The 72,089-nt window shown below is 39.0% G+C and overlaps 3 protein-coding genes across 6 annotated transcripts; 2 read left to right on the forward strand and 1 right to left on the reverse strand.

Moving 5' to 3' along the window:
• Positions 1-7,065: 7,065 nt before the first annotated feature.
• Positions 7,066-7,521, forward strand: LOC133805690 (uncharacterized mitochondrial protein AtMg00860-like). The gene is made up of 2 exons (XM_062243854.1): positions 7,066-7,362; positions 7,405-7,521. The coding sequence occupies exons 1-2, from the start codon at positions 7,066-7,068 to the stop codon at positions 7,519-7,521; spliced, it is 414 nt and encodes a 137-aa protein (XP_062099838.1).
• A 17,782-nt stretch (positions 7,522-25,303) lies between these two features.
• LOC133805691 (replication factor C subunit 3-like) lies at positions 25,304-29,358 on the forward strand. Its single transcript, XM_062243855.1, has 11 exons — positions 25,304-26,266; positions 26,438-26,548; positions 26,900-26,932; positions 27,081-27,264; positions 27,394-27,572; positions 27,659-27,795; positions 27,918-28,013; positions 28,156-28,225; positions 28,319-28,399; positions 28,593-28,680; positions 28,817-29,358. Exons 1-11 carry the CDS (start codon positions 25,304-25,306, stop codon positions 28,903-28,905), a joined length of 2,031 nt encoding a protein of 676 aa, XP_062099839.1. The 3' UTR covers positions 28,906-29,358.
• LOC133805340 (protein transport protein SEC23 C) lies at positions 27,881-36,723 on the reverse strand. 4 transcript variants are annotated; one of them, XM_062243497.1, is made up of 13 exons: positions 35,712-36,723; positions 35,437-35,610; positions 34,682-34,843; positions 34,352-34,494; positions 34,006-34,081; positions 33,745-33,920; positions 33,564-33,645; positions 33,330-33,407; positions 30,935-31,096; positions 30,559-30,822; positions 30,006-30,110; positions 29,716-29,862; positions 27,881-28,381 (listed from the first exon to the last, which is right to left on the reverse strand). In XM_062243497.1, the coding sequence occupies exons 1-12, from the start codon at positions 36,438-36,440 to the stop codon at positions 29,722-29,724; spliced, it is 2,292 nt and encodes a 763-aa protein (XP_062099481.1). In that variant the 5' UTR covers positions 36,441-36,723; the 3' UTR covers positions 27,881-28,381; positions 29,716-29,721. The 4 variants fall into 4 exon arrangements, with proteins under 4 accessions (XP_062099481.1, XP_062099484.1, XP_062099483.1 ...); XM_062243500.1 differs by lacking the exon at positions 27,881-28,381 and having other exon boundaries at positions 29,407-29,862; positions 33,570-33,645; XM_062243499.1 differs by lacking the exon at positions 27,881-28,381 and having other exon boundaries at positions 29,407-29,862; positions 33,330-33,410; positions 33,570-33,645.
• Positions 36,724-72,089: the final 35,366 nt, after the last annotated feature.

Genomic DNA, 72,089 nt, shown 5'->3' on the forward strand with positions numbered 1-72,089 from the left:
AGTCAGAAACGGCATAAGCACCATGAACGCAGGGCCGATAAAAGATTAGATCTAATCGATATCAGAGTTGAATGACTCTGGGAGCATTGATGTTGGACCAACCCAAAGGTCGATGAAAATTATAAGTGCTTGACTAGTCTAGGACTAGTTACTCAGAGCTAGGGCCAAAGGCCTCGGTGACAGTTTGTCACGTGGCTAGGGAGCAGAATCCCATGGTTGTGACTCTATGGTCATGCGATAGGTTATATTGGTGACTAGTTCATCGAACACCTATCTTGTTTAAGCTAATGAAATGATCACTTATCTACAAAGCCCCGGTGACCCTATCATCACATGGCTAATGGGAACGGAACCCACCTTAGTGACTATTACAACTGTCACTCTTCTATTTGGGGCTAAAAGCCCAGGATGATTATTATGATCATCGGTTGATGTTGTATATTCATCATTATGCCTACTTGAATAAGGCTATATTTGCTAGGCGTGTGCCTTATGATTTGATGACGTGTTATTACTGATCATGAGCATATTAAGTTTTCTTGCTGGACTTTGGCTCACAGGTGCTATGTGGTGCAGGTAAAGGAAAAATAAAGCTGGACCATCCTTGAGTTGGAGAGCTTAGGTGGAGATGTGTACATATGCGGCTGCTCGACCGCCACGGCCGAGGGTTGAAAGAGGAACTAGGGTTAAACCCTGTTTTGCCGCTTAGATCGGCTGGTTGTAAATATTTTCTTGTAATAGACCTCTAAATTATATTTTTGGGATCCCAATGTATACAGTAAACGTTCTAATGAAATGTTATATCTTAACCAAAAATTTTAATCCCTAAACCGCTAATCATACTTAGTTACACAATTTTGGCCAAATGACTCGATTAGCGAGTTTAGCATTGTTTATAAGGCACACCGTAATAGTCCCTGGAGTTGAGGGCATTACAGCGATGCTAAAGTAACTTCTAGGGTTCTTTGATTTTGGGTTTTGGGAAACCAAACCAGAGGGATCAAGGACGATTCTGCTACTCAATTTAGTAGAATATGAAGTCTCGAGGAATATAGCTTGGTCTTGAAGCTCAGGGTTGCCTCGTTAATTTGCTCAGCACTTGAGGTAAGAAAATTGCACCTGCACCGAGATTAGGGCATCGGCCCCAATTATCGAACGTGGTTATAACTATACTTTTGATATATGTTTACATGAGAATGTTTTTGGACTATGTTTAGTTATGTTGTGTGTGATGTGCATATCTATTTGTATTTGTCTGGAAAGCTCAGCTAATAAGTTGTAGTCGAAAATAGCATGTGGAATGCAGGTCATTACAGCTAGGCCATTCTAGGCGTGCGGTATGTTCTCATTTGGTTCAGAAGTCGAACAAGTGAATTGTATTCTTGCTTGAGTTTGACTATAACTACTATGCATGCTATTTACAATTTATACTTTGTTGATTATTTTTTCTACTTAATTGGGTTTTCTTATTAGGCCTTGGCTCACAGGTGCTACATGGTGCAAGTAAGGGCAAAGGGAAGTTGGAGCAGCCATGAGTTGGAGAGCTCTAGGGGCAGTGTGTACATATACACCCTGCTCGACCGCCACGGTCGGGTTATGTTTTGAGAATCTAGGATTTCAATTCATTTTGCTGCTTCGGACATCCATTTTTGTACCCTATTACTTTTATGTTTAGTCATAAACTATTTTTGGGATCCCGTGCATATATACTCAAATCTTTTAATGAAAAGTATTAATTTTATCCAAAAAATTATATATCTAACCCATTAGTTAACTTTAATTACACATTTAAGTCCAAATGACTTGCTTAACGAGTTAAGCACCACTTTTAACACACAGTGGAATGGTCCTAGATTAATAGGACGTTACAACTTGGTATCAGAGCTGCCAAGGTTTAATGGTTCCTGAAGATTGGCTAGGCATGCACACTCACCGCTAAAAGATAAGATCGACTCACGATTCGGTAATTAATGAATTGAATATGTGCTAATTGCTTAATTGGAAAATATATGCCTTATCTGCATGCTAGAATATGAAGCATGAGATATATTGATAAGGCCTAGCTCTTGACTGCTATGTGAATATGAAAAGATATGCTTATTAACATTGCTGCTGCATGTGAAAGCTTTTAAAATACTTGTTAGCATTGTTATTGTGTGTGTATGCTTATTTGTTTGGTTTTGAATTGTGGGGTGGTTTCCTAGTACCGTTATCATTGCCTAATAAGCTAAGTCATTGATTGTAGATATACTTGGAAAGTTATGCTTCCAAGGCAATCAAACAGACTAGCCGGCATTGGAATTGAGGCTAGAGATGATAACCAGGGTCAGAACCCTCTGCCAGCCCCTGAGAACTGGCAGTAGATATTTGTTGAAATGCAAGCAAGGTTGCAAAGACAAGAAGAACAAATTAGATAGCTTAGGCAGCAGGGTCCATCAAGGAACACTGCCCTGCCCACGCCACCAGTAGTAGTACCAATTCTGGGACAACTAGAAATGGAGAACATATGGGAGCCTCTTTATGAACGAATCGGAAAACAACATCCTCCAACCTTTGAGGGAGGCCCAAATCCACTCAGAGCTGAGCAGTGGATGAGCATGACCACCTCCATCCTAGATTTCATGAGGGTGGTAGGTAATGATAGAGTGGCTTACGCCATATATATGTTGCGAGATGACGCCCGTATTTGGTGGGAGGTGGTATCCCAGACTCAGGATGTAACTACAATGAACTGGGAGGAATTTAGAGAGTTTTTCAATGAAAAGTACTATAATGATGCAGTCAGAACTGCAAAGGTGGATGATTTTACAAATTTGGTTCAGGGAAATATGACAATGACAGAGTATGCCTTGAAGTTTGATAGGTTGGCCAAGTTCGATTTTGACTTGGTACCAACTGATGTGACGAGGAAGGAATGGTTTGTTTGAGGGCTGAATGTTATGATATCCTGAGACGTTAAGATCACCTCTGTGCCTGGAGTTACTACATATGCTCAGGTAGTGGAGAAAGCCCATACTATTGAGGGCGTTGAAGATAAGATTTGGTGTGAGAGCACTGCTAAGAAGGATGCCAGGAGGGTGGTACCTCCATTTGTGGGATCTGGTAGGGGCGAAGGCCCTAGTGACCAGAAGAGGAAGACCCTAGACACCTCTACTACTGTTAGTCCCGATAGGAGGGTTTTGGGTGCTCAGAGTGGCCACCAAAGCGGTGATGAGGCTTGGAGGAGTTATATGGAGTGTGCCAAGTGCAGGAGGCGCCATCTGGGAGAATGTTGAATGAAGGCATGCTTTTTGTAGTAGGTGGTTGGACATCTCAAGAAAGATTTCCTGAGGGTGAAGAAGGAAGAACCAAAAAAGGCGAAGAGCTTGACCTCAGCTCGAGTGTTCACCTTGATGCAGTCAGAGGCTAAGGCTAGTTCCTCAGTAGTGACAGGTCAGATTTCTAGTTATGGCTCTACTTATACTGTACTTATCGATTTTGGTGTTACACATTTGTTTGTTTCTAGTAAAGTGATAGATAGATTGTGTAGGCCTTGTGATCCTTGTTTTGTGGGGTTTGGGAACTTATTGCCTATTGGGGAGCTGGTAATTTCTAAGAGATGGATTAGATCTCTACCTGTAGAAGTTGACAGTAAAGAGTTGTTAGTGGATTTGATTGAGCTAGCTATGGAGGATTTTGATATGATCTTGGGTATGGACTGGTTAGTCAAGTATGGGGAAACTATTGACTTTAAGAGGAGGATGGTGACTTTTAAGCCTGAGGGAGAGGACCCGTTTGTGTTTGTGGGTGCAGTGAACGTGTCTTGCATTCCTATGATCTCAACATTGAAGGCTAGAGACCTATTGCAAGGAGATTGCATAGGATTCCTAGCGAGCGTAGTGGATACCACCATGGATATGCAAGTCAGACCGGCAGAGACCAGATTGGTCTGTGAGTTCTTAGATGTGTTCCCAGAGGATCTATCGAGGTTACTGCCCCATCGGGAGATCAATTTTTTGATTGAGTTGGCACCGGGGAAAAAACCAGTATCCAGGGCTCCATACAAAATGGCTCTAACAGAATTGAAGGTACAATTGTAGGAGTTACTTGATTCAGGATTCATTAGACCTAGCTTCTCACCGTGGGGAGTGTTGATTGTTAAGAATAAGGATGGGACATTGAGGATGTGTATTGACTACAGAGAGTTGAACAAGCTGGCTATCAAGAACAATTATCCACTGTCAAGGATTTATGACTTGTTTGATTAGTTGTAGGGTAAGACAGTTGTAACGCCCTGGTTACCCAAGACTGTTACACTGTGCATTTTAAATAGTGCTAAACTCGCTAAACAAGTCATTTGTCCATAAACGTACAACTAAATGTGATTAATGGTCCAGAGTTAAAATTTCGATCAAAAGGAATGGATATTTCATTAAAACGTTAAGTTGTTCATGGGATCCCATAATAAATGTTTACAAAGTTGTTTATAGTTCCAAAAGGGTAATTACAACTCAAAAGTTACAACCTGCCATCCTAAGCGGAAAAAATAGGGTTTAACCCTAGTTCCTTTGAAAAACCTTGGCCGTGGTGGTCAAGCGGCCGCATATGTACATGTTTCCACCTAAGCTCTCCAACTCATGCCTGGTCCAGCTTTCCTTTCCCTTTACTTGCACCACATAGCACCCGTGAACCAAGTCTCAGCAAGAAAAGGTAAACATGCTCATAAGCAATTAATAACACATTTCCAATCATAATAAACATGCCCAGCAGTAATGACCCTACTCATGTATGCATATCATTCATATTAATGACTACAATGTCATATGGGACCATATGCCCTAATTAAACGATTAACGGAATCATATCGGGGCTCGTTGCCCAAGCTACATGATTAATAAACCACACTGAAGCCCAACCCTAAGATATGGGACTAATAAGTCACCCCGGGGCCCATTGCCCTATCCTCTGTATAACCAGCCTTGGATCTGGTCCAACGTACCTAGCGCTTTAGTTTTCCACGACCATTGGGTCAAACAAGCGTATGATGCACTCCTAATTAGATCTAACCATATCAACCAGTGCTCAGCGTGCTGTTGTCGCCCTTGACTTATAAGTCAATATTTTTCGGCGAGCGCTCAGCGCTATTGCCGTCCTTAACTCATAAGTCAATGCTTTTCGACCAGCGCTCAGCGCTATTGCCGTCCTTGACTATTAAATCAATGCTTTTTGACTAGCGCTCAAGACTATATTCAACATTCAGGCCAAGCCCTAATCATGTACATCACATATTGGGTGCAGTTTTCTTACCACAGGTCAGAGTGTATTATATAATAAGAACGACCCTCGAGGACGATCCTGATCCCGAACCCCTAGTGATAACCTATTCACAACAAAGTATAGAATCCCGTCAATAACGAGCAAACATAGGCTTCCGGACCAAGTCCTAACCTCCGAGACATCGAATCTACTAAACCGGGTAGTAGGATTGATCCTGAGCCCTAAGGTTTGAATTCCCGCACTCAAAACCTCCATTGGCCGAAAATTTCCATTTGAGCCGCGACGCACCCTATTAGGGTCGTGGCGCCCCACCATTTAGAGTCGTGGCTCTCACAACCAGAGAACCTAGCCCCAAACACACAGGACTAAGGCCACGGCGCAGCCTATCAGGCACAGCGGCGCCATCCAGCTTCAAGAAACCGCCAGATGTCTGAGTTCATGAGGATCGTGGCGCCCAAGAACAAGGTCGCAGCGCAACCCTGGGAACTCAGTTTTCTCAGCCCAAAATCCTCTCAAAAATTATCCCAAATCCGTACCAAACTCACCATTCAATCACCCAACATCCCTAGAACCTCCCAGGCTACAAAACTCGCAGTTCTGATGGATCAAAACTCACCAAACCATGACATCCAATTCAAAATTAAGAAAACAGAAACTCATAAATTCAAAGCTTAATTTACATCTGATTATGTCGTTTCCCGCTAAATCCTCTGGCTATCAAACTTCTAATCTTCCCTAGAACAATTATGACTCTAACCTTGCTTGAATCCGAGCCCTAAAACTCGAGTTTCCTTCGAGAATGCAAACGCCGTCAAAAAGAGAACGGGAGAGAGAGAAAAAGTGTTTTGAACGTACTTCTCTTTATGACAAGTTACTTAGGGCTCAAGAAACCTTAAGCAAATCCCAAGGCTTGGGGTCCCAAAAGCGCCCCTCGGGGTAAAATAGTCAAAATCCCCAAAATTTCCTCCTGATCTCACTAACTCTCAATATATCATCAAATAATCACTCTCATTACCCAATATCCCAGTAATGTACTAAATACCCAAAATACCCTTCGACTCACCCCGAGTCAAGTATTAATCCCGTTGTGACTTTCCCGCTAACTTGCTCCCTAGGATCGCCTCGTGCCGAGTAACACAAATATATCCACATAATAATGTGATCTCACACATATATCACATATATCCCAAATATACCCATAATGGGCCAAATTATGAAAATTTCCCTTCTGATAAGAAATGGGCCCGCATGCATATTTAATACACATAAACATGCATATCAAGTCATATTATAATATTACTCACATAATAATGCAATGATACACATATATATCACATAAGCACATAATTTCCATCTTGGCCCCCCAATCAATGTCCTAAGCCTTATTAGGTAATTTGGGATGTTACAACAGTATTCTCAAATATTGATCTTCGATCTGGTTATCACCAGCTGAAGATCAAAGATGAGGATATCCCGAAGACAGCCTTTCGCACGAGGTATGGGCATTATTAGTTTCTTATTATGTTGTTTGGATTGACTAATGCCCTAGCCGCATTTATGGATCTGATGAACAGGGTGTTTAAGGAATATCTGGAAAGGATCATGATTGTGTTTATTGATGACATCCTGTTCTACTCTCAGTCAGAGACAGAGCACGAGCAGCATCTCTGATTGGTACTTCAGAGGTTGATGGAGCACAAATTTTATGCCAAGTTCAAGAAGTGTGAATTTTGGTTACCTCAGGTGACATTTCTTGGTCACATTGTTAGTAGAGACGGGATTAAGGTGGATCCATCCAAGAATGAGGCGATGAGGGATTGGCCAAGGCCCAAAAGTGCCACAGAGATTAGGAGTTTCCTAGGTTTAGCGGGATACTATTGGAATTTTGTTGAGGGGTTCTCAAGGATTACAACACCACAAACAGAGTTGACACGTAAGAACTTGAAGTTCATTTGGTTAGACAGATGTGAGAACAACTTCCAAGAGTTGAAACAACGGTTGATCACTGCTCTGGTAACAAGTCTTCCTTCAGATCAGGAGAAGGTTGTGGTTTATTGCGATGCGTCGAGACAGGGATTAGACAATGTCTTTATGCAGGCTGGGAAGGTAATTGCTTATGTTTCATGACAGTTAAAGGAATATGAACAGCGGTACCCTACTCATGATCTAGATTCAGAAGCAGTGGTATTCGCACTGAAGGTGTGTCGGCATTATCTGTATAGGGAGAATTGTGATATTTACAATGATCATAAAAGTTTGAAGTAATTTTTCACACAAAAGGATCTGAACATAAGGCAGATATGTTGGTTGGAGTCGGTAAAGGATTATGAGTGTGAGATCCTTTATCAATCTCCCCTTGATTGAGATTTCCTACAACAACAGTTATCAGTCAAAGAATGGGGTGGCTCCATACGAGAAGTTGTATGGTAGGAAGTGTAGATCACCCATTCATTGGGATGAAATGGGTGAGAGGAAATACTTGGGTCTTGCATCCTCACAGAGTAGACAGAAAAGCTACGATGATCCTAAGCGTAGGAACATGTAGTTCCAAGTTGGGGACCATGTTTTTCTTCGAGTTTCACCACTGCGAGAAGTGAAACGGTTTAGGAAGAAGGGCAAGTTAAGCCCGAGGTTTGTAGGCCTTTTGAGATCTTGGAAATTATTGGGTAGGTAGCCTAAAGACTGGCTATGCCTCCAGCTTTGTCAGGAGTACATAACGTGTTTCACATCTCTATGCTTCGAAAGTATGTATCAGATACGACTAATGTGTTGAGTTACTGAGATCTATAACTACAGACATATTTAACCTACGAAGAGTAGCCAGTTCAGATTTTGGATAGGAAGGATAAGGTCTTGAGGAACAAGACTATTCCTCTGGTTAAAGTATTGTGGAGGAATAGTAAGTCGAGGAAGCGACCTCAGAGTTAGAGTCAGATGTGCGGGATCAGTATCCCAAGTTGTTCAGGTAAATTTCAAGGAAGAAATTTCTATTAGGAGGGGATAGTTATAATGCCCCAAAATGCATGGATAAGCGTGTCGGGAGGGTACGTGGAGTAATTATGTGTAAATTAATTGAATAAATATGTGACTATGTGAATTATATGAGTTATATTAAGATATGATTATTTATGCATGTTTGTGTGTATTAAATATGCTTATAGGCCCGTCTGCTCGCAGCCCAATTCACTTGGCAGGAAAATTGGAGTGTTTACCACAGTCAAACCCAGTTGATTCAAAAATTCAATGGGCAAATCGAAACCCGAAGATAAAGGCAAGTGGTATTGTGTCAGGTCGGAGGATGCCTCCACAGAAGAACCCTTTCCTTGAGCATCTGCTCTAGGGCGAGTATTAACTTTTCCTGCCCTCAGAGAACCCTCAGCGTTGGCCAATAAGTTGTCTAAAAAGTGACTTTTCTTCAAAGAAGCATAACCCCTTTTTACCATGCTAGAAGCATCAGAGGAGGCTAGTAGAGGTGTCAGAGTCCCTCCCAAAATGACAGGAGGGGTAATCTTTGCAGAAGCCACCAACGGCGTAAGAGGTAAGGCGACAGTCAAAACGATAACTGAAGCCACGGGTACCGTCGCAACAGGACAGGTAGCCACCAGGGAAGCTCCAACATTTGAGACTTAGGAACAGGAACGTGCACCAGAGTCAATTTGAGCAACACACCCGCGAAAGTCTGAGTGTCAGAAGCCACAAGGGCAGCACTTGTGGGCCCATAAACTTGGGAAGTAGTTTGAGTTGGGCATCCGATTTTCCCCTCTTTGCTACTGGATGTCGTAACAAATCCAAATATTATACGAGGCACAAAACCTAAGTCAGTGCCAAGAGATTTCTTAGCCGAAATTCCAATGGGTACTCTCCTTGAGATCTTGAATGGGGATGTTATTGCTCTCCCATCATTAGAATCCTCATCGGAGGTGACTGGTGGTGTTTTCCTTTTCTTTTTGGGCTCCACTAAGCCCACGACCTGTGAAGGCGAATTTTTTAAGGACATCCTTGGTGTAACTCGAGAACTTACTAGTCGAATGTTTTCACGATTTATATTGAGGGATGGTTTGGGCAGGTTCACAAAAAATGATTTTCTGCCCTGAACATCAAGAGTGGCACATTACTTGTTGTGTGCCTGTTGAGTCTCAAAAATAGCCCTCTCAATCTCTTTGAGGCAAAGCGAAAGGGCATAGTATGGCAAGGTGCATGAAGTAAACCTCTTCATCTGGTCCTCACATGCCTTAAGGACTTCGGCTTTGGAGCAATCATCCCACATAGAATGTACCATTGTAGCATTGGGGTCCATATTGATTGTAAAGCATAAATGGGGCATAACTTGCATACAATACGAATCGCAAATCGTCCATATGCTGATAGTCGAATCCTTAGATTCGCAAAAGAAGCCCTTTTGCACCAAAAGGTCTTCCTTGTCTTTACCAATTTTTATATTTGACCAGAAGCAGTCTGGAACAAAAAGAAATACAACCAGTCTCAAAGATTGAAAAATACAAATAAACATGCATTTAAGAAAATACAGCATGCGACTTACCAGAAGCTGTAAGTTAAAATCCCAAAATTAAAATGACAGCATCAAAAAATGAAAAGTTAATGATTAAGGGGGCGCATGAATCAGTACATGCTGGTCATGAAAGTTCTGGCGAGAGGAAACACGTCGCAAGGCAAGAATTTGGGATACCAATCCCCACCAACTGTGTAAAGGTATTCGTCCCAATTTTTGTTGGAACTGTCATAGGCGGTGAAGATGCACCTATTCCTCTTGGGAGATAAATAAAATGTCTTCCACGACCTATTCTCTGAGGTCTTGTTGTTTGATTTATTACAAGCAGCGTAAATGTCACCTGTCCCAATCGAGAGGCCCTGCATCACGCCCAACATGTGAGCCCTAACTATCACCTGAACGGCGTTGGGACGAACTAGCAGATGTGAGACTTAGAGCATGAAACAATCTGGACCAGGATAGCGGAAAGGGGAAAGCAAAGATACTCGATGTGCTTCGAACTTAGCACTATTTCATCTTTCTTAACTACATCCTTGTAACGCCAATTGCGCAATTCGTGATTGATGAGCTTGCTGATAGTTACATTCTCAGGAATATCACAGTCTGTGAGCAAATGGTCAAGCGTGGATTGGTAAATTCCCTTGGGATTTTGCATTGTGTATGATTTAGGGGTCATCGCTTACGATTTTTGAGAATGAAAATGGGGCAGATTTCACAGAGTTCTTAGGAGAAAAGGTTGAGCAGAGTTTGGGTACGAAGAGAAAAATGACAAAGAAAAGAAAGATGCATCCTTTTATTCATTTCTTTCAAATTACGAGGGAAGCTTAAGCAGCAACAGTCGTGGGAGCTCCTCATTGGTCCTCGATTTTTGCGAACGTGGGATGTGACTATTGAAACGAAACAGTCCATGATTATTAACAATTAATGAATCCGGTGTGATTAGACCAGGGGCATTTTTGTACTAATTACAATGAGACTCGACCCACATCAGCATCTGCAAAACAACTGAATATGGACCGAGGGGAAATTGTTAGACCCAAAGAATGCCTTGCCTGGCCCAAGACCCAACGAATTGTAAATATTGGGCCCAAAAGCTTCTGCTCCGGCCCAAATGGCCTTTTTCACAAATATTCGATACGGAGCATTTGAATTAGTAAGTTCACACTGACTCACAAGCCTAGCTTCTGCGCGGAAGATAATGTAACATCCTCTCGCAGAAGCAACAAAGGGCATTATATCTATTAATATTTTGACTACTGTGAGAAGAGGATGATTGAGAGGCAGGAAAGTTGGTTATATTTAAACCAATCATACGTTCCCACTCGTTTCAAGACTCTTCTCTTAATCTCTATAAATAGTCGATGTTGGGGACAACAAAGGCATCTGATTTTTCTAGTATCGTTACTCTGCTTGAAAAAATACTAATCTGACTTATGCATCAGAGAGTTTTCTTGTAGGTAGCCTCAGGCACTTTGTTTAGTTTGGAGATTCAAGATTCTATTCGAGAAGGGAGCCAAGGTGACCGGAGAAGAAAGATCAATTACCACGATTACCCCGACGTAATTTTTTACATCAACACTAGGTTCGTGGTTCTTAGATGATTTTGTGTGTATGTGTGAGAGAGAAAGTTTATTTTTGCAATATGAAGTAAGTTTTCAAATGTTTGCAATTAAAGGTATATTTTTGCAATAGGCATAAACTCCAATTTCCCTATTATAATATATATACATATGATATAATTAAATTTTCATGTACAATGCTAACAAGGTAAACAAGTTTTGACAGCCTGTAGTGTTCACATAAATATATAATTATTCATAAAGTCAAACTGAGAATTTCTTGTTTATATCTCAATCACGCAATGTGATTTCGTACATGCAGTTAACACTACAATTTAATTAAAATTATACAGTATATATAGCTACATTGTTTCTTCATTTGTTTTATATACATATCTCATTTATGTATATGTTAGGCCCAAAAATACCCGGTCTGGCCCAAAATTCAATTAAACATAACTATTGGGCTGGCTTGACCCAAATGACTTCTTGATGGACATTTAATACGCTGCATTTAAGTAAGTTAGTTCGTGTAAGTTCAGAAACCAAACTTCGGGACAGAAGGTAACAGATACCCCGCAAGCCTAAATTGTGAAGGGTGTTATTTATAATTAGATATGTCTAACTTCGATTAGGAGAGGAAGGAGTAGATACAGGAACGTTGGTTACATTTTAACCAATCACACACTCTCACACTCTTCTAACCACATCTCTAAATTCTATAAATAGCTGATGTTGTAAACAACAAAGGTATCTAATTTTTCTTGCAACATTACTTTGTTTGAATATACACTCATCTGATTAAAGCATCAAAGAGTTTTCTTGTAGGTAACCACCATAAACTTTATTCACTTTGGAAAATCAAATTGGAAAAGAAAGCAAAAATGACCGGAGAAGAAAGACCAATTTACTAGACTACCCCGACTAAACTTCTGACTTCAACAGTATAAGAATCAAGGAAGGGTTCTTTATTCTAGAATGATCAATAATCACACTATCTCGAGTTAAATATACGAGGCATATACAATCAAACGAACTAAATACCAGGAAAAAGGATAAAATAACATCAAGTGAACTCAAAACAAATTTGTTATTATAATAATAGTGTTGTTTGGATTATGTTGGTATCAAATTGACCGGCAACAATCATATATTAGAAGAGATCCAAAGTGAAAAGGGTAAAACTTGCTGTTGAATCCACACACAAAAATACCCAGAAGACATGTACGGATATTTAAAATAAAATAAACAATAAAAACAGCAGTATAAATCATGCAAGCATAAGACCAAGTCAAAGAAAAACAAAAGAATATGTGCTTAATTTGGCCATTCAATGTTGCAATAGTTGAACAATAAATATGCAAGTGAGACAGAACAGGAAAGAAAAAATGGAAATCTTCTAGACTAACCAGGTTTTGTCAACACTACTTTCATCTACATTTATATATAGTAATATTTATCACTGTTATTACTAAAAAAAGATATTTAGTACTCTCCTCATTAAAGGTGTATTATGTCATTAAAGTGGGAGTAGTTATTTCTGGTGTCTTAAAAAAAGGGTATATGACGTCTCCCTAAGAGACTGGAAAGACAAATAAATGTATTTGTCTATTATGTATGTTCTGATTTTAGGTTGACAAAATGGTTTCGTTAGACTGCCCAAATTTTTTTAAAGTAAAATAGAACATGCTATTGTAATTGTTTTGTCTGCTTTGGTTGAATGAATGAGAACCTTGTTAAACATGATTGTACATATTACTTATACGCGCCTAGTTTCAGTGGCATCATATGGGGTAGATCAGGTGGCGAGTTGTTGCACCTGTAGGTGTAAGACCTAGAACCTATTCAGAGTTTTTATTTTTTATACACACACTAGGGTGTGGTTAGACCGACATACCGGACCAGTCAGTCGGAGTCTATAATGATGGATTAGCTAGAGGAATAGCGGGATGAATTATATGTACTTGGAAGTCGTTAGTTGCATACATGATCATTTTTTGGTTCACTATTTTGTTTTATACGATGATTATATATTTTTGTTTTAAAGATTAACCATACAAAGTTTTTAATGGTAAAAATATAGGAACTTGAGTTTAGTCTTTACCGTACTGGGCTTTGTAAGCTCACCCCCGACTTCACCCTACCTAGAAATACTTAGTTAAGACTGGTGGATACCAGGATGGATGATGTAAAACGTAAGGACATTTCATGTTGAAAAGTAAAAAAAAAATTATAAAAAATATAAAACTATAATTTTTTTATATAAGTGGTGGGATCCACTTTCTTTAATATTCAGATTTTTTTTTTCCTCATTTTCCTTCTACCTCCACGACCATTCTTCTTTCTTCTTTTTCTTTTCTTTTCTTTCCTTCCTTTTCCCTCTGCCATGAAAGCCACAGCAAGCTTAAGCCCAGCCACCACTGGAGCTTCCATTGTTACCATGCGCTGGGGCTAGAACATTAGTGGTCGATGATGACCTCATCCCCAAAATCTAAAGGTCATCGGAGTTAAGACGCACAAAAACCGAGGTGTCAAAGTTTCGTCGTCAAAACTTTGACTGTGTTTTCCAGCCAACTCCTACCACCTCTCTACAAGTGGTTGGTACCATTAGAACCAACGTGGAGAGAGGAACAAAGCCCACTAAACCATTCCTGTCAACTCGCCATTTTTCTTCGGCGCGATTTTGGGTATCTCCGCCCCTTTGGAAGCATTTTCCAATGACACTAGCGGTTGTTTGGGCTAGTGAGTTGCATATTTTTTATCTACTCATTGAGGGGATCATTTTGATATATGTCATGCATATATTCGTCGACGTTTCCAGTACACCGTTCATTGCCGCCACCAACCGCTACTGTGCGATGCTTGGGTGAGGTTCCAGAACTTGAAATGTTAAATATGGTCATATTATATGTCGTTGGACACGATTTTGAATAAGGAATGCAATGATGATAATCATTTGCTCAATTGATGCACGTAGGAAAAACATGATATTTTAATTGGATTAATCACACTAGGATCATCGTTAGGCTCGGGAGCGTCTCGGAGAATTATCAAATGATCGTATCTAGAGGTAGGGACTCATCTTGGTTCTCAGACTTATTTTATTTGTTTTGGATTGCATTAAACATATTCCAATTTTGATATTTATAAAATATTTGAAAAATATGGAAAACTTAATTTGCATGTGTTTTCTAGACTGATCTGAGGGCACTATGTGCCAACTATAATTTTTATATACATATTGATGTAGGCTATGATTTTTTAGTTTTATTCAAATGCAGTCGTTATACTACCCAATTTTCTAAAATAAAATGGAATGTCTCTTATTATTCATGTTTACCTACTTTTGGTTATATGTGATCATGATTTGTGCATGTTGTTGTTTCATGACCCAGTCTCTGTGTCATCATAGGTAGATCAAGTGTCCACTCACCTGTAGGTGTAAAGACCTAGTATCTGTATACAGGAAGTGTTATGAGTCTCCCCCTTGTGGTGGTTATCAGATCCGACTACCCCGTTTAGGATGTCGGTTTTCTATGGTGGGTAACGGGGACTAGAGATCTAGTGGACGGTGTAATGTGCATGTGTAGCTATGCCTTTGTGATTATATGTGATCTCTCTGTCCTTGTTTACACATGATGATGATGATGATATGTTTTGTTTTAAAAGCTAACCATACAAGGATTTTTTTTATTAAAATTGTGGGTCCTTTGTGAATAGTTGTATTCCTACTGGGTTTCATAAGCTCACCCCTATTTATCCCTTCCAGGAGAACGCTCAATTTGAGATTATGGATACCAAGATGGATAGGGATCCAAAGTCCAAATTTCTCCTACTTAGTCCAATCTAGTTTTCTCTAAGGTTTCATGTTCAAGGCGAAGTGTATGACTTGTGAATAACTATTCCTGATTATATTATGTTGGAGTTTAGCTATGCTATTTAGTTTGAGGAATTATGGATGCTAAGTATATTTTTATGATTTGTAACTTATTAAATTTAACTATTTGGCGATTACATAACTATGGGAATATTATTGTTTTATGTATAATGATAGTTGGTCTTGCTTTTCTCACTAATATTTTTCTATATAGTTATAGGAGTTATTCTGTAATGCCCTGAAATCCGTAAGGCGGTTTAATGGCTAGATTAGTAGGCCAGGAGGGCCATAATTATTTAATTATGCCATTAAATGATTATATGCATGTTTATGTGAATTATATTATAATATGGTGTTAAATGCATGCATGTGGGTCCACATTTGATTGTTAGAGTGTTTTGGTAATTTGGCCCGTTGAGGGCATATTTGTGTATTTTGGTGCATATTGTGATTTATGGATGAGATCCCATTATTATGGGGATATATTCGAGCTATTCGGCATGAGATGGTCTTATATTGTAAATTAGCGGTTTTGTCATAACGGGATTATTTATTGGGATATTGAGTAATGGGAATGTTTATTTGATGATAAATTGGGAGTTATTGAGATCAGGAGGAAATTCTGGAAGTTTTAACTATTATGTCCCCGGGGGTGTTTTCGGGACCCCGAGCATTAGGTTTTATTTGAGGTTACTTAAGCCTAAAGTAGTTCGTCAGAACCGTACGTTAAAACACCCTTCTTTCTCTTCCCGTTAGTTTTTCTAACGTTCGTGGAAAATTTCGAAGAAATCTTAAGTTCTAGGAGTCGGAATCAAGCGAGGATCGAGGCATAGCGATCCTAGGAAATATTAGAAGCTTCTTGACCGAAGGATTTAACGGAAAACAACCCAATCAAAGGTAATCTAAGTTTTGAGATTTTAGAGTTTCTAAGCTTTGAATTGGATTTTGTGAATCAATGAGTTTTTTTATTCGTTTGAGCCTAGGGATTTGATGATTTTGGATCATTGGGATGTTTGAGAACTTTTATTTTTGGGTTTGGAAGTGTTTTGGTATGTTTTTGGAAGGTTTTAAATGAAGAAAAACGGAGTTATGGCTGGTTCCCGGGTGGGCGCAGCGGCCCTGTTCTTGGGCGCCACGGCCCAAGCTCGAAGAAGCAGGAAGAGGAGTTTTGGGTGTGCTGGGTGCCGTGGCACTGAGTAGTGGGCACCACGGCCCTTGCTCCTGGTGTGGCTGGGGGCCGCGGCTCAAGGTTCTAGGGTCGTGGCTCAGGTAGGGTTTTGAGGCCAATCGGGTGTTTTGATCATGGGAACTCAGTTTTAGGCCTCAGGATCGCTCCTACTACCTAGATTGATGGGATTCAATGTCCCGGAGGCTAGATCTTGGTTCAGGAACCTTTGTTATTCATTTTATTGATGGTTTCCCATATTTGGTTATGACTAGGTGACCCCTAAGGAACTTAAAGGTTGATCGTTCTCAAGGGTCGTTTTTATATTAACTCTCGCTCGAATCAGAGGTAAGAAAACTGCACCCAGTGTATATGACATGCGTGGTTGTTGTTGAGGCATGTTGGTTACTAAATGTGGACATTGATTGCATATCAAATGCTTAGCAGATCTTGCTTACTTGTGTATGGCACTGACTAGTCAGGAACGGCATTGGTCGCGTATTACTAACCTAAGAGTCAGAAACGGCATAAGCGTCCTAAACGCAGGGCCGAGAAAAGATTAGATCTAATCGAAATCATCGTTGAATGACTCTAGAAGCATTAATGCTGGACCGACCCTAAGGTCGATGAAAATTATAAGCACTTGACTAGTCTAGGACTAGTTACTCAGAGCCAGGGCCTAAGGCCTAGGTGACTTCTTGTCATGTGGCTAGGGAGCGGAATCCCATGGTTGTGACTCTATGGTCATGCGGTAGGTTATATTGGTGACTAGTTCATCGAGCACCTATCTTGATAAGCTAGTGAAAGGATCACTTATTTGTAAAGCCCAGATGACCTTATCGTCACATGGCTAATGGTAACGGAACCCACCTTATTGACTTTTCAACTGTCACTCCTCTATTTTGGACTGAAAGTTCTGAATGATTATTACGATCATTGTTGATATTATAATCATGCGTTATTGTGTTTTCTTGCTAGGCTTGGCTCATGGGTGCTATGTGGTGCAGGTAAAGGGAAAGAAAAGCTCACCCAACCTTGAGTGGAGAGCTTAGGTGGTGCTGTGTACATATGCGGCCGCTTGACCACCACGGCCAAGGAGTTCTCAGAGAAACTAGGGGGTTTACCCTATTTTTGCCGCTTAGGTCGGCGGGTTGTAAATTTAAACAGTAATGACCATTTTGAGTTGTCGATAACTTGTAAACGTTTTGATGGGACCATGAACAGATTTATGTTTTAAATAAAATATATCCTTCCCTTTTGATTAGTTTTCCACCTTAACCTATTAATAACACCTAGAAGAACGTTTTTAACCAAAGAACTCGGGTAGCGAGTTAAATTCACGGTTCATCGCTTACCGTAACTGTTCTGGGGTAACCAGGGCGTTACATATTTCATTATTTTTTACTTATAATTATGATACTATTTAGTATAAAATAGAGGATCATTTATAAGAATTATTTTCCAATAAGGGTCAAAGCTTGACCATTGACCACTGACCACCCAAGTTATGGATATTACACACCTGTCACTGTTTAGGTCTCAGGTCATGACAGATATGAGGATCCGAAGTTTGGATTTTTTCTAGTTTAGTCCAATCTATATTTTTTTGTTTCAAGGTAAAGTGTGTGACTTACGAATTATTTTTTAGTCTATTAAGGTATATGAATTGGAATTTAGTTATGTTATTTAGTTTTGAGGAATTACAGATGCTAAGTGTATTTTTATGAGTGATCCTAATTTTATTACTTTTATTTTCTATATAATTACAGGAGTCATTCAATTATTTTTGGACTTATGATTATTGTAGTTTATGGTATAAAAACTAAAGGATCACTTATAAACATTATTTTTCAACAATGGTGAAATTATGGATATTACACATCTATCACTGCCTAGGGTTTGAGTCGTGACAGACACAATGAAGGTATAACACATTAGGGTTGTTCAAAATTTTTGCAAACTGCCCAACTTGAATAACTCAACGAAAATTCAAACCACTCAATCTAATAATAGGCAGGTTAAAAAATATTTCAATCCATCCAATGTAACGTGAATATACCTGTTGACTGCGTTTATGCCAACGAAATGTAGACGTCAAAACGACAATAAACCTTCAAGAGAAAAATACGACACAGACAATTTTTATAGTGGTTCAGCCCCAATGTGTTGGTAATAGCCTAATCCACTTGGAGTTGTGATATATTTAGCCTACACTTAAGATCAGATGAACTTGAGCCAACTGAGTTTCTTAAGTGCAAGTAGAAAAATATAGAGTTTCTCTCTCTAGAGAATACAAGCTTTATCTCTCTAACCTCTCATAAAATGCCCCAAGTAACAGTCCCCAAAATCTCAAAACAAAAGAGTTTTCTCAGTCTAAAAAGATCAAATCCCTCAAATGATACCATGAGCCATTTATTTATAGGCTCATGGATCGTACATCAGATATTCCCTTTGACCAAGTCCTTTCTGTTATTCTCACAATATTTAATTAATAATAATATTTAAAATACAACAATATGCGATTCTTTGGGATAATATGAGAGATTCACGCGCAGGTATGACCGATTCTAGCTGAAGTCGTTATTGGGATCTCTTGCGTAGCAATGGTCTGTTTAGTCGGTCCACATCATACCCAGAAGGAAAACTGGAGAGCCAAAACACTTCACCGGTCGGCCAAACCCTCACTGGTCGAACAAACACCTGACTGGTCGGACAAACACCTGACTGGTCGGTCATGACACTTCTCTGGTCTAACATGACACATCTCTGGTCTAGCATGATACTTGACTGGTCAGTCAAAAATCTTCACCGGTCAGACAGAAATTCTATCAGATCGGTCAGATCACTTTATCACAACTCCGAAAAGCCAACACATTTATTGACTATTAATGTGCCTTTTACTGACCATGCGTTGCCACTTGTCACTTCTGATTGCCACGTCATCGAACTAAAATTTTGGGGATAACATTTTCCCCCCAAGTTTATTATATGATTTACTCGTATGATAAACTTTTCTTCTAGCAAAATGTTTTTGAGGTCATCCAAAAGCTTCCATCCGGTTGATAACTTTCATGTAAATCCACTATTAAACTTGTCTTTTGATTTCTTCAAATTCTATTTTTTGATCTTGTTGTTGTGTATTTTGGGTGAGGAAATGTGTTTGTGTCCATGCTATTTGGGATCTAGGTTTTATCGAAAAGGGTTTAGGGAAAACACCCATGGTCGATCGGTCATGGCTGTTTGTTTGCTTGAATATTTGGGCATTCCTATGGCTGCTCGGACACAAAGGGATCGGGCATGAATCTTGTGCCCACCGATCGGTCACCACAGACCAACACCCCAGCTGATCGGTCAATATGCGCTAGCCCCTCGGACGCACATCTCAGCTCGGATGCGTGCCATCAACAACCGCTCGGCCACAGGGCCTAGCTCCTAGGATGCACGTATACTCCGCACACAATCGGCCACTAGGCCTAGCTCCTCGGACACACGCACACACCGCACCCGATCGACCACTGGGCCTAGCTCCTCGGACGCGTGCGCTAGCTGGTCGGACACGCGTGCCTTCGCTCGGACCAACCCATGACTGCCCCTCGGAACCCCAGCGCAGCCCCTCAGATGCCTGTTTGATGCGGCTCCTCGGGTGCCTTGGCGTAACCAAGGGTGCACCGATCGCACACCACGTGCGTGCCTGCTGCGCTCCTTGGGTGCGCCACGCCTACCCAGATGCTCGGTCACCTTCAACCGCCCGGATGCACACACACCGATCGGACACGGACACCATATGCGCGCGCTGGCCGGTTGGACACGGATGCCACGCACGCACAACTGCTCGGGACTTTAAGCACCTTGTTTGAATCTCCCAAAAGCATTTTGAGAGATCGATTTCTCTCAATCAATCTTGGGAAAAATTGACTTCTCTTCTAAAGACATTTTTTCACTATGTAGTATTTACTTTGCATTCATTTGTTCATGTTTGTTTGATTCACTCCAAGGACTCATCGTTGTTAGTCATGCTCAACAACAGAGTTTCCTACTTGACTAGTGATATATGCTCAGCTGACAAAGGAAGTTGTATCTATTCTCCCGACTAGGAAAACTTTGCACCTGATCAGCTAAACTTTGTACATGGTCAGTAGTTTACTCTTTTTTCTTGTGAAGACAATTGTTGCTTAGCAACTTTGATATTTTTCTCGTACAGTCGAGCTATTGGCATTTATACTTTACTTTTCTTTGCTAACTTGAAACATTCTAAGTCATTTTAGACTTTAAAAGTTATAAGTTTTTTGTGAATAGTAAAATCACTCTGATGTATGCCTTATATTTTCGCATGAGTACTTAGTTTTCTAACTTAGAAATTCTAGGCATTTCATAAGTCTATACTAAGTATACTTTCTCACACTCTTATTGCTCTAACATTTTATGAGCATAACGTTTATTGTCACACGAATATTTGCTTCTAACTTGAAATTTTAAAAAATTCCAAATTACTTAAACTTTGTCAAACAAGTTAGCTTAATGACCTTTTTTTACTTCAAAATTTTACAAGTCAGCCTAAAAACAAATATGTTTACTCGTGCTCTTATTGCCTGTGTTAAATTATATATCAGTATACCCCATGTGCCGCCCAACTGATCGAGGGTTGAAAGATCCTGGGTCACTTGCTACTTGACCGAATCTGTTCAAGCAGTTTATTGCTCATGAAACACATAGAATATATTGAAAATATTCGAGCAGTTGAACACTGCTTGAACGTATCGACCAGTTGAACACTGTCCGATTTTACCGACTAGTTGAACACTGTTCGGATAATTAACACATATGCACATTTGTAGCAAGAATCGACCACGCTGCGCGTAATCTCTTTTATTACTCGTAAATTAAAAAAGGACAATACATGTCTAATAACGAGTCTTAACAACAAAAATTGTTCAACAATAGCTGACTGGTTAGCAAATAACCAGCTCATAAACCAAATTTAAATAACAAGTTAAACAACTTGAAATTAAACTATCACTCTGAAAGCGGTATTTAGTGATAATATATTCACAAACGCTCACCGTTCCAGTGGCTCCTGATCCTAGCACTCCCGCTCATGTTGAAGTGTCTCGGCATACCTCTCCCTTGCCTTGTTGCTATCCTCAGCCAAGTGTGGACCTCCACATATAGTGTCTAAGGTGAAGTCCACAGGTCCGGGCTGCAAGGGTGGAGATCTTTGTCGTTTGAACCCAGGATTGTTGCTGCCTCCTTCTCCTTGGGGTGTCTCTGCCCGGTATTTCCTCAACTTGCCCGACCGGAGAAGAAACTCTATCTCATCCTTGAGATGATTGCATTCATTCGTGTCATGACCATAATCTCCATGGAAACGAAAAAACTTATTCATAACTCTCTTCCTCATCTCTTTCCTGATGGGTGGAGGTTTCTTGTAGGGAACCTCTTCATGACTAGCAAGATATATTTATGCTCAGCTGGTCGAGAGAGTGGTGTAATTAGTGAACTGAGGCTCATACTTGGTTGGCTTTTCGTTTGAACTCAACTTTGCTTTATTTTCCTCATGGTCGTCAGACCCGTTATTTCCACGTTTCTTTCCACCATTATTAGGAGAGTCAGTTGATCCACCCGGATTATTTATGCCATTCTCCTCTTTCTCGATTGCATCATCCAATTTCATATACTTGTCTGCTCGGTCAAGAAATTGTTGAAGTGCTGAAATTGGATTTCTATGTATACTATCCCACATAGGGCTCTGATAAGTTATCCCAGCAGATATGGCAACCATCTTCCCCTCATCTCCTACAGCAGTTGCTCTATTGGCTTCTCTCATGAATCTCTATATATAATTCTTTAAAGACTCATCTTTTCCTTGTTTGATATCTGCCAAGTGGTTGGCATAAACTGGTGGAGTCCGGGCAGTGCTGAATTGTCTACAAAACTCCTTCTTGAATGCTTCCCAAGAGGTAATGGAGTTCGGCTTAAACTTCCAATACCATTCCTGGGCGGTATCTAACAATGTAGTCGGGAAAACTCTACATCGATAATCATCACTTACTCCGAGCAATTCCATCTGGTCCTCAAATTTCCCAACATGTCTGATGGGATCTACATTTTCTGTATATACTGGCAGAACCGATGCTTTATATTTTGCCGGCGGCTGGGCTGCTCTAATCCGGGCACAAAATGGGCTGCCACTTCGATGATCTATCGCATCTATCTCGGAAGGTCGTTTTGACAAACCTTGCACTGCAGCTGTTAGCACGTCAAGCTGGGCTTGGATGGCTGGTGTAACTGATGAAGTTCCAAGGTCTTGACCGCCTGGTCGGGCATTACCATCTGGTGCACTGTCGTCAAGTATTTCTACTTGACTGGCAAGGCAGTTCAGATTTTGCCCTTCGACCGGGACAGTCCTCCTCTTGTTGGTGATAACGTCCCTCAGATCCTTCCGGGAAGCATGCTCTCCTGCCTAATCGAACACCGTACTTTTTGATTTTTCAGAGGGCTTACTACGCGGGACTTGTGCTCTCCCACTACGCTGCTGGCTGGGGTGTAGTGGAGGCCTTTCGGTACGCCCCGGGCAATCTTTTCCTCCTTGTTGGTCGTTGCCCTCCTTTTCCTTTGACTTGTCAGTGTGATGACTATCAGCCTCATCACGACCATGCCTATCTTTGAATTATGAAGTCCTCTTATCTCGAGGAGTCTTGGTCTGTTCCTGCCTGGGTGGAGTCTTTTTACTACCCGATCGGTGACTCCCTGATCTAGAAGTCTCTGATCAGTGGCTCCTGGAGGGGGTTCTAGAGTGCTCCCTTTGCGTCGAGGCATTTTTGGATCGGACCCCATCATCTTCCCGATCAGGGGGGTTACTCCTGCTTCTGTCCGGTCCACGAGAATTGGCTCTGTCAGTGGTCCTCCGATCAGCATTATTATTTCTTGCTCCCTGGGTGGCTGCCTGTGCCGCGGCTTGAGCATTGGCTTGGGCCAATTGGGTAGCCACTTCCAGAGCAAGTGCTGCTTCACGATGTCTCCGGTCGACTTCCTCCTGTCGCTGTCTGAGCTCTTCGCTTCTGGCCTCCATATCGCGCCTTTGCTGCTCTAACACAGCTCTCTGCTTGGCCATCTCTTTAGCGAAAGACTCCTGCCGAGCATTGAATTGCATCATCTCCTCTTGGAAAGCACCTATTGCTTCCTGGAGTTGTTCAACTTCTAGAGTGGTCTCCTCGAGAATCACCCTGGGCTTAGTCTCTGGGTTCTACGGTCCAGGATCTTCTGATCTAGCAGGCTCTTTTGACGTGCCTGACTTTTTGGATGCCACATTGGTATTCTTGGGCGCCATTTCGATATGATAGTCGTGTGTTTCTTCTCTTCAGGCTCTCAATGAAAGCACCAAAATGTTGACCGCGTTTTTGGCCAACGACGTGTAGACGTCAAAACGACAATAAACCTTCAAGAGAAAAATACGACACAGACAATTTTTATAGTGGTTCAGCCCCAATGTGTTGGTAATAGCCTAATCCACTTGGAGTTGTGATATATTTAGCCTACACTTAAGATCAGATGAACTTGAGCCAACTGAGTTTCTTAAGTGCAAGTAGAAAAATATAGAGTTTCTCTCTCTAGAGAATACAAGCTTTATCTCTCTAACCTCTCATAAAATGCCCCAAGAATGCCCCAAGTAACAGTCCCCAAAATCTCAAAACGAGAGAGTTTTCTCAGTCTAAAAAGATTAGATCCCTCAAATGATACCATGAGCCATTTATTTATAGGCTCATGGATCGTACATCATATATTCCCTTTGACCGGGTCCTTTCTGTTATTCTCACAATATTTAATTAATAATAATATTTAAAATACAACAATATACGATTCTTTGGGATAATATGAGAGATTCCCGCGCAGGTATGACCGATTCTAGTTGAAGCCGTTACTGGGATCTCTTGCGTAGCAATGGTCTGTTTAGTCGGTCCACATCACACCCAGAAGGAAAACTGGAGAGCCAAAACACTTCACCAGTCGGCCAAACCCTCACTGGTCAGCCAAGACAAGTGACTGGTCGGCCAAACACTTGACTGGTCGGACAAGCACCTGACTGGTCGGACAAGCACCTGACTGGTCGGTCATGACACTTCTTTAGTCTAACATGACACATCTCTGGTCTAGCATGACACTTGACTGGTCAGTCAAAAATCTTCACCGGTCAGACAGAAATTCTATCAGATCGGTCAGATCACTTTATCACAACTCTGAAAAGTCAACACATTTATTGACTATTAATGTGCATTTTACTGACCATGCGTTGCCACTTGTCACTTCTGATTGCCACGTCATCGAACTGAAATTTTGGGGATAACAATACCGAATAAAATTTTAATATGTATATTGTATAAATTATATTTTAAAAAAATTAAACCATATAATTTTAACAATGAATTTAGAATAATATTTTTAAACTAGAAAGTTGTATATTATACTTTTATAGTTTATTAAATTTGATTATTTAAAAAAACATTGAAGATCACTTTGGGCAGGTTAACCCAACCAAATTGTCCAAACTGTTGAACGGGTTAAATTTTTTTTTCTTATTTCGGTGGATTATATTTGGATGTTTGCAATATAATATTTACATTAGGTTAATTAAAATATTTTATAAACAACCAATGTAGAGCTTTATAACACATAAATAGTATACAAGTATAATAAATATATACATATATATTAATTTCATGTGTATGTGTAGGTATATATGTCAATATCAATCATGCATGCGTACATACCGTATATACGTACAAAAGAAGAGAATAAACTCCTCGGACGGCTTAATTTAGAATAAGATTAGACCATTCTTCCTAGCTTTTTTCGCCATGTCTTTCCGAATCATGAGAAGTATCATTGGGATAATACACTCCTTATGAAACACCACACTATCCTCCTCATCCCCACATCCGATGCCGAGATCAGCCCCGATTCCGCCCTCGTTGTCATCATCATCTTGCTCTCCCAAAGTGTCCAATCTTGGTAGCAGGCGATCGCGCCAGCGCCACCGCCAGCGCGATCGCCTGCACCGATCGTCACCATCGTCCAAGAAAGCACTCGCAACACCTCCTCCTCACAAATCTTTCGGAAGATTTTTACCTTTCGGAAAGCGCAGATCGTCATCAAGTAACAACATTCCTCAGAAAGCGGAACTCACTAAAGCAAACCTCGAAGCTCATCTCGCTAGGACTAGAGCAGAAGAGGAGGACGACAACCAAAAGAATAGCCCCAAAGGATACAGTCCTTACTACCGAGGACTTTTAGCAAACACTACGCCTACTCAGAGCTATTTAGGCCCCGGCGGAGGAAAACAAGCTGTGCCCGAGAGCCATGTCGCTCCTCCTCCTCCACCTCCTCCTACTTCTGCTGCCTTCACTAGATCATCATTCGCTTCCACCATCATCATCAGGCTTCAAGAAGCGCTTGGGAGTTCTTGCTTTCCGTTCAAATCAACCAAGAATAAGGAAAAAGACAAAAACGACGACGATGATGATGGTTATCAGCCTCCGGTGGCGCCGGCAATGGCGTCCCCCGGACTGAGACTAAACAGTACGGCTACGAATTCAACTATTGCTGTCGTTGACCGCCCTCCGTTGTTGTCAATGGGGAGGGGTGACGACAGTGATGGTGAAAAGAAGCCATTGAGGGAGAGTTTTCAAGGACCAGCTCATGATCATGATCATGATCTTCATGACCACCAAGCTGAGCCTCCTTTGTCCACTGAACATCATGAGCCGACGGTAGTCCGGCGGCCGTCCGACGAATCAGAGGTATTACCAGGACAGAGGATATTTGTATGGGCTGACAAGTATCGGCCTAAAGCTTTGGAAGATTTCATATGCAATCGGAACAAAGCAATTGAACTCCAGCTTCTGGTAAAACTACGTACGATAGACATCATATGTATAATTCTTTTAAAGTTGATATAATTAATCGATTCAATATGATGATATATATATATATTGGTATAGTAGTTGCATGCATATATGTGGTTAGTTTGATTTTTGGTTAATATGGTGAGTTTTGGTGTATTTGCATGCATGAAGGCAAGGACGGGAGAATGTGGACATTTCATATTTCAAGGGCCAGCAGGTGTGGGCAAGAGGACCATGATCTGGGCTATGCTTCGAGAGGCTTTTGGTCCCGATTCTATACAAGTATAAATAATTAATTTACATCAATATTTTATAATAATACTTATCATGTATAGCAGCTTGTTTGGTACGTATGATGGTATTGGATTAATTTTTTTTTTTTTTTAAATGAGTGAATCATATATAAGAAATGAAGGTAATACAAAAGGAAAATTGAAGATGAAAATTGTATAGGATTAAACTAGATTTATAAGTTTCTCAACAGCACTAAATTATATTATATCTTTCCATTTGAATAATTTTGTGATTAATTTTTTAAAAATATATTTTCAATTTTATTACAAAAAAAATTTATTATAAGGTATACATATGTGATGGTTATAACATTTTAATTTACATCAACTTTTTTTACAGGCCAGTGAAGAATTCAAAGTTTTCAATTTACAGGTATAAATATATATATATGTGTGTGTGTGTTTGACAAATGAATGCTATACATTTCCCAAATATATTAATTACTATATTAGTTTAGGATTTATAATTAATGTTCATCAAATTGTTTTATATGCATGTATAATTTCATGAATAATAATAGGGTGAAGAAGTAGGAAGTATTGAAGTACTAGTGAAGAATTCTCCACGGCTATTAGAAGTAAATATTTCAGACATTAAAGGGTATGAGAAGCATGTCATCTATGAACTCATCAAGGAAAATATATCTCAGAGCATTTCCTATAATAACACCTCTCTGCCATGCAAACCACCAGACAACTGCCGAGGTATCATATCATATCGTATCATATAAATATATATATATATGAATTAAGTTCTTTTTAAAAAATAATATAAATAAATTGAACACACACAGACACATACATTATTAAATAATATATATACATATGTTACAGCAATAATCTTTTATGGAGTGGAAAAGCTGTCATCGGACGCCATTCTATACATTAAGTGGCTGTTGGAAAGGTATAATGCGTGTAATAAGATCTTCTTCTGCTGCTCCGATCTATCAAAGCTTCAGGCCATCAAAAACCTTTGCACTGTGGTTCAGCTTTTACCCCCTTCAAGGACCGAGGTGGGAATTATATATATATTTATATATTAAAACGTATAAGATATATAATCAAGTATAACTCTTCTCTTTTCGTGCAAACATTTCAGATAATTAAAGTTTTGAAGCTCATTGCTGAGAAAGAAGGGATAGATGTGCCTCAAAAATTAGCTGAAAAGATTACAGATGCGTCTAAAAAAAATCTTCGCCAAGCCATTCGTTCATTCGAGGCAACCTGGCTAAAACAGTACGCAAAAACTATATATACACAAAAATTTCGATCATATCTTTTGCATACATACATAAATATACATATATATGTTGTCTTAAACTATGTACTACATATTTTTTTTATTATTACTATTGCAGTTATCCCTTTACAGAAGATCAGGAAGTTCTGAATGGTTGGGAAGATGATATTGCCAACATTGCTAAGAACATGATTGAAGAGCAAGGCCCAAAACTGTAAGCTAATACAATGTCATTATTTTCTATTACGTTTTGAGCTCAATCTTTAGAGAGCTAGCTAGAAGAGAATAATCAGGTAGTATCAACTTCCAAATGAGAATATAATATTTATATATATACAAAAATATTTTCTTCACAGGCTATATATCATCCGGGGAAAGCTTCAAAATCTCGTAGAGCATGATGTGTCTCCTGATCTTATTTTCCAGGTACACAATATCTGTATCTAAATATATATAATGTGTGTTCTACTTACAATAATTAAGTTAATGATTTACATATACTGGGAACGCATAATGCAGTCACTGGTGGAAGAAGTGAAGAAGCATTTAGATAATGAGACATTGAAGCGCCGGGTTCATAATCTGTACGTGGAATACAGTGTAAGATTCACAACCAAGCTTCGGATATGTGTGTGTGTGTGAATATCTATAAATATATATATATATATATATATATATTTATCTGTATGAATGCAGAAGACTTTTCTTGATATACTTCTTACATAAACGTAGGTATGCATGTATATTCCAGCATTATTCGAATATCTTAATTTGTGAAAATTGTTGTACGCAGAAAACAGATGAGAGTATTTTTGAGAGTGACAAAGCGCTTGCACATCCAAGAAAGAGTACTAATGCCCAGCAGTTCATGAGGATTGAAGGTAAATCTAATATATGTTATCTCGACATTGATCAAAATTGTCTTTTATCACATCACGGGCACACTAATAAATAAATATATTACCCTGTTTTATGATATTATATACACTAATTAATTGTACACTGCTTTTTTGGCAGAGTTTATAGCCAAATTCATGAGCTGCTACAAGACTGAAGCTACCAAAATCATGCAGCAGGAAAATGAAGATCACAATAGTAAAATATAAAGGGATTTCTGTTGTTGGCATCCCTTGTACTAATATCTAGACAAAACTACAGAATAAGGTTTCTAAAAGGAATATGTAATCCTTTATACTATATTGCTGGAAACTAATGGTTTCCTGACAACTTTGAACAGCATACTGTAAAATTACAAGGAATAAGATACACATCATGTGAAGAAACTGTTTGTTGAAGCATAATAACTCCCAACAAAAAGAATTTTCTTTTTTATGTTACCCCAAATTCGTTTATTTTACTTTTAATGTAACATACACCCGGGTAATGATATGATTTCAGTAACATCAACACTTTTGTGTACATATTCATATGTCATGGCAAGCTAAGTTTGCACCTACTTCACTATAGTCAATAAATTTATTAACATTTCGAATAGTCATAACTACACATGAAAAATTATCAAAAAAATTAGTGTCCGAAACTGATTACACATAGCTGTAGAGAAGATGCAACACTAGATAAATGATCTTGCCTTTCTCAATAAGTGGTTTATGAAGCAGAGTTGCATTGAAAAGAGAGAAAAAATAATCCCCACAAAAGAGGTTGAATAGTATGACAGTTTCATTTTGATGTAAGAGGAAAGTTTTTATCATTCAATCTATAATTTAACCACTATTTATCCTAAATGACTCCACTCGTAATAAATTAGAAAAGAAAAATATGAAGTAGCTGGCAAAACTATAGAGCCCAAACAAAAACAATGCTAGTAAATAATAGGAAGCAGTCAGATGCATAACTGTACAGCCAAAAAAAGAAAAAACGAAAAGAATTTTACAAAACTGCAAAGACATCCTCACGTGTTTTTATTGAATTGCTAATCTCTGGAGATGATCCAAGAAGACTTCAAAACTAACATCGTCGGTAAAGATGACATCGCCTCCAGGTAGAGGAGCATCATTGTTGTATGTAGCTGACGGATTCAGTTTTGCCAAAAGAAACCGAGCCTACACATGTACACAAAAATGCATCAAGCTATATATAACTTAGCAGCCAATATAGCAACACAACCGACCAATGTACTGGAAGAAAATTATATTTGTACACCATTGAACACAAGAAAGCATAAAAGTGTGAAACATCAGAATACCTGAGAACCATACTGATCACAAACCACTAAACGAGGAACTGGAAATCTTTCCTTCACTATTGCATCTGCATCAACATGAGGAGCTTGCAGCAACTGGGCAAATGCCTGCATATACAAAATACATGAGTTCATAGTGTATGATTCAACATGACAACTTTATTGAATGATTTTTTAACCTTTTTTTCTATTTTTTTGTGTATTTCCTTTTAACTCAAGATCCAGGCAAATTAGATAACTCAGTTAGATAAGAATAGAGACTTTACCATCATTACTAGATGGTATATGATGGCAAAAGAAAAATGTTATTTGTAAGCTATTTGCAAAAAAGAAGTTTGGTACCAAGCCAAGTGTGCCTGTTTAACCACCTAAATTAGAGCAGGAAGAAGTGGACGAGAAAAAAGATAGGCTGATAGTTGTAATGCAAAAGCATAGCAGGACATATAAGAACATTTTAGTTGGTAGAAGTGTAAATTCAATAAATGACACTAATCATTACACGAGTACAAAATACTGATATGAGATATCTTTCAAATTCTCTACCAAAAGAGAATACCTGATGTTCAGGCATATTATGATATCCAGCTTTTCGCCACTGAGCAATAGTTGAACCATGAAAAATCACAACAGTAAAATAAGAATCCAAAAGTAAAATCCTGTCAGCTGCAATGGCAGCAACATCAAGAAGTGCTGGTTCTGGGCCTGAATGAAATGAGTATGAGATCAACGAAGGCTGAATCATGACAACTGAATTGGCAACATTTTCCCGATATAGGATCATTCTGAAGTATGCAGTCTCATCTGGGCTGTTGTTAAAAACCTGTAATAAATCATATTTGATTTTATTAAAACTTTTAATTGACAGCATGATAATAACCAGATTGAAAGCTTTTGAAAGAAAAAACATTGCAGGAATGTAAACACTAATATACCTGAACAAATTGAGAACGTCTTAAATGAAAAATAAATTGAGGGAATATAGACAATCGAGGAGATAAGCTGAAAGAAGACGGGCTGTCTTTTTGGTAATCTCCAAACCGTGAGCAAATATGTATCAATGCTTTATCTAACCATCTAATAGGATCGAACTCTGCCTGAAATGGAAATACTTAGCTTCATGAAAAATACACAAGGCATGATCACAAAAATAAAAATATTTCGGGCAGCAACTTAAATACATTATTATTACAATTTTGTGTATGAATCCCTTGCAGCAAAATAATCAGTAATGTTACAAATTTAGTCTGTTAAACACAACTGACTACATTGTTAGAGTGGCCATTCCTCAGTAATGAAATTGAAGTTTAAATGTCACTGTAAAATCTTAAAAGCTTTAATAAACTCCTCAACTAAATGTTTCAATTTGGTTATTAATTTTATTTTTTTTATAAGAACAATTTGGTTATAATCATAATTATGGATAATTTTTCTACTTTGGTCTGCAGGTTACGATTAACATGCATAAAATATTGGGAGTTAATGTTCATGAAGATTTTATGATATCTGGCTTTAGCAGACTCAGTGGGACGCAAAGTTGGCAGGTAGCCAATGTGGGGCTTAGGCTTGCCAAATAAATTTGAATTCTGGATTAGTAAAGGGACTAGGAGATTTGATGGAAGCAAACAAAGAAGACTAACACTTAATGTCAAATTACTGTGTCATTATACAAAGCTCTAGTTCATGTAATTCTGTAGGTTATAAAATCATGAGAGATTTTCTTTGGGAAGCTTTTGACGGAAAGGAAGTGATCATTTGTTGCTTGGAGGTCGTTTCTCAATCTTTTTTTTTTATAAGAAACAAAAAACTTTATAGATTGAGAAGGAAATAACAGGAAAGAGGACAAGGTATGGTATCCTCATAAAGAGAAATACATTATTAGATCACCTAAACAGCAAAAACAAAACCTCTGGCTAGAAAAGGTAATTTTTCCACCCAAAAGTAATCAAGGAATGCAGATATCCCTGAAGTCCTTTGCCACATAAGCCCGAAGAGAAGCTAAATATTTATCTTTTTCACATAGACAAACCACATCAAAATGTTTTCCTTCAATGATCTGACTTCCTTTCCAGTCAAATAACCCACATAGTAGCTAGCACCATGCAATTCTACTTTGCGCTTACCATTTTTTTATTAGTCAATAGTTTCTTCAATCATTTAAGTCTCACAACACCAGGAGAAACCTAAACCTAATCTGCTTCTGCTTCATTTAATCTAGAGAATAAATCTCGTCATCAAATCGACAAGAAGATTTCCAACTGAGTCAAATACGTTAGGTCACAAAGTGATTAGACATAAATTTGGAGTTCATGAGAACAGATGGGAAGCAGGTGTGGCGCCCATGGAAACTTATCATAGTTCATAGAATTTTATCTCTCCTTCCTCAAACGAGACCATAATTTTGTGAGATTCAAGATGGATAAGGAAGTAGATTAAAGTTCTGGAAAGATTATTTGCGTGGAAAAAGCTTTGGCTAATCTATTTCCAGATGTTATAGAGTTTCAGGTTAACATAATGAGCTGGCTTAGACCATTGGATGGCTCAAAATGGTGTTATTATTCTATAGGTTTGTCTTGCCGGGATTTTCACTTTCTAAGAAACCTAGTGGTAGAGAAATGCATCTGTTATTTGGCTTGCACTGGAGTTGAAGACAAAAGGAAGTTAATTTGGTTAGTATTTCTACAAGCTGCTGAATGATAATCCAAGTATCCATTTCTTTTATATACCCAGAAAATCTCCCAACTTGATATAGGGCTCCCAAGTTCATAATTGGGGCTCCTCGCCTAACCCTACAATATTTGAAGAGCAGGAAACAATAACATTTACAGATTTACTATGTAAAAGTAGTCAAGTGGGACTCAAACAACCACAGGCCCTGTAGACAAAAATTAGCAGAAGCTGAAATACAATTCCACTTGGATAACTTGTTGTATCCAGCATGCCTATGATTCAAAGTGTAAAGCAAATGTGTACTTTGATCCAACAAAATTACTTCCGACATATAAGTAGAAAATTTCTTCCTAGATTAATTAATTAATTTGTTCGTTTGTTTAGTTAGGGGGGACAGCAAAAGAAAGACCATTGTTTCCAATATGTTTTTGAGTAATTATATGTGCACCCAAACATTACACACACTGACATGCCATTGCCTTTTTAAAACAGTAGGCCCCAATTTTGATAAATGTGATTGGCTAACCTAAACTGCCCGTCACTGTGGGTAATGTTTGGGTGCATATTTTGGGTACACATTATCAATATGAAAATGAAACAAGAGAATAAATATGCTTTCCAAGCTTTAAAGCAGCAAAAAGTCATTGAAACTAATGGTACCTCTGTTTCCATTTTAAAAGAAACCAGACGTGCCATGACTACTGCAGCTGCTTCTTGGTCAAATCCAGCAATCAATTCCTGCTACAAAAGAAAGCAGAGAGATGGAATTGTAAATTAAAAGAAATAACTGTTTACGTTGGGAAACAATCTCAGTAAAGGTATCCAACAGTTAAATTTTAATTTTTAAAATGTAAACTGAATACGCATTAAGGAACATTAAAAGGAAAGTCTTGCTTGTACACTTCCTTGTCCGGCTACCCATCTTCTTGAGAGAGTTGTAACACGTAGTCTCATTTGACCACTTTGATGCTGATAACTGGAACAGAAAAATCTCTAATAAGAACAATAAGCATTTTCATTTATGCTAGCTTAACAGAAAGAAATTACTCAAGAATGTTTAAGTGGGAATTCATACTAAGTTATAAATTGGAAATAAAACGTATTGTTATTGGATGGAACCATCCCATCTAGATTTTCTTTCTTAACAATCTCAAACATTAGACACAAGGATGTAGCTTTGTCAAGGCCACACATCTTCCATGCACTTGTTCCTCCCTGACCAACAACTGTGTCAGAACATAAAGGACCTTTCTGCACAAAGTAAACAGGGTAAGAATACAAAATTGCAACAGATTAAAATGAGTTCACCAAAACATTCTGGCTAATAGCCTGTTACCTTTTCCATAGATGCACAAGGACCAATTATGCCCTGAACTCTTATATCCTTTGAGCAGTTTATCTCAAATATACCACTGCAAGAAGTTCAAAAGTCAGAATCACACAAATTAGTATTTACAAAAGATGTAACAACATCAGAAATTACGTTAACCACCAAAAAAAAAGTCATAAATAGTTTGTTGAAGACCACAAATTAAAGATAACAGTTGGAGGGCAAAGCAACGAAAAAAATTATTTAAAAAATAATAATTATGGAATTGATCCCTAACCAAAATTTATTAAGACAAAAAATTATTACGCAATTTAACCAATAGTTGTTAATTGATGAACCTCTTCCATCTTACTTTGTTGCTAAACCAAGATCATGATCACCCGACTGGAAAACACGTTTAAGTGAGTCCTTAAATACTGAATGGCCAAAACTCTCTGCAAGTACAACAAGCCCTCCAGTTTTCTCAACAGCACCCTTAAGTTCAGCAATTCCCACCTGAAAGAGAGACCACATGAAGTTTTGAGGGAAATCAATGAACGAGGCAAGAAAATATAGAACATTCTACATAGAAGTATCAAAAAAGGTCCAAGAAATACTGGATTAACATTTACCCTTTTACCTAATCAAATGTTAAAGATAAGGTGTGCACTTTAGGAACAATAAAGAACAATTTAAAAATTACCTGGTCAAGGGCACAAGCAAAAAGATCAAGTACATGTCCTTGATTAACAAGCTGCTTTGAAAGTCCCTCGTAGAACTTAACAGCCTTATGAAACTGGGGAGCAGAATCTTTATCCAGGTCCTTGTGTGAACGAATAGGTTCAGATAGATTTTTCAAAACAATCTAAAAAAAACCACATGGACACTTTAGCTGAAATTTCAATAATCAGAAGAAATTTAATTAAGCTACTAGAATCAATTAAAATAATGATACAGAAATAAGAAATATGGTGATTCACTGCCTAGTATTTTGTCATTGCTACTTTATAAACAACAGATAATTATAACTAAATAAGAGCTACATTCCTTCTTTCAATCTTTTTTCACTTCTTCATTTTTTATAAGATACATTCGCAGGGACTTGAACCTGCAGTCCCGACCACTCACACACACTCTCACCCACCCAACCTCAAGTGTCAATCTTTTTACGAAGTTACAGCTACTGTCAACAAAAATAGAGGGGAAACCCGAAGGAAACCCATTTTGCATATCAATGCATAATGAATATCAATACAAAATATAGCAGTTTTATTACTGGTAATGATGATCACTGATCGTGCTGGCAGAAGAGACCCAGTTTAAGTGCTCTATATTTCATATCTCCGTGTTAATCGTTTAATGTAGATTCAGGCAGTATAAGTTCATAGCTGAATTTCAATTAAACAAACAATGAAAGCATCAAAGAATGAAATAATAGCAAAATCAGCAATTACTTACAGCACCCTGTCCTTCGGTGGATGGACCACCCACAAATGCCATAATTCTAGCTCCAGTCCCAGGAAAGCACGCTCCTAACAAGCTGGCTGCAATACCAAGCGCTGTGCTGGTGCACCTTGGTGCGCGCTGATCAGCTGGAACCGGCCAAGGATCTTTCTGCAGCTCCTCCAACACCTACTCAGACCAACGAAACCAACTAAATTCACATTCACGAAATTCGAACATCAGAATGATGAAAACGATGAAGAAAAGAAAAAGGTGGCATAATCCAATACCGAATTGAGTACAAACTCGCACTCGGAAGCAGGCAAGAGGAACCGGGCTATGGCGTCGTTGGAGAGGCCGTCCCTAGCGCCGGCAATGACACCAACGGGCGGCTTCGGCTTCTTGAGGAAGAAGCTCAAGTGCTCGAGAAGCTGGTCCTTGGAAATGTCCTTGGATCCCTTGAAGACGTAAGTCTTGGGGATCTCGCCAAACCCGAGCTCATGAACATGAACAAACGTCCCGAAAGTGATGAGGCCAACGAGGGAGTGATCGGGAAGAAGATCGACAGCCTGGGATAGCGCAGACTTAAGGTAAGCCATCTCTTCCTCAATGATACAAGTATCGACGACGAACATAAAAACAGGGGGGGAGGAAGGTCCGGTGGCGAGCTTGTCTTCATACTCAATAGTGGTGTACTGAGGGAAGAGCTCAGCGGGGAGATTTTCGTCGGTAATGGAGGCATAGTGAGGAGGGAAATGATTACGCTGGAAGCAGAAGGGGCAGGTCCAGATCTTGGCAACGAAATCGACAATGGAGAATGGATTGAGGATTGAACGACAGGTACGACAGCGAAGAGGAGTGTAAGGAAGAACGGGCATATTGGGGAAGGATTTGATGGGAGTGTAGATGGCAGCGACGGGAACGACGCAAGAAGCGGTGGCCTCTTGCTTGGTCCCCGGCAAGACGTTCCAGGGCATTCGAACACCGTCCTGCGCCTCCAGGTCCATGAATTCCGCCATTGTTGATCAATCGAATCTTCTTCTTCTTGGATTGAATTGCGGTATTTGATAATGGATTCTTTGAATCGGAACAGAACAAGATTGGAATTCGGCTGAGACGAACCTTGAATCTTCCTTCACAATCACAAGAAGTTCCTTTCTTTCTTGGCTAATATCAGTCAGCCATTACAACCATCGATCTACGCCTAAGCACTTTGCACTATGCAACTATGTCTCTGCAGATCGGAGACTCGACTGGGCCCTTATTTCCGGTCTCTCCCGAGCTCGGCCTTTTCCGTTCGGCCCATGTTATTAATTTCAAAATTACACTTTTTATCTTTTGAAGAACACAAATGCGAATGAGAAATTTACATAAATGAGAAAAATAAACATAGTGGGAAAATAAATAATTATATAAAATAGGGTAAGTTTTGAAAAAAATATATATATATATAGTAATTTCATATAATATAAAAAATAGATTATCATAATCATAAATACACAAAACTCTTTCTCACTCTCTCATTTTCTCCCTCACGACATTTCTATCTCTTTTCTCATTTCTTCCTCTCTCCTCTTTCATTTGGTTCTCTCAACTCAGCCATTTGTCGGCGATGCTACCTCCGCCCCCGCCCCCGCCCCACCCCCGACGACGACGCACCTCCACCCCCACCTCTGATTGTGACGTACCTCCGCCCCTCTAGTTTTTTTTCTTCTTCTTCTTCTTCAAATCTAGTTTTATTTTTGTTCTCTTTGTTCTTATTCTTCTTTTTCACATCTGATCTTGTCATTTCAAATATGATTTCGCACTTCATATTTAATTTTTTTTTTACTTCTAAACCTAAGTGTAACCAGTTACAGTCACGATTTGTTATGATTTCTGAGTTTTTTTTCTAGATCTGTTTAAGTAACCGGGTACAATGTCGTCTGATTCTTTTTATTCATATCTGAATTTTTTTTAGATCTAGCTGTAACCAGTTAAAATAACGATTATTTTATATTTGTTTGTTTACATCTGATTTTGTTTTCACACCTGACTAAGTAATCAGGTATCATGGCGATTGGTTCTTTTTTTTAGATCTGAATCTGTAACCAGTTACGATTATGATAAGTTTAGTTTTTTTGTTTGTGATCCTATTTGTTTCCAGGTCTGGCTAAGTAACTGATTACCATCACAACTAATTCCTTTTTTTTCATCTCTATTTTGTTTTTTAGGCCTAGTTGTAACCAGTTACATTCATGATCAATTTAGTTTATTTTGTACATATCAGTTTTTTTTTTCCAAATCTCACTAAGTAACCAGTTACAATAAAGTTGATATTTTGATAATGGTACATTACTAAAAAAATCAAAATTATTTTTATAGTTGTAACCAGTTACTACAACACCACTTTAAAATAAAACTGATTTTTATTGTTATAACCAACTACCACACATTACTAAAAAAACTGGCAATGGCACAAGATTACGATCACAAAAAAAAAAATCAAAATTGTTTTGATAGTGGTAACCAGTTACTGCAGATAAAATGTTGATTGAGGAAGATAAAAAATGAAAGAAAAGAAGAAGAAATAGAAGTAAAATATATGGTGATGAATGTCTCAGATTTTTTTCTTCAAAGAATTATGTAAAAAAATATATTTTATAAAATATGAATAATAAAAAATGATACAAATAGATTAAAATTATAAAAATAATCTCAAAACATATAAAAACTAACTACTAAAAATGTATTGTACGCCCTGATTTTCCCACGGGCTGATTAGCGAGCTGAGCCGCGGCCTAATCATGATTATCTCGTGGACATCCCCAAAACCGGAGCTTCCGTCATAAGGTTGTACCTCCTTAGATCGAGGTAACCCAAGGGTTCGCCAAGCTTGCCTAAGAACTGAGTCCGGACTCTGAAGGCCGAAGGTCGAGTTAGGTATCCAGATTGTGGTACGAGCTGGACCTGGAGACTATGACCCTTTGTAAAGTCAACACACGCAAGGTAAACGTGCATATATCAGACATCACGTGTCTGATATGCCCCTGACTTCTCGGACACGCAGCAGGAACGTGCGTATTCAGACACCCACGACTGGGTTGGGCCGTGCGGCCCATTATCTCCTTACCTATTGATTTGACCACACTTATGTGTCAGGTTTAGGAATTAATCATGAATGTCATAGAGTTGATACGATAGGTAAGAAAGTCACGGGATGACCTTCTTACCAACTCCCAGGTGCCTTCTCCTATAAATATGGAGACCCTAGGAGTTAATAAGGGTTGGATTCTCTCTTGTAAGAAATACCATGTAATCAAATATCCAGTATATAGCAATAATACTGATTAGTGGAGTAGAAGGATTTTTAACCTTTGAACCACTTAAAAAAACGTGTCTTGAGTCACCCTTTCATTTCTAAGATCATATATCTGTTTCGGTTCAACATTAGCATTAATCCCTTTCTCTTCTTTCCTTAATTACATGTTGGTGAAAAACCGCGTCAACATGTATAAAATATAAAATATGGTATACAAATAAAATTTTATAAATATATGGGAAAAAACTCTCATAAAAATGTAAACAAATAAAAATATGCCATAAAAAACTTAAGGAAAAAAACTGCCATATTTTTCAAAGTTTAAGAATAAATCTCATATATGGTGTAATTTCCTCAATGCCAATTATAACTTTCATGACAAATTTAGGAAAGTGAGAGTTAATCTTAGTATAATTTTACATAATTTAAATTTTTTGTGATTATTTTCTTTTATTTTTTCTTCATTATTTTCTATCACAAAAGTTTTTCTTTATTAGAAAAATTGTTGTTCTTAACTAAATTTTATTTCCTTAAACTTTTTTTATGAAAATATACATATATAAATTTTTTTAAAATATGGGAATTGATTGTGTAATTACTTACTAGCTAAGTTTCTTTGAAACTAGTACTATATTTGTGAGAACTAGTTACTAAATTTGTACAAAATATGATACTTTTACGAAATCATCTATTAGATTTTAAATGAAACCAGTTGTTAGGTTTTTGAAAAAACATATTACTAGTTTCTAGATAATCAATTACCAATTTTTTACAAATTCAGTTATCACATTACGAAATGCATATGTTACTTTAACATATCCTATGTATTCTTTTATGCTTTTAGGGCACGTTTAGCATGTCGTATAAGGAGGTTGTATTGTATTAAATAAGTTGAACATTATGTTTGGAATGAATTTTGTATTGTATTAATTATTACAATCACAAATTTTAATACAGTAACAATTGTATTAGTCAATACATAAAAAATAGTATGTGTTAGCTCGTATTATAATATTGTTGAAACTAAGTTGTATTGTGGTGAGGTCTAGGTCAAGGTCGGAGTAAGCGATTAAGGGTCGGGGTCAGTGCCGGAGTCGGAGTCGGGGGCGGGGCCGGGGTCGGGTAGTATCACCTATGATATCGTTTAAATATATTTATTTTATTTAGTTTAAATTAATACAATATAATTCAATTGTGTACCAAACATAATATAATTTAATACAACATTTTAATACAAGTGAATACTAACACATGGTGTTGTATAAAAATAATACTATACAATACAATCTCAAACAATATTATACAATACAATAAAATACGGCGTAACAAATGTGCCCTTAAAGTTTTATTGTCTAAATTTTTGAAGCATCCCTATCTCATGTAGGTTGCAATATTTTTGTTGCAATACATAAACAGGTCAAGTGTGCCCTTAAACTAGACACATGATTACCACCCAACAAAAAAAAATCAATATAAGAACTAAAATAAATTTTTTAAATCAACAAATATAATAATAACCTCAATACTGCTGAAATTAGTATTATATATATATATCGATTAAATACTATAAACGGAAAATATCAGTTTGACTCGTGTATTTGTCTTGAATACACGATTGACATATGTATTTTGTTAAATGACAATCCGGATCTTGTGTGTTTACAAAATGGATCAAATTAATACCATATACCCGATTTTGGTCAAAATATTTTTAAATATAATATTTATTTTTCAGCTCCTTGACCACTTTCTCTACTTCTTTGAACTCATCACATCACCAATGACCCAAGAATTGATCTTATAATTGAAAATACTTTGACCAAAATTAGGTCTAGGGTATTATTTTGATCCATTTTGTAAAATACACATGGTCTAAATTGTCATTTAACAAAACACAAGAGTCAATCACATATTCGAGAAAAACATAAAAACCAAAATGATATTTTCCCTAGTATAAATATAATAATGTTACCCTTGTAATGATTCAAGTAAGTCGAATTCTTCCCACAAAATCCATTTCATCGGAAAACAAAATCAAACAAGAAGAACTACTGTGAAAGTTGTCTATTGGAACTAAATCCAACAATTAATTGTCTAAAAAAAACCAATAATTTATAATTTGTTAAACCAAAAATCAAATTAACTTTGAATTAGAGATTGAACAATAATAAAGTTGTGTTTTATTTCTCATTTTGATGTTATTGGTTAATTATTTCACAAGGAATGAAAAGAAGTAATATGAGTGGTGAGATATATTTAGAGATTTTTTCTTAAATACACATTTTTTTTGTTTTTACTTTTTTACGGTTCCTATTTTCTTTTTCAAAAATACGCACTCAAGTTTTCAAAAATACGATTTTCAAAGTTTCGTAATTATGAAAATACGATTTTTAGGAAAAACAACTAAAAAGCAACTTGAAAACAACTCACTGGACCAACTAAACATCAACAAAAAAAAAACCTAAAAACAATACAAAAAAAAAAAAAAAAAAAAAGACAAAATCGTAAAAATGTAAAAATTTCCTTAAAACCATAAAATTGAAAAAAAAAATGTTTGACCGTGAAAATGTAATTTTTTAGCGAAAATTAGTATTTTATGTAAAAAAATATCATATATATATAAATGACCAAATAAGTTTTTTCTTTTAGATTTTTTTTTAAAAAAAAAAAGTTTCTTTCTTTCATAAGTGTGAGAGATGTTATTCTTTGGGTTTGGGTTACATATCTATAGGAACACAAATATTTGGGCTCCAATCCTTTCGAATTGTGATGTCGATATCTTATTAGGGTTAAAAATGATCATAACCGAAACAAGATGGTAAATAACAAAAGGACTAAGGAAATATATGGAATAATCAAGGGATAACTTGATAACTACCCACTTTTCATGTTAATTAACTAAAAATAGCCACAAAATATATTTAATTAATTTATAACCATATTTATAATGACATTTCCTAATATACCCTTACTTTATCTACCTTGCTCTTGTAGATCTGCCTTCACTTTTCTTCAAATTCACAAAATAGACATGAGTTCTTCTAGTCGCTCAATTTGATAATATATTATTTTTGTCTTTTTCGCCTTTTGCAAAAGAAGTATTACTTCATATATGACATTTGCATGTATAAATATATATTTATCATCAACATCTTCACATTCAAGACAATTTAAGTTTCTTCAAAATATATACATGCATAAATATATATTTATATATTAATCACACATATTGTAGTTATCTTAGGGAAATTTCATTATTTATGCATAATAGTGTGTGTTTAATTACTAAATAATACCAACACTATTAACTTTTTCAAATTGGTGCTAAACTTTCACCAAGTACCAAAAATACCCTTCTCATTTTTTCCCACCCAAAATTTTTCCTCCACAAACTCTCTCACTCTCTCTCTATCTCTATATTGCTCTCAAACCCCGAAAACCCAAACTGAAAGCCAAACCCCCAAAACCAAAACCCACCCAGAATCGATCTCACCCTCAATCTTTCTCTTCTCTGACGTCGGCCACTGTCGCAACCCACAAAGCTCGAAAACCCATGGCGACCATAAAGCTCAAAACCCACAAACCCGTTGAATGCGTCAAACCAGTCGAACCTGTCAAAGCCATCAATCGAACCCATCAATTTTAAGGTAAATTCTTGAACCCTCGTGATGATTATTGTTGTTTTGATCCCTTTGAATCTGGTGGTGTGGAATGGGTATGGCAGTTCTTAGGGCTGGGTTTTTCTCTGGTTTTTTTGATGGGGCTCGATGGGTTCAATGCAACCTCGATATGAGCTCGATGGGATGAAACACTAGCTTAACATTTGGTTAGATTAGAGCTTGATAGAGATCGATATGGATCAATAGAAGTTTGAGATAAGCTCGATAGGTGCCAAAGAAGAATTCTCGATGAGGTATGGTTAGGCTCGATAAGCTCGATAGTTTCTCGATATTAAGCTCGATGGGAAGGTGGTTAGGCTCGATAGGAGGCTTGATGGGGTCTACGGTTAAGAGCTCGATATAAGCTCAACAGGAAACTAATTGGCTAGGCTCGATAAGCTTGATTGTTCTTATTAAGTCATATTATAATTTGTTATATAAGTTAGCTCGATAGTGACTCGATACTAGTACTTGTTATCTCAAAAAAAAATTCAATGACGTGGCAATCAGATAGACAAGTGGCAATGCATGGTCAGTAAATGACGCAATAATAGTAAATAAATATGTTATTTAAAGAAGTAAAAAGGTTGAGAGTTGACCTAGGGAGTTGTGATATTACTGGCAGGAAATAAATTTAGCTGGTCATGAGTGATTTGCCCGACCAGTGATACGCCATGCCCGACTAGTGATGTGCCATGCCCGACCAGTGGTGTGCTTTGGGCGACCAGTGAGGTGTCTTGGCTGACCAGTCACTTCGGGGAATGGATTTGGTCGATAGACGGATCAGAATCTCAAGAGTTAACCGTCCAGTGACTCTTCAGTAAAGCCTCAGTAACAGCTTCAACCCGAATCATTCGTAACTACCGCATAAATCTCTCAAATATCCCGAAGTAATAACTACATTGTTGTAATTAAAAATTGTTTATTATTTATTAATTAAAGTTGGTTGAAACAACCAAAGACCCCGTCAAAATGAGATATTTTTCATATACGATCCATGAGCCTATAAATAAAGAGCTCATGGCATCATTGTGGGGAGGAGATCTTTTTGAGACTTGGAGACTTTCTAATTTTGAGACTTTGGGACTGTTACGTGGGGACTTTTCTGAGAGAGCTTAGAGAGAGAAATCTTGTATTCTTGAGAGAAAAACTTTGTATTTTTCTACTTACACTTAAGAAACTCAATTGGCTCAGGTTCATCTGATCTTAAGTGTAGGCTACATATATCACAACTCCAAGTGAATTAGACTATTACCAACACATTGGGGCTGAACCACTATAAAATTACTTGTGTTATTTATTTTCTATTAAAGGTTTATTGTCGTTTTTGCATTTACTCACAGTTGGCCAAAATCATGGTCAACATTTTTGGTGCTTTCATTGAGAGCCTGAATAGAAGAAACACACCACTATCCTACCTATATGGTGCCCAGGAAGCCTAGTACATCAATTGCAAAAGAAACTATTAGACCAGAAGGTTTTGCACCTGAGAACCCTGACACTGAGCCCAAGGTCTTTCTCGAGGAGACAACTCCAGAGGTCGTACAATTCCAGGAGGCCATGGGGGCTTACCATGAAGAGATGATGCAATTCAATGCTCGACAGGAGTCTTTTGCTAAGGAAATGGCTAGGCAGAAAGATGCATTCGAGCATCAGAAAAGAGAAATGGATGCTAGATGCGAAGAGATCAGACGATGGCAAGAAGAGGCCGACTGGCGACATCGCGAGGTAGCACTTGCTCTAGAAGCAGCTACCCAATTGGCCCAGGCCAATGCCCAAATCGTGGCATGAGCAGCCGCCCATTGAGCAAGGAATAATAATGTTGGTCAGAGAACTGCTGGCAGAGCCGATTCTCGAGGTCCAGACAAAAGTAGGAGTAATCCCACTGGCCGGGAGGATAATGAGGATCGCTCCAGGATTTCCTCGACGCAAAGGGAGAATTCTAGAACTCCTTCTAAGAGCCACCAGTCAGAAACTTCTAGTTCAGGGAGTCACCGGTCAGGCGGTTTGAAGACTCCGCCTAGGCGTAATCAGACTAGAGCTCCTCGAGATAAGAAAACCTCACAGTTTAAAGACGGATATGGTCAGAATGAGGCTGATAGTCATCATATCGATCGGTCAAAGGAGAAAGAGGGAAACGACCAACAAGGAGGAAGAGACTGACCGGGCCATGCAAAGAAGTCGTCACTACATCCTGGCCAGCAACGTAGTGGGAGAGAGTAGGTCCCATGTAATAAGCCCTCTTAAAAGTCAAATTGAGCAGTGTTCAACTGGTCGGTAAACTGGGTAGTATTCAACTGGTCAGTGAATTTGAAAAGTTGTCAACTGGTCAGTAAAAACCGGGCAGTGTTCAACTGGTCGGTATCCACCTGGTCAGATAAACTGACAGTAATTGGGCAGTGTACAACTGCTCAAAAATTCTCCATGTACTCCATGTGTTTCATGAGTAATTAACCATCGATCACTTGGGGGCACATAAGTATACTGGTATATAATTTATCTTGCTACAATTCCAGGGTGAAAGATCGAAAGTTCTAGGTCGGAGATTTGGTCCTGAGAAAGGTGTTCATCAAAGACCTAGTAGTTGGAGTGCAAGGACCAATTTGGGAAAGACTTTATCAGATCAAGAAAGTTTTGCCTCCTGGCACTTACAACAAACTTTTTTGGTTGAATGGAACTTGATCATGAATCACTAGAAAGGCAAGCACTAAATACCACTTTCAGAGTGGTAGCTTAATTTTAAGTTGTTTAACTTGTTATTTAAGTTTGGTTTATGAGCTGGTTATTTGCTAACCGGTCATTTATTTTTGAACAATTTTTGTTGCTTAAGACTCGTTATTAGACACCTTTTGTCCTTTTTTTAATTTACGAGTAATAAAAGAGACTACGCGTAGCGTGGCCGATTCTTGCTACAAATATGCATGTGTGTTAATTATTTGAACAGTGTTCAACTGGTCGGTACGTTCAAGCAGTGTTCAACTGCTCAAATATTGTCCATATACTCTATGTGTTTCACGAGTAATTAGCTGCTCGAATAGATTCAGTCAAATAGCAAGTGACCAAGGATCTTTCAACCCTCGATCACTTGGGGGGGCTCATGGGGTATACTGGTATATAATTTAACACATGCAATAAGAGCATGAGTTAAGATATTTGTTTTTAGGCTGACTTGTAAATTTTCGAAGTAAAAAAAGGCCATTAAGCTAACTTGTTTGACAAAGCTTAAGTAACTTGGAATTTTTCAAAATTTCAAGTTAGAAGCAAATATTCATGTGATAATAAGCATTATGCTCATAAAATGTTAGAGCAATAAGAGTGTGAGAAAGTATACTTAGTAAGGACTTATGAAATGTCTAGAATTTCTAAGTAAGAAAACTAAGTACTCATGCGAAAATATAAGGCATACATCAGAGTGACTTTACTATTCACAAAAAACTTATAATGTTTTAAGTCTAAAAAGACTTAGAATGTTTCAAGTTAGCAAAGAAAAGTAAAGTATAAATGCCAACAGCTCGGCCGTACGAGAAAAATATCAAAGCTGCTAAGCAGTAATTGTCTTCACAAGAGTATAAGGAAAAAAAAGTAAACTATTGGCTGGGAACAAAGATTTCACTATTCAAGTTGAGCATGGCCTCTGGTCGGCCAAAAATGCTCACTGGTCAAGTAGACTGGTTCCTGGTTGGTCAACACTGTCCTCAGCATCAAGGACCTCCTCTGGTTGGAAGGATAAAGCAAGAGAGGCAGGCACAATGCCAGCTGGGAGAGCTGCCTCCTTGGCAGCCTTGGCTTCACATTTAGCGAGCTCCTCGACCTTTGCTTCTTCAGAGAGAAATTCGAGGTTGAGAGGCTTGTTTAACTTCCAAATCTGATAGAAGCAGTTGAAGCAGATTTCTTCATAATGACCCAGATTAGCTTCCTTTTCCTGTTTCAGCTCTTCATTCTCTTGAGTCTTCTTCTCCAGCTGGTCAGTCAGTGACTTGTTGGCCCAGATCTTCTTGTTATTTTCTTCAGCCAACTCCCTCAGAGATTTGTCCTGGTTGGCAATTATTTTCTCTGCCTCCTCAGTCTTTTCTTGGAGATCTTTCTCATATTTAGTCAGAGTTTCAATCTTTGCTTGGGCTTCCACCAATTGATCATTCAAGACCTTGACCAGCTCCTTATAGTCAACTGCTCGGCGTTGAGCATGACTAATAGTGATGAGTCCCTGGAGTAAATAATCGAAAAAGTATTCATAATAAGAACAATCAATAAGAAAGTGAATGTTTCTGATAAGATGCTTACACTCATAATTTGAGCAAGGCCTTTGTGAAGGACAACTTCAACGCTTTGTTGGGGTAGAGTCTCAAAGGTCTCAGTAGTCGTTGAGTGGTGAAGAGTATGGACTAGTAACTCTTTGTCTTACTCACCAGCAATGCGAATGGGCTCACTTAATGTAACGCCCTGGTTACCCTAGAACAATTACGGGGAATGGTGAACCGGAAATTTAACTCGCTACCCGAGTTCTTTGGTTAAAAACGTGCTTCTAGGTATTATTAACAGGCTAAGGTGGAAAACCAACCAAAAGGAAATGATATATTTTATTTAAAACATAAAACTATTCATGGGCCCATCAAAACATTTACAAGTTATATACAACTCAAAATGGTCATTACTGTTTCAAATTTACAAACCTGCTGACCTAAGCGGCAAAAATAGGGTAAACCCCCTAATTCCTCTGAGAACTCCTTGGCCGTGGTGGTCAAGCGGCCGCATATGTACACATCACCACCTAAGCTCTCCACTCAAGGCTGGGTGAGCTTTTCTTTCCCTTTACCTGCACCACATAGCACCCATGAGCCAAAGCCCAGCAAGAAAACACAGTAATGCATATAAATATCAACAAATTATTATTATTATAATCACACAGAGCTTATAGCTCTGAACAGATGTGTGAATATCACTTGAGGTTCTGGTAAACCATAATGAGTGACTGACAAGCAAGTCACTAGCTTAAACATATGAGTGACTGCTGGGTAAGCCACTAGCTTAAACATATGAGTGACTGCTAGGTAAGTCACTAGCTTAAACAGATGCGTGACTGCTGGGTAAGTCACACGGGGCTCAGCACCCATAGCCATATGACTAAATAGTCACTGTGGCTCTAAGTAACTAGCCTTTGGCTAGACAAGCGCTTTATAGTATTCATCGAACTTGAGGTCGGTTCGGCATTAATGCTCTTCTGAGTCATTTAATGCAGATGTCAATTAGATCTAATCTTTGTTGGCTTGCGTTGAACACGCCAAGGCCATTCCTGACTTATGAGTTAGCAATGTGTGACCAGTGCACAGTACCACTGCCAAACTTGACTAATGAGTCACAGCTTCACAGTTGATACTGACACCTTTGCCAATTCTGACTAATGAGTCAGTGCCATACACAAGTGAGCAAGATTTGCTAAACATTCAATAAACAATCCATGTCCTCATTTAGTCATTCAACATGCCTCATGACTAACCATGCATGTCACATATGGGGTACAATTTTCTTACCTCTGATTCGAGCGAGAATGAATAAAAGAACGACCCTTGAGAACGATCTGACTCTTAGTCCTTTAGCGGTCACCTAGTCATAACCAAATATGGAACACCATCAATAAAATGAATAACAAAGGTTCCCGAACCAAGATCTAGCCTCCGGGACATCAATCCCTACTAATCCGGGTAGTAGGAACAATCTCGAGGCCTAAAACCAAGTTCCCGAGGTCAAAACACCCAAACAGCCTCAAAACCCTGCTTGAGCCGTGACCCTAGCACCTTGAGCCGCAGCCCCCAGCCACACCAAGAGCAAGGGCCACGGCGCCCACTACCCAGTGCCACGGTGCCCAGCACAGGCCAAACCCCACCAGCTGCTTCTTTAAGCTTGGGCTGCGGCGCCCAAGAACAGGGCCGCGACCCCCCACCCAGAACCAGCCAAGAACTCGATTTCTTCCATCCTAAACCTTCCAAAAACATACCTAAACACTTCCAAATCCAACAATCAAAGTTCCCAAACTTCCCAATGATCCAAAACCATCAAATCCTGAGGCTCAAACGAACCAAAAACTCAACGATTCACAAAATCCAATTCGAAGCTTAGAAACTCTAAAAACTCAAAACTTAAAACTTAGATTACCTTTGATTGGGTTTTTTCTCGTCAAATCCTTCGGTCAAGAAGCTTCTAATCTTTCCTAGGATCGCTATGCCTCGATCCTCACTTGATTCCGACTCCTAGAACTCAAGATTTCTTCGAAATTGCCTCGAATGGTAAAATGAACTAACGGGAAAAGAGAAAGTGTTTTCTAACATACGGTTCTAGCTGACAAGCTACTTCACGCTTAAGTAACCTCAAATAAAACCTAGTGCTCGGGGTCCCGAAAACACCCCGGGGACATTATAGTCAAAACTTCCAGAATTTCCTCCTGATCTCAATAACTCCCAATTTATCATCAAATAACATTCTCATTACTCAATATCCCAATAAATGACCCTGTTATGACAAAACCGCTAATTTACATTATAAGACCGTCTCATGCCGAATAGCTTGAATATATCTCCATAATAATGGGACCTCGGTGCTCCATGGAGACACACGATCTCTCTCACATAGAGATCTGCATACTGATCAACTGTATAAGTAGTCCTCACTGGCAAGAAGTGAGCTGACTTGGTGTAGCGATCCACTATCACCAAAATAGAATCATGCTAACCAACAGTCCTGGGTAAGCCAACCACGAAATCCATCGCGATGTCTTCCCACTTCCACTTTGGGATATCTAGAGGCTGCAATAACCCTGCCGGCCTTTGATGCTTAGCCTTGACCTGTTGGCTTGTCAAGCACTTGGCCACATATTCCACTACATCTCTCTTCATCCCTGACCACCAATACAATGATCTCACATCCTGATACATCTTCGTGGTGCCTAGATGCAAAGAGTAAGGTGTAGTATGACATTCATCCAGAATCTCTTGCCTCAAAGAAGTGTCTAACGGAACACATATCCACCCCTTGTATCTCAACAAGCCTAACTCAGACAATGTATAATCTCTAGATGCTCCAGCTAAAACATCCTCTCTGATCTTGATTAGCTGTGGATCACTCAACTGACCCTCCTTGATTCTCTCCCACAGTGTAGACTGTGGCGTAATATTAGCCAACTGGCCCACCAGCAACTCTATACCAGCTCTGGTCATATCATCTGCTAACTCTCTGGCTATCAGCCTCACACCATAAATATGTCCTGGACCCTTCCGGCTTAAAGCATCAGCTACCACGTTGGCCTTTACTGGATGAAACAAAATCTCACAATCATAATCTCTTACTAACTCCAGTCAATGCCTTTGTCTCATATTCAAATCTTTCTGAGTGAAGAATTATTTTAGGCTCTTGTGGTATGTATAGATCTCACACTTCTCCCCATAGAGATAATGCCTCCATATCTTTAAAGAAAAGACCACAGCCGCCAACTCTAAATCATGAGTGGGATATCTCTTTTCATACTCTTTCAACTGACGAGAAGCATAAGCAATTACCTTCTTTAACTGCATCAGAACACAACCCAAATCCTGATGAGAAGCATCACAATAAATCATAAACTTCTCCTGATCTGTCGGAAGACTCAGAATCAGAGCTGTAATCAATCTCTGTTTCAGTTCCTGGAAGATGTTTTCACATTTATCTAACCACACAAATTTCTGACTCTTGCGTGTCAGGTCAGTCAATGCAGTAGCAATCTTTGAGAACCCTTCCACAAAACGCCTATAATAACCTGCCAATCCAAGGAAACTTCTAACCTCAGAAGCATTCTTTGGCCTTGACCAATCTTTGATCACTTCAATCTTCGCTGGATCTACTTTAATCCCCTCCTTACTGATAATGTGCCCAAGAAAGGATACCTGAGACAACCAGAACTCACATTTCTTTAACTTTGCAAACAATCTGTGTTCCCTCAGTCTCTGTAGAACCAACCTCAGATGCTGCTCATGCTCTGACTCAGACTGAGAATATACCAGAATATCATTGATGAAGACGATCACAAACTGATCCAGATAATCCTTGAACACTCTGTTCATCAGATCCATAAAAGCAGCAGGGGCATTAGTCAATCCAAAAGACATGACTAAGAACTCATAATGCCCATACCTGGTACGAAAAGCAGTCTTCGGTATATCTCCCTCCTTGACCCTCAATTGATGATAACCAGAACGAAGGTCAATCTTTGAGAATACCATCTTACCTTGCAACTGATCAAACAGATCATCTATCCTTGGAAAATGATGCTTGTTCTTGATTGTTAGCTTATTCAGTTCTCTGTAATCAATACACATCCTCAAAGAACCATCCTTCTTTTTCACAAACAGAGCTGGCGCACCCCAAGGTGAGAAACTAGGTCTGATAAAACCCAAATCCAACAGCTCTTGCAACTGTACTTTCAATTCCTTTAGCTCAGCTGGGGCCATTCTGTAAGGTGCTCTAGACACTGGCTCTGTCCCTGGTGCCAGTTCTATCACAAATTCAATTTCTCTGTGCAGTGGCAACCCTGGCAAATCTTTTGGAAACACATCCAGGAATTCACAAACAAGTCTGGTCTCTTCTGGTCTCACTGGCACGACCTGAGTGGTATCAACCACACTAGCCAAGAATCCAATGCTACCTCCTTGCAATAGATCCATAGCCCTCAATACAGAAATCATAGGTATACGAGGTCCATGCACAGTACCAACAACACACAAAAGGATCCTCACCTTCGGGCTCAAAGGTGACCATCTTCCTTCTGCAATTAATGGTTGCCCCATACTTCGCTAACCAATCCATACCCAATATCATGTTGAAGTCAGTCATAACCAACTCTATCAAATCCACTGATAACTCGCTGCCCTCCACTGTCACTGGCAAAGATCTGACCCATCTCCTAGATACCACTAATTCCCCAGTGGGTAACAAAGTTCCAAACCCCACAGCATAAAAATCACAGGGCCTACACAGTCTATCAATAACACTACTAGTAACAAAAGAATGTGTAGCACCAGAATCAATAAAAATATTATAAGGGGTTCTAGCACTAAGAAGCTGGCCTGTAACTACTGAGGGAGAAGCCTCAGCTTCTGCTTGTGTCAATGCGAACACTCGACCTGGGGCCGAGCTGTCCGCTTTCCTGGGTTCTTCTTTTCTTGCCTTAGGGAAATCCTTCTTAAAATGACCTATTGCTCCACACAAGTAGCAGGCCTTTGCCCTACACTCTCCCAAATGACGCCTCTTGCATCTAGGGCATTCAGGACGAGTCTTCCAGGCTTCACTACCACCTCGATGACCCATTGAAATACCACGGGGCCGCCTATCAGGACCTGGAACTGGGAAGGTATTAGGAACCTTCCTCTTCTGATCACTGGGGCCTACACCCCTACCAGAACCCACAAATGGAGGACCTGTCCTCCTAAACTCCTTTCTGGCTGCATTGTCTCGCTAGATCTTGTTCTCTGCACTCTCAGATGTGAGTGCCTTCTCGACCACCTGTGCATAGGTAGTAACCCCAGCCACAGTGGTAATACATACATCATGAGCTAACCTGGGATGTAGCCCCTGAAGAAATCTCTCTTTTTTGGTCCCATCAGTGGGCACTAGCTCCATGGCAAACTTTGCCAAATGATCAAATTTCAAGGCATAGTCAGTGACTGACAAACCTCCCTGAAGTAGCCTAATGAATTCTTCAGCTTTTGCTGCCCTGATGGCATCATTGTAGTATTTTTCATTAAACAGAGTCTGGAACTCTTCCCAACTCAGGGCATTAACATTTCTGGTCTGGGTAATAACCTCCCACCAAATTCGGGCATCCTGCCGAAACATATAAGTGGCACATGCCACCCTCTCATTACCAGTCACCCTCATGAAATCCAGGATGGTGGTAATAATACTTATCCACTGCTTTGCCTTGGCAGGATCTGCACTACCCTAAAAAACTGGAGGTTGCTGCTTCCTGAACCTTTCATAAAGAGGCTCCCATTTATTTCCAACCTCAGACAGCTACTCAACTGCTGGCACCGACACAGGAGGTACCTCTAATACACCGGCCACTGTAGGTGTTTGCTGTTGTCTCAGGAGACGAAGTTCTTCCCCTTGTCTCAACACTATAGCCTGCAGATCACTAATCATTTGTTGCTAATTTACAGGGGCTGGCTGTGGAATCTGTCCTTGGTCATTTTCTTGACCCTGATTGTTATTATTCTGGCCTTGATCACTCTGGCCAGCTAACATATCTGTCTGCCCTAGATTCATTCTTATCACTGATACCTTGCTGAAACAATGATCAATACGGCCAGTCAGGTAGTAATAACTAAACCTCTTGCCGCCTTACGGTCCAAGAACAAGCATACAATTATCATATTCCACAGTCATACAAATATACAATTGGATACATGATTATATCATTTAGCACTTAACATGTATCACATAATGATTCACAAACAACAATACTAATAAGTATGTTCCAGCAATTTCAGTACTATTTAGCACACGGTTGCTGAGAATGTATTATTCAGGGCACAGGTTTAACATGGTGTCTCACGCATACAGGTAAAGCATATATACTATATTTAAGTAGTTATACATATAACTACATAAATAGTTACCAAACCATGAGTCGAGCTTGACTTCAGTGATGAGTGTACATGCCTAGCCAATCTACAGGAACCCTAACCTTGGCACGCTCTGATACCAAGTTGTAACGCCCTGGTTACCCCAGAACAGTTACGGTGAACAGTGAACTGGAAATTTAACTCGCTACCCGAGTTATTTGGTTAAAAACGTGCTTCTAGGTATTATTAACAGGCTAAGGTGGAAAACCAATAAAAAAGATAGGATATATTTTATTTAATACATAAAAATGTTCATGGGCCCATCAAAAACATTTACAAGTTATTTACAACTGTTTAAATTTACAACCCCACCGACCTAAGTGGAAAAAATAGGGTAAACCCCCTAGTTCCTCTGAGAACTTCTTGGCCGTGGTGGTCAAGTGGCCGCATATGTACACATCACCACCTAAGCTCTCCACTCAAGGCTGGGTGAGCTTTTCTTTCCCTTTACCTGCACCACATAACACCCATGAGCCAAAGCCCAGCAAGAAAACATAGTAATGCGTATAAATATTACCAAATGACTATTATTATAATCACACAGAGCTTATAGCTCTGAACAGATGAGTGAATATCACTTGAGGTTCTGGTAAACCATAATGAGTGACTGACAAGTAAGTCACTAGCTTAAACAGATGAGTGACTGTTGGGTAAGCCACTAGCTTAAACAGATGAGTGACTGCTGGGTAAGTCACTAGCTTAAACAGATGAGTGACTGTTGGGTAAGTCACACGGGGCTCATCACCCACAGCCATATGACTAAATAATCACTGTGGCTCTAAGTAACTAGCCTTTGGCTAGATAAGTGCTTTATAGTATTCATCGAACTTGAGGTCGGTCCGGCATTAATGCTCTTCTGAGTCGTTTAATGCAGATGTCGATTAGATCTAATCTTTGTTGGCTTGCGTTGAACACGCCAAGGCCATTCCTGACTTATGAGTTAGCACTGTGTGACCAGTGCACAGTACCACTGCCGAACTTGACTAATGAGTCACAGCTTCACAGTTGATACTGACACCTTTGCCAATTCTGACTAATGAGTCAGTGCTATACACAAGTGAGCAAGATTTGCTAAACATTCAATAAACAATCCATGTCCACATTTAGTCATTCAACATGCCTCATGACTAACCATGCATGTCACATATGGGGTGCATTTTTCTTACCTCTGATTTGAGCGAGAATGAATAAAAGAGCGACCCTTGAGAACAATCTGACTCTTAGTCCTTTAGCGGTCACCTAGCCATAACCAAATATGGAACACAATCTATAAAATAAATAACAAGGGTTCCCGAACCAAGATCTAGCCTCTGGGACATCAATCCCTACTAATCCGGGTAGTAGGAACAATCCCGAGGTCTAATACCAAGTTCCCGAGGTCAAAACACCCAAACGGCCTCAAAACCCTGCCTAAGCCCTAACTTTAGCACCTTGAGCCGCGACCCCCAGCCACACCAGGAGCAAGGGTCGTGGCGCCCACTACCCAGTGCCGCGGCGCCCAACACAGGCCAAACCCCACCAGCTGCTTCTTCAAGCTTGGGCCGCGGTGCCCAAGAACAGGGCCGCGACCCCCCACCCAGAACCAGCCAAGAACTCAATTTCTCCCATCCTAAACCTTCCAAAAACATACCTAAACACTTCCAAATCCAAAAATCAAAGTTCCCAAAATTCCCAATGATCCAAAACCATCAAATCCCGAGGCTCAAACGAACCAAAAACTCAACGATTCACAAAATCCAATTCGAAGCTTAGAAACTCTAAAAACTCAAAACTTAAAACTTAGATTACCTTTGATTGGGTTATTTCTCATCAAATCCTTCGGTCAAGAAGCTTCTAATCTTTCCTAGGATCGCTATGCTTCGATCCTCGCTTGATTCTAACTCCTAGAACTCAAGATTTCTTCGAAATTGCCTCGAACGTTAAAATGAACTAACGGGAAAAGAGAAAGTGTTTTCTAACGTACGGTTCTATCTGACAAGCTACTTCAAGCTTAAGTAACCTCAAATAAAACCTAGTGCTCGGGGTCCCAAAAACACCCCCGGGGACATTATAGTCAAAACTTCCAGAATTTCCTCTTGATCTCAATAACTCGCAATTTATCATCAAATAACATTCTCATTACTCAATATCCCTATAAATGGCCCTGTTATGAAAAAACTGCTAATTTACAATATAAGACCATCTCATGCCGAATAGCTCGAATATATCTCCATAATAATGGGATCTCATCCATAACTCACAATATGCACCCAAAATACACAAATATGCCATCAACGGGCCAAATTACCAAAACATCCTAATAATCAAATGTGGACCCACATGCATGTATATAACATCATATTATAATATAATTCACATAAACATGCATATTATCAGTTAATGGCATAATTAAACAGTTATGGCCCTCCCGACCTACTAATCCAGCCATTAAACTGCATTAGGGATTTTGGGACATTACACTTAAGTCAGTCGGTCGGGTAGTTGTTAAGCTAGCAGAAGGAGGAATAGATGGAGGAGTCAATTGTGGGATAGCGATAGGCTGGTCAGATGATCTCCTCTCGCTGGTCGGTACAGTCTTCGCAACCTTGCTCGGAGGGTTTGAGCTACTACCTTCACCAAGTTTCCTTCTTTGGGCAGAGGAAGTGTTGAATTGCTTAAACATGTCTGGATCTGCAAAAAAGTGAAGTGCAAAATTGATCAGTGGAAATGAGAGATAAATATAAGTAAATGAAGATTTTACTATGACCACATGACTTTACAGATTTCACACAATCAGTCTCAAAAAAATTATCTACAACAAGAAAAACTATGGTAGAAAAACCTGAGTTCAGAATTTCATCAAGAATGGCGTCTTCATCTTCAGACGATGAGTTGTCTTCTCTAAGGAGTTCAATGTTTTTTCCTTTCCCGGGTCTGGTAGGAAAGACATGTCTACGAGGATCTAGAGGAGCCCGTTCCGTAATAATAAGATCACCTGGTCGGCGTGACTGGGGAGATGGTTCAGGAGAGAACTGGTCAGTCACTACTTTGGTATCAGCATTTGACTGGTCGGTTGTGTTTGCTTCTTCAGTAGTACTGCCTTCTATAATGTTTTGATTGTTTGGTAACAACCCTACCAATTGAAGGTTTTCCAAGTTGACCTACTCCTTGACATCTTTCTCTTCTGTGGGCATGTTAGCAAGTTCTTCTGCTCGGGAATACATTTCCCTGGTCGGTAAAGGTTGAGAAAAGGGTCGGCATGTGTAAAAGCCAAGTTGTTGGCCCTAATGTCTGAAGTAAGAAAGTATTCCATGTAATATTTTCCAGGATTTGATTTATGAGCGATACCATGAAGGTACTTAACCCCTTTTTGCCTATGAAAGAGGTGGAAAAAACATGTGTTCTTGTGGCTGCGATTAGTCCTAAAATCGAACCAATAATGTACCTCATGAGGAGTAGGTGGGTTCCAGCCCTGGAAGTGGTAGAGAATGTATAGAGCAGACAATGATTGAATTCCATTTGGAGCTATCTGGAAGGGAGAGACATTGAAGTAATTTACTACTGACCGAAAGAAAGAATGTAGAGGGATAGTAGCTCCTGCATAAACATGGTATCTAGATCAGGCACAATAATCTCCACTAGGATTATTAGCTCTCTGGTGAGGTCGCGGACATATCACATTAACTCCATCAAGGCCCAAAGTCTGAATATGCTTATCAAACATTTTGGAGTTTATCTTAGAAGGCTTAGCTATGAACCAAGAAGGCGTGCCATCTTCATTTTTTCTTGATTTTAGACTAGCTGTTTGTTGAATCTCAGTTGTAAAATTCTGGGTAGCCTTATTCCTGGGTTTACCAGCTTTGAAGAAGTTTCAGATTGAGCTTCTTATACCAAGAGTTCTCTAGCTAATAGATCGCGTTCCACTACCTTTTGTGTCGATCTTCGAGCTACTTGAGGGTCTTGTTCCTGAGGGAGTCGATTGGACTTTTTCACCCTCATTGGTTGATGCTGACGTTGCTGCTTAAGGAACTAATCTTCATGAAGGAAGTATAAAGCTAATCGTGGAAGGATTTTCTTAAGACGATGAAGACGGTCTTCCGGGGTTCGTTGGCTTGGAGATTTGGAAGAAGAATCACTGCTCGGAAGGGTATCACTTGAAGCGGAAGATGAGGAATCAAAGTCTATTTGGTTGACACCTCCCCTGTAGTCAAAATGATTCATCTACAAAAAATAAGGGGAGGTAAGTAAACAAAACAGAAAATAAGTGCAAAGAAAAAATATTCACCACTAATTAATAAAGAAAAAAAGTAATTTGTTTCGAATGCCATGCGGTCTCCGAGTGTTGGGGTGCATTTTCGAGCAGCAGGGGTGCATGCTCGAGCGACTGCGTGTGTCCGAGCAGCTAGTGCGTGTCCGAGTAATTGTGTGCGTGGCCGAGCGTCTGGGTGCATGTCCGAGCGGCTGCATGTGTTCGAGCAGTTGGTGCGTGTCTGAGCAGTTGTGTGCGTGGCTGAGTGTCTGGGTGCGTGTCTGGGCGACTGTGTGTGTCCGAGCAGCAGGGTGCACATCCAAGCGGCTACGTGTGTCCGAGCATCTAGGCAGTGTCCGAGCAGCTCAGTGGTGTCCAAGCGTTGGGGTGCATGTCCGAGTAGCTGGTGCATGTCCGAGCAGCAGTGTGCGTGGTCGAGCGTCTAGGTGCGTGTTCGAGGGCCAAGTGGGGGTTCGAGCGGCTAAGGGCCTGAGGAGACAAAACATCCGAGGGCCAGCAACTAAGAAATTATTTGGGTTCCAAGGGGCCAAAGGAATCCGATCGGCTAGGAATGGCAAAAGAAACAAGTTTGATGGGCTAAAGGGTATGGAGCATAACTTGATGCATAAACATATTTTCTTATTCTTGGGCTATGCAAACAAGATCAAAAATTGAAATTTCGAGGGTTCAACAAGTCTCAAGAAAATATCAAATGCTCATCTTAAACCCATGAACCCGAAACTACAATATGGAATGGGAAATAATTTTTCCTTCAAAATTTCATGAAATTGAAGGAAAAATTGACTAACCCAAAGCCTAAACTACACTAAAACAGCCACAAAATCTCTATTTTACAAAGATTTATCACAACAATTCCAAGAATGCATTCCAAAAGGAGGGTTTCGACATATACAAGTTCTAACAAATTTTTGTGTAGAGTTTTAAAGCTTAAAATGCTTGAAAGTAAAGATCAAGAAGAGAATATAGAAAATCATTTTTTGGAATTGTGGGACACAGAGAATATTGGAGGCCACTGCTAGGATATTCTCTGAATTTTTGATTGGCTATTCAATTTTTAGAGATTTAACTGGCCAGGCTTTTATTTTTAGTGAAAGTTACTGACCGAGTGGAAGCTTTTGGATGACGTGAATAACTATCAACTAGATAAAAAGTTTTTCATATGAGAAAATCATATAATAAACTTGGAGAGAAAATGTTATTCCCAAAATTTTGTTCAATGACGTGGCAATCAGATAGACAAGTGGCAATGCATGGTCAGTAAATGACACATTAATAGTCAATAAATGTGTTATTTAAAGAAGTAAAAAGGTTGAGAGTTGACCTGGGGAGTTGTGATATTACTGGTCAGGAAATAAATTTAGCTGGTCATGAGTGATTTGCCCGACCAGTGATACGCCATGCCCGACCAGTGATGTGCCATGCCCGACCAGTGGTGTGCTTTGGGCGACCAGTGAGGTGTCTTGGCCGACCAGCCACTTCGGGGAATGGATTTGGTCGATCGACAGATCAGAATCTCAAGAGTTAACCGTCCGGTGACTCTTCAGTAAAGCCTAAGTAACAGCTTCAACCCGAATCATTCGTAACTACCGCAGAAATCTCTTAAATATCCCAAAGTAATAGCTATATTGTTGTAATTTAAATTTTTTTATTATTTTATTAATTAAAGTTGGTTGAAACAACCAAAGACCTCGTCAAAACGGGATATTTTTCATGTACAATCCATGAGCCTATAAATAAAGAGCTCATGGCATCATTGTGGGGAGGAGATCTTTTTGAGACTTGGAGACTCTATAATTTTGAGACTTTGGGACTGTTACTTGGGGAATTTTCTGAGAGAGCTTAGAGAGAGAAATCTTGTATTCTTGAGAGAGAAACTCTGTATTTTTCTACTTACACTTAAGAAACTCAGTTGGCTTAGGTTCATCTGATCTCAAGTGTAGGCTACATATATCATAACTCCAAGTGGATTAGGCTATTACCAACACATTGGGGTTGAACCACTATAAAATTACTTGTGTTATTTATTTTATATTCAAGGTTTATTGTCATTTTTGCGTCTACTCGCAGTTGGCCAAAATCATGGTCAGCAGTACTCGATAAGCTCGATAGAACTCGACAGAAGCTCGATAACCCTGTTTATTATAGAAGCTTGATGAATTTTTTTTGAATTTTTTCCAGATTCTGTTTGACATTCTGTTTTCTTACCAATTTTTTTTTCATGTGTTGTTGCAAATGCCAAAGTTGCTTGTTCCGTTTAGTGATCACTTTCCTGGTTAAGTCACATATCGGGGTAGTAGCACTTCAAATCACATTAAGACTAGGTTTGTGGACCTCGGGCTGATAGAAAGGGCTAAGGAATCCCCTTTCAAGTAGTTCTTTTTGGCTTAAAGTTTAATTTCTCTGGAGTTTTGGTGCATCAACTGCTTTTGAGGAAAATTTCCAGTAACAATGAAGATGAGGTGCATTTCTTCTTGGGGTCAAAGTCTTGTAGATTCGGCATGGTAGAGTTTGCCCTGGTGACGGGGTTGAATTTCAGTACCTTCCCATCAACAGAAGAGTTGGAAGAGCGTAATCTCAGCGACCGCTTGATAAAGGAGTATTTCAATGATGCTGAGAAAGTAAAGCTTTCACAGGTGGACCATGCTGTCAAGACTTGTACTATTGTGGAAGATGTGTAGAAGCTTGGTCTATGTTTGTTGGTTGAGGGGGTTCTAATGCCATAGAGGGAAAGTTGCATATATAGCGAGATATTCTGAAGATGGTTGAGGATGTATACTACTTCTTCAGCTATCCATAGGGGAAGTACTCTTATGGGGGCTATTGCAGTCTATTAAGAAGGACACGATGAAGCAAAAGGCCAACTATGACAACAAGAAGGATGCCAAGGTGCAACAAGAGTCCAAGTACAGTATGTATGGTTATGCCCCGGCCTTACAGTATTGGGCATATAAGGCTATCCAGCAGCTTATGACAAAGTTTGTTGTGAGCTCGGGAAACATGGTCTCGAGGATGCTTAGTTGGTCGCATTAGAAGAACAAGAATTTCACCAAGTCTGTCCTCTCATTGATGTTATCGAAGAAGAATGTAAGTTATATTTGATTGACATTAAACAATTTTTTTTTTTAATCTATATGCTTATCTTTTATGATTATTTGAGTTAACCAAATGTTTTATGTTGTTTGCAGTTGATCGTCCTTCCGATGTTGAAGCCTCGACCAGTAGAAAATGACTATTATTTATCGTTGATGGAGGGAGATCTTCCATTTTACCCCAGGCTTGGCCAGGATCCTGGGGAGGCCGAGATAATTTCTTAGGCAGCGAAGAAATTTGATGATGCTGTCCCAGAGGAGGTTGCAGGTCCCACCCCTCCTGTTGCCCCAGCTACAGCCCCAGCCTCAGCCTCAGCCTCAGCCCCAGCACCAGCCTCAGCCCATGTGCTCACCGAGTTGATCGAACGGTTGGACAGAGTCAAGGGTCGAAAGGAGACCCTTCTGAAGAACCAGTCAGTGATCCTGGACAGCCTCAGTCAGATCCCGATGTTTATTAAGGAGAAACCGAGGGGCTCCAAGGAAGATTCAGACTCAGAGTCACTGGATATTCCTCTAGACTATGTTGATGATCCAACCACGCCTCCCACCATCATTGTCACACCTGATGATGTGACTTCAGGAGTCGTTATTGTCAACCCTGAGGATGTTGCTGGGGTTCGGTTTCAGAGGACTAGATGCCAAAGATGCAAGCCAGATTGGTTTGAGGACTACACAAATCCCACGAGGAAAAGGCCTCGCACTAATGCAGCTACACCAGAAGAGGAGGCTACACATGAGGCTACACAGGTGTTGGACCCTCTCAAGAAGCCAGATCACAAATATTATAGGACAGTGTCTAAGTGGCTGCTTGGAGACATCCCCAACAAGACCCCGAGGGATGTAAAGACTGGGAATCATGGTCCAGCGTGGATTCTGACGTGGAAGACACCCCAGTCGATGCTCAATGATGGGGTAAGCCATGTATAACTAATGTTAAGAAATTATGTTTTGTTTTCGATTTTACAAGTTATGTTTTAATTGACTCGATGGGAGCTCGATGGGAGCTTGATGGGAGGATACATTGAGATTAGCTTGATATGTGTTCAATGGAGCTCGATAGTAGATCGATAGGGGTGTTATAGGGCTGTTGTTTACTGTCTGAGATTAGCTCGATAGAAGCTCGATGGAGCTCGATAGTAGATCGATGGGGGTGTTGTAGGGCTGTTGTTTACTGTTTGAGATTGGCTCGATAATAGATCGATATGGGTGTTAAACTAGGGCTGTTGTTTACTGTTTGAGATTAGCTCGATGGGAACTCAATGGAGCTCGATAGTAGATCGATGGGGGTGTTGTAGGGTTATTGTTTACTGTCTGAGAATAGCTCGATATGAGCTCGATGAGGCTTGATATGGACTCGATGAGCTTGATGTTTAATTCAATATAAGCTCGATAGTGCTCGATTATAACTCAATTTATTCGTTTATGCACTACTTTTTAGCCATTTTGTAATGGTCTTCGCTAAATTTTTATACTGTACTCTCTTTATAGCATATTGATGCTACACAACACATGCTTCGTATGCATCGCAAGTATTTTCCCTACACATATTGCCAGAATGCTATTGTGATGAACATTTATTTCTCACAAGTGATACTTACCCGATATGATTAGTACAAGAAAATTGCCGACAAAACAAAGTACACGCGGAATTCTGACGTTATGTCCATGTTGACCGACATCGAGCAACAACTTCTGGAATCTTGGGGAGGAGTTGAGGATGTATATTGGTGCCAGAACTATGAACAACAACATTGTTTTTCCATTGAAGCTTCTATTTCTAGTTGGACTTTCACTGTTTATGATTCAGACATCTCGGTGATTAGTGACGCAAAGATGGAGGAAATTATAAATCCATGGTGCCTTTTGCTTCCTTCTCTGTTGATGCAAAGTAAACTATTCACTGATAGCTTGATGTTGAAGATTCCTGCAGTAGGAAAAAGGCCGAATTAGTTCACATGGTGTCGCAAACAGAAACACCAGCTCACTCAGTCAAAGAGAAGGTAACAAACATCATCTTCATACTATATTTATTTCTAAGTAAAATTATAGTACTGTACACTTAATGTTTATATTTTTTTACAGTGGGGATTGTGGTGTGTATGCCGTCAAGCATATTGAGCATTTGATGGCCGGCCTTCCATTGGAAACCATCTGTGATGAAAATATAGAGGTGTTCAGGAACAAGTGGACTACATACTTGTGGTATCAAAATTTGTTACATTGATGATTGTATATATACAGGGTCTTTACATGTGCAATTTTTTGTTTTTGGGTTCGGTTGTTCACATTTTTTTGTAACTTTGATATGGCTGTTATCGAGCTATACCGAACATTATCAAACTAATATTGAGCTTTAATCGAGGGATATCATTTTCATATCCATTATCTAGTTGTTATCGAACTAATATTGAGCCATATCGAACCATTATCAAACTACTATCGAGCTATATCGAACCATTATCGAACTAAGATTTGAAGTCAGTTTAGAAGCTAAGTTAACAACCATATTATCGAGTTCATATCGAGCTACTATTGAGTTAACATCAAGTTCATGCCAAGCTACAATCGAGCTCATCGAGTTTACATCGAGCTTAACATAACTTTTAAGAAAAATAAAAGAAAAAAATAAGGGAAAACAAGCTAGGTTATTAATACAACAAGTACAAATGGGAAAAAAAGTTTATAGCCTAGCTTTGCATGTATCCCTGTTGTAGCCAAGACCACCACACATACTACACTTGTGCTCTTTGTGAATGGTTTTGCCATTCGATGGAGTGCGGTTTGCCTTCCTTCTTCCCACCTTTTTCTTCTTTGGTCGACCAATTGGTTGTTTCTCAACGGGAACCCCAACTTGCATTTTCTCTATGCTCTCGGGAACTTCCCATTCGTCCTCGTTTCCAGTTGGGTAAATTGTTTCTTTGTAAGACTCCCTCCACATCTCAATAGTGTAATATGGAGAACACAGTGAGTAAATGTTGACACTACGCAGGATGGCCGCAGCCACACCATGAACACAAGGGTAACCCGTTATTTGAAACATGCCACAGGAGCATGATTTGGTCATCAAATTCACCTCACCATCACCTTCTAGGTCTACCACATGAAATTCGAACTGTCCAAGAGGATGGATTTTCAAGTACCTTGCATCATCCACAATGCCTGAGACATCTTTCTCATATATTGTTGCTAATTTGGATGTGCACTTCTCTACCTCCTCACGACGCATAGCAAGCCATGACTGAATTGTGAAACAAATGAATTCCACAAAAGTAGTGACTGGGAAGGTTCTTGGTCTCTAGTTTTGTGGTTGAAACTTTCAGCGAAGTTAGTTTTCATTACATTGTATTGATTCCCAAGAAAGTAAGCACGAGTCCACTTATCGAAGCCAATACCCTCAAGATATTGAGCTATGGCAAGATCCATTTGCTTTATATTGTTGAAGAACTTGTGAAATTTTGACTTCCGAAATGCATATGCCGCATTCCACATCTCCTTGTGACAATGATCAGTCTTGAACTTAGCGATTACATTCATACTTATGTGATGGTAGTATGCACTGTGGTAGGTATCAGGGAAGACCAACTAAAGAGCATAAATAATGCTAGCATGCCTGTCTAATTCAAAAGCCAGATTATCAACAACTCCAATGGCTTCCTTCAATTTCATCACGAAATACTTCCAAGAATTACGATTCTCACTGTCAATAATCGCGAACGCAATTGGATAAATGTGGTTATTCGCATCCAATGCAACAACACACAACATGTGGCCACCATACCTTGACTTCAAGAAAGTGTCGTTGTAACACCCTAAGTTGCTAATAAGGTTTAGGACCTTGATTAGCGTGCCTGGAGGGCAATAAGTGAATTAATATGATGATATATGAATTTAAATGAGTATGTGATTAGAATGCATGTTTAGGTAGTATAAATATGCATGTGGGCCCTGGTTGCATGATAGGGGTAAATTGGTAATTTTAGCCCGTTGAGGGCATAAATGTGATAATTATGTTATGTGATTTATACCACATGGGTGTGGTGATATTAATGTGATGCACGTGCCAAGACGGTCCTAGCGAGCTAGATAACTCAAAAGTCACAACGGGATTTTATACCCGGCTCGGGAGGAGCCTAGGGGTATTTTGGGGATTTTGTAATTTAGTTCTTTTGAGATAATGGTAACTGGTAATTTGGTAACTTGTGTAACTGTTAGTAACCGCTGAGAGTAATAGGTTTTGATGGAGAAATGGTAGAATTGTAATGGATAAGAAGTGTCAAAAGAGCCCTTGAGGTTTAGTTAGGAAAGGGATATTAAAGGAAGGGTAGAATGGTCATTAGGCAAGGATTTGGATTATTTCAGCTGAAGGAGAGGGGAATACGTATTACACTTGGTTATATTTTGGTTTATGCTAAATTTGGAAGAAAGAGCTAGAAAGAAAGGGGAAAAAGAAGAAGGAAGTTGAATTTGAGCCCTAGGAGGAGAATTGGGAGATTTGAAGTAATCAAGATAAAGTTTGGTCCAAAATTGTTCTGAGGTAAGAACTGCTTTTGTTTTATTGAGTTTTAAGTTTGATTTTAGAAGGAAGAATGGAAATTCAAGGATAATTATGACTGGTTTTGTGGGAATTCTGCTTGTGGGATTATAAGGCGCTTGGAGCTGGAAGCAAGGAAGCTTAAGGTTGGATTCTCCATTCAAGGTAAGGATTCTGTGCAATTATAAAGTTTATTTCTGTTATGAGTTAGTGAATTTGAGGTGTGGTTTGGGTTTGAGTCTAAGCTTTTAACTTTCTGGTTTGAGTTATTAAGGCATGAAACTCAAGAGTGGATTCTTGGGTGTGATTGAGTAATTAAGCTAGGTTATGATGTTTATAGGTTGTTGAAGGGTCTATTTGAGGTTTTGAATTGGTTTTGGGGCTTAGGTGTGAATTTGGGATGATTTGGGAGTGTTTTGGCTCGGGGAAATGCAGGGGAAAAACCCAGATTTCTGGGTTCGCGAAGGAGCGCCGCGGCCCTGTTCTTGGGCACCGCGGCGCGAGGCTGTTTCTAGGCAAGGGAAGGCTTTCTGACTTGCTGGGCGCCGTGGCGCTAGGCTATTTTCAGAGCATGGGATTTTGCAATTTTGAGCTTTTGCTCCGGGGGTTCGGGGAATGTTTCCGGCGTATTGTTTTAGGAATTTGGGGATTCCGAGAGTGTGGGATTGGTCTTGGGAAGTGGTTTTGGATTGGTTAATATTAAAGGATGTTTTATGTATGTTGTGACTAGGTCTTTGGAGAGGCTCGGGTTAGAGGACTGTGCTCGCGGCTTTGGGGCATCGAAAGCTCGGGATACAGGTAAGAGAACTGTAGCACCCGTAGAGCAGGGCTTGGGCCCATAGTTTTGTTGCAGGGCGCGGCCCTAGATTGTATTATTGCTAGGATGTAGCACTACATGTGCGATTATGTATTTGATTGCTATTTGAGTATGCTAAATGTGGAAATAGCAGAATGAACGGCGAAGGGCCGAGAACGGCGAAGGCCGAGAACGGCAGTGGGGCCGAGAATGGCAGTGGGGCCGAGAATACCACTTAGCACATGGAGTGCGCGTGGCTAGGGTGAGACCCCAATGGATACTTGGGATATCCTTACGGTGTAGACCGAGATCCCAGGCTTTGGTAACGCTTCTGGGACTGCATGGCCGTATATGTGTTAGTTTATATGGACTGTCTGACTAGATTTGAGATATCTGCTGTAATGATTGTATGTTATGCATATGTTATGTACTGTTTAAGTTTTCTTGCTGGGCTTCGGCTCACGGGTGCTCTGTGTTGCAGGTAAGGGCAAAGAGAAGGTCAACCAGCCATGAGTACGGAGAGCGTGGGGGTGGCGCGTACATGTTTGGCCTGCCCGACTGCTATGGTTGGGAATATTTTTGAGAAAAGGCTGTACAAACCTTAGTTTTGATGGTTAATTACTTATAAACTTGTTTTGAGTTGTAAATATTTTATAAACCGAATTATGGGATCCCGTATGTTAAACTCCTGAACTTTTAATGAAATAGAGTACTTTTTAAAGATTACAGCCTAGACTTTCACTTAATCACACTTTTGTTTTAAAAAAGTCGTTTAGCGAGTTGATTGCACATTTTAACCTCACTTAGTATCGGCTCTAAGGTAGTAGGGCGTTACAGTTGTCCACACATATAACTGGATGACATGATGTAAATCCCCTTCTACAAACTCCAAGTGAGAAGAAACAGTAAAGAAAGAGACCGTCCTCTGTGACAAAATCAATTATTTTTGCTGCAGCATGTATAAGTAAGAAGGTAACTTGGAGTATGATTCTTCAGGTGTCCCCCTGACATAACCGAGTGCCTTCTCTCCACATATCCAAGCCTTCATATAACTCATATCGATCCCAAAATTATTCTTCACATCCTCTTTTATGCTGTTTGTCGGGTAGCTAGTGTCATCAGTAGCATATTTGTTCTTGATAAGGTGCCCAATGACCCAAGGTGCTGCTTGACGGTGGTCTTTCTATCGTAATTCTAGTGAGCAAGTATGTACACTATTATAAACAATGATCTCAAACATCTCCGATCGCGCTACTTTTTTCCCCCTTATTCTCCAACCACATTCAAGATCCTGTTGGTTTTTATTGATCAAATCAGAGATTATACGCAGCAGAACAACAATCAAATTGTTAGATTAATCCCATAAGATTTCTAGATCTACTTCTTCACATGCATATATATATTGAATCAAGGACATGAACAGAAAAATTACCTCAGGTCCTTCCTTGCTGCTATCTTTTCGTATGGCTAAATCCTCGAGATATCACACCAAGATCTTCCAAAATGTTCTCAAGCACACAAAGAACGAGTGTGGACTCGCTATACAAATAATAGGCAATAACTATTTAACAGATGTTCTCAACACATGAGATCTGATAAAGTTTGGACCTAGGTTTTGTGAAGAACAATGACCTTAGTTTTTGTCACTGTTCTCTTTCTCTGAGAGAGATTCCACTACAACAAAATAAGAGTTTTATGACTTTATTTGGGAGACATTGAAAGTCTACAATGTCTCCCGTAGAGGGAGACGTTGTAAGTGTGGTCATTGTAAGTATATATCTCACGTCTCTCAATGGGAGAGGTGAGAGACATCCCACGTCTTCCAGTGGGAGAGGTTGAAAGTGTCCAAAAACATTGACTTTCAACCTCTCCCACTGGGAGACGTGGGAAGTCTCACCTCTCTCAATGGGAGACATTGAAAGTCCCACACTTTCAATGTCTCCCATTGGGAGAGGTGAGAGACTTCCCACATCTCCCAATGGGAGAGGTTGAAAGTCAAACCGTTTTTTTATTTTTAAATAATATATATTTGTATTATTAATATATTTAAAATATATATTTATTAATAAAACACATTTATATTGATATTGTTATTTAAATTGAAATTGAAATTAATTAATAAAACTAAAATCAGCACTTTTTTTAATAAACAATAAAATTAATACTAAAATTATTCTAATTTTCAATAAAAATAATATAAACAGATTAAAAAAAACACCACAAATTAAGCCAACAACAAATAATACAATATACAAAGTCAAATTAATAGAAAATACAAAACTATTGAAAAAAAAAACACAAATTACACAACAGATCAAAGTTACAAATTATCACAAGAACAAAGACAATACTCTCACGGTTCTAACACTAAAAGAGTTCGTTCTCTCCAAGAAAAACCAGTATAACCATAAAAAATAAAGAGTGCTAGTTGCAAGCCCTTGTTTCTCGCCGTTAGTCTGCCCACCGCGAAACCTCACCGCCGCGCCAAGTCTTCACCTCTGCGAGCCCTCACTACCGTGACCCATGGATTCGCAACCACCGTTTACTAGCACTCTGGCCTCCTCCCTTGTGAAAGAGAGTTTGAGAGAAATGTGATGGGGTTGCTTAGATAATTGGGAGAGAGATGGGATATGTTTGAGGAGAAGAGAATGAGAGATGAGAAATGAAGAATGAAAAATGAAAGGGGCGGCTAGGGTTCTATATTATTGAGAGGGAAGAGAGAGAGAGAAATGAAATAAGTAGTTGTTAGGTTTTCATTTATTATTATAATAATAATAATAACCGTGCATTGGATGGGGAGAGAGAAGAATATGTACATTTAATAATAATAATAATAATAATAAATGTACATGGGAGAGAGTGATGAAAACGGGGGAGGGAGTGATGGAAATGTGACCTTCAGTTTGCTTTTTCATGTTGCAGTATATATAGATTAGTTTAAATTAATAATAAATGCAAGAGAAAAAAAAGATATCAACCTGGGTTGATTATCTTATTTTATTTATTTTTATTTAAATATACACAGAACTCATGTCTCCCAATGGAAGACGTGGGACACGTGGCACGTCTTCCAGTGGGAGACGTTGGATGTCTCCACAGACATGTGTTTAGACTCCCAATTTTCAACGTCTCTCTGCACTTTTAATGTCTTACAATTTTAGTAATTAATAAAAAATTTCAATGTCTCCCAACATAAGACATTTAAAATCCCTCATAATTTTTAATGTCTTACACCATTGATGTAAGACATTATAGAGAGTCATTGAATCTCAAAATTGTTGTAGTGTTCCTAGATATTTTTCTATCCCTGAAAAGTTACGTTCTGTGAAAAACTGATATCCAATATTTAATAATATCCAATATATTAAAATATTTCTTATTTTAAACAAATTCAAAATAACTGATTAGTTATCAGATTTTTGTTTAAATAATAATATTTTAATCATATTAAAATATCTAATTATTTATTTAATATTTAAATAACTAAAATTGTGGAATCAAGAGATTGAGTACACTCTCTTATGCATGTAGCACAGTGCCTGTGCACTGTGCCACACGTGTACCACATGCCTGTGATGACATGTGATTTTTCCCAATTTCTATTATTATTTAAATACCAAAAATCCCAAAAATAAATTAATTATATTTTTGTTAAATCAAATAATTAATTAATTATTAATTAATTACACATAATTAAACAATAATTATGTTTGATACATAGAAAAATATTTTACTTATCACATAAGTTCTTTTTGCCCATTTTGTGTATTTGCCTTTGACAGTGTTTATTTGAGCCATTTCGGGGACCATGGACCTATAACATTAAGCTCCAATAAATTGAAACTAAATAATTAAACTCTTTAATTATAATAGTTAATTTATTAATTCTGATATTACTCCACTATAAATTCAGAATTGCACTCTTTATGTTATAGATATACTTTTACAGAAATCTTTTTCTTAAGTCGTCCATTGATATAACCATCTTATAATAGTTCAGCCCTCTAATTAATTAGTTCATAAATTAGAATGGAAGAATTACCATTTAACCTTTCTAATTTACTTCTTATTCCTTAAGTACCATTAATTCACTAGTGAATAATTAATCTATAATCTAATTATAGATTTGAGCTCAAAATCATTCAGTTCCAGAATTAACCCTTAAGGGAACTAATATACGATCTGTTAGGAAAGATTAGATTCCGTATTGTTGATACATGTTCCCAGCCATCCATGATATTAAATCTCCAAAACAAAAGTCATTAGCCTCATTCTTTGAAGAGACCTTAACGAATGAATCAAAAGATTTAATAAGCATGAACAGGAGTTCATGAACACTCAGGATTTAGGTTGATCTATAAATGATCATCAGTTATGATATGAATTACAAGTCTTTGTTATTAAATGGTTTTTGGATAAAGACTGTAATTCATATCGGTCCATGTCATATATAATCATATTATATAAAGCACCTTTACCGAGATGTCTTTCCACATCAATAATCCGAATCTAGATTATTTGTATCATTATGATACTCAGTAAACCGTACTTACAACTCCAATTAAAGAATTCCATAACTTTAATTTGTTGTTGTTGACTATTTTTATTCATTCATGTGATCTTAATTCTCTCGTACTAATGAATATGGAATTTTTCTGATATTTACAAAATTATTCAAACAATAATTTAACAATCTAAATATAACAATAATAATAAACCAATGTATTTATTTATTCACAGAAAAACAAATGTCTTTACATGCTTTTAGGACACACTCCTAACAGATCCTTGCAGGTGATATACAACACATTAATACCAGACTTCTTAACCATAAACTCAAAATTATTCTTCATTGCGAAGAAAGCCGCTTTGGTTTTCAATTCCCTTGTTCTCAAAAGTCTTCCCAAGGTGTAGTTCTCCCAACGGTACACCAGATGAGGGTGTTTCAGATCAACTAGAAGCCATGATATCTTCTTTTGTAAACATGGGAGCACTCCATCTTCTGTGATCTTCGGTTGAACATATTGGAACGTTCCCTGTATTGTTATATTTTGTTCCACTAGGACGACTAGAGCTGGTGCCAGGTGTTCGTCGTCCTTGACTTGGTGGGTTCACCCGTGCAATAGGACGTACTGGCTGTTCTTGTACTTGTTAGACTTGCAAATCATCAGACATGTCAATCGACATTTCTGCACTATAATATGCCTCTGAATCGTATCCTGAGTCCTCATTATGTTCAGCTACTGGATCGTCATTCACATAGGGGTTGTACTCATATTGGTCACCAATAGAACCTCCTAAAGTACTGGCTATCCCTCAGCTCTGGGAGTGGAATATGGATCTGCAATGACAATCTTCTTAACAGGAGTGACACACAAGGCTAAACTTTCTTTAGATGTTACTCCTAAGAATGCACGGACACCAAGATCACTTTCAACATGAACGAGTGTAAATGGTTGGTCGCCGCATGTGTAAGGAACCTCCAATTTCAACCCATACATCTGTTTATCAACTTTAAGTTCCTTGTGTAATATGTCAAGAAGTTGCAAGTACGTTACAGTATCCTCCATCGGTATACCATGCATTGAGGGTCCTTGAAAATCCATTTATTCCCTTGTAATTCCCAAACACCATTGTAGGATACAAAAACGTAGACAATGGAACCTGTGTCGGAAAAAAAAAAAACATTGAAATTGTTAAAAAAAACTGTCAATTTTTCACAAAGTCATGAAAAAAGAATATTATCGAGCTTTATCGAGCTTCAATCAAACTCTATCGAGTTACCATCGAACCCTCATCAAGATCTTATCGAGCTAAAAGTTCTTAAATAGAACATAAAACCTAACCAGAACCTACATTGAACCTCTATCAAGCACATATCAAGAAAACAACTACACCAAATATTCTATGATCCAATCGAACCCTTATCGCGTTTCCATCGAGCACAATCGAGCAACAAAGCCTAAAATCGTCGAGCTATAATTGAACTATATCGAGCAGCATCGACCCCATAAAAGAACCTTCTTCCACATACTATCGAGCCCCTATCGAACCTTTATCGAGCTCATATCGAGCAAAAAAGTTGCAGAAAACCCAGAAAAATCCAGACCGCGTTTTCTCAAAAAAAAACCAAAAAACACACCAATATAGGCTCAAATCTATTCGAAATAGCCAAAAAAATGTAAATAAACAATGCCCAACACATAAAATGGATGTTGCCTTTGATATTGTCGACTTCACAGAGACAATGGAGATGACTAACAACGATTTTCACAGAAAATCATACAAATATGTGGGTTTTAGGGAGCATTTCGTGAGAATGAGAGAGAGAGAGAGAGAGAAGAGAGAGGAAGAGAATATTTTATGATTCTTGATATAATGGGAGGGGTATTTTGGG

Source organism: Humulus lupulus, chromosome X (assembly GCF_963169125.1).
Source record: "Humulus lupulus chromosome X, drHumLupu1.1, whole genome shotgun sequence".
Classification (NCBI taxonomy): domain Eukaryota; kingdom Viridiplantae; phylum Streptophyta; class Magnoliopsida; order Rosales; family Cannabaceae; genus Humulus; species Humulus lupulus.

Bases quoted from the DNA above. Each gene is read 5' to 3' on its own strand.
- LOC133805691 (XM_062243855.1), top strand. From the start codon at position 25,304: ATGCCGAGATCAGCCCCGATTCCGCCCTCGTTGTCATCATCATCTTGC. The intron at 27,573-27,658 runs GTGGGAATTATA...CAAACATTTCAG, and splicing joins TACCCCCTTCAAGGACCGAG to ATAATTAAAGTTTTGAAGCT. The intron at 28,400-28,592 runs GTAAGATTCACA...TGTTGTACGCAG, and splicing joins ATCTGTACGTGGAATACAGT to AAAACAGATGAGAGTATTTT.
- LOC133805690 (XM_062243854.1), top strand. From the start codon at position 7,066: ATGAGGGATTGGCCAAGGCCCAAAAGTGCCACAGAGATTAGGAGTTTC. The intron at 7,363-7,404 runs GTAATTGCTTAT...GAATATGAACAG, and splicing joins TCTTTATGCAGGCTGGGAAG to CGGTACCCTACTCATGATCT.
- LOC133805340 (XM_062243497.1), bottom strand. From the start codon at position 36,440: ATGGCGGAATTCATGGACCTGGAGGCGCAGGACGGTGTTCGAATGCCC. The intron at 35,611-35,711 runs GTATTGGATTAT...TGGTCTGAGTAG, and splicing joins GCGAGTTTGTACTCAATTCG to GTGTTGGAGGAGCTGCAGAA. The intron at 33,921-34,005 runs GTAACAGGCTAT...TACTTTGTGCAG, and splicing joins CTTGTGCATCTATGGAAAAG to AAAGGTCCTTTATGTTCTGA.